Source organism: Heptranchias perlo, unplaced genomic scaffold (genome assembly GCF_035084215.1).
Source record: "Heptranchias perlo isolate sHepPer1 unplaced genomic scaffold, sHepPer1.hap1 HAP1_SCAFFOLD_156, whole genome shotgun sequence".
NCBI lineage: Eukaryota > Metazoa > Chordata > Chondrichthyes > Hexanchiformes > Hexanchidae > Heptranchias > Heptranchias perlo.
In genome coordinates, this window is record NW_027138817.1 from 245,125 (window position 1) to 317,213 (window position 72,089).

The 72,089-nt window shown below is 48.5% G+C and overlaps 1 protein-coding gene across 3 annotated transcripts; it reads left to right on the forward strand.

The window, feature by feature from the left end:
* The first annotated feature begins 3,645 nt into the window (after window positions 1-3,645).
* On the forward strand, window positions 3,646-52,663 carry LOC137309252 (formin-binding protein 4-like). 3 transcript variants are annotated; one of them, XM_067977513.1, is made up of 17 exons: window positions 3,646-4,109; window positions 13,630-13,725; window positions 15,692-15,822; window positions 18,310-18,532; window positions 24,394-24,538; window positions 27,821-27,929; window positions 28,123-28,461; window positions 29,250-29,484; window positions 31,255-31,376; window positions 31,546-31,650; window positions 32,318-32,451; window positions 33,445-33,623; window positions 35,072-35,400; window positions 35,959-36,118; window positions 42,955-43,190; window positions 46,025-46,185; window positions 52,270-52,663. In XM_067977513.1, exons 1-17 carry the CDS (start codon window positions 4,007-4,009, stop codon window positions 52,358-52,360), a joined length of 2,898 nt encoding a protein of 965 aa, XP_067833614.1. In that variant the 5' UTR covers window positions 3,646-4,006; the 3' UTR covers window positions 52,361-52,663. The 3 variants fall into 3 exon arrangements, with proteins under 3 accessions (XP_067833614.1, XP_067833613.1, XP_067833615.1); XM_067977512.1 differs by having other exon boundaries at window positions 3,647-4,109; window positions 42,949-43,190; XM_067977514.1 differs by lacking the exons at window positions 3,646-4,109; window positions 13,630-13,725; window positions 15,692-15,822 and having other exon boundaries at window positions 18,388-18,459; window positions 42,949-43,190.
* Window positions 52,664-72,089: the final 19,426 nt, after the last annotated feature.

Below are 72,089 nucleotides of genomic sequence, written 5' to 3' on the forward strand. Positions count from 1 at the left end.
TTTCTCCATTCAAATTATATTTTGCTTTTTTATTTTTCCTCCCAAAGTGGATGACTTCACATTTTCCCACATTATATTCCATCTGCCAAATTTTTGCCCATTCGCTTAACCTGTCACTATCCCTCTGCAGACACTTTGTGTCCTCATCGCAACTTGCTTTTCCATCTATCTTTGTATCATCAGCAAATTTGGCCACAAGACACTCTGTTCCTTCATCCAAGTCATTGATATATATTATAAATAGTTGATCCCTGTGGCACCCCACTAGTTACAGATTGCCATTTTGAAAATGACTCTTTTATCCTGACTCTTTGTTTTCTGTGAGTTAGCCAATCCTCTATCCATGCCAGTATGTTACCCTCAACACCATGAGCTCTTATCTTGTGCAGTAATCTTTTATGTGGCACCTTATCGAATGCCTTTTGGAAATCCAAATATTCTGCATCCATTGGTTCCCCTTTATCCACCCTGCCCATTACTTCCTCAAAGAACTCTAATAAATTTGTCAGACACGATTTCCCCTTCATAAAACCACGTTGACTCTCCTTGATTGTATTATGAGTCTCCAAAAGTCCTGCTACTACTTCCTTAATAATGGATTCTAGCATTTTCCCAATGACAGACGTTAGGCTAACTGGTCCATAGTTACCTGCTTTCCGTCTCACTCCCTTCTTGAATAGGGGTGTTACGTTTGCGGTTTTCCAATCCGCTGGGACCTTTCCAGAATCTAGAGAATTCTGGAAGATTACAACCAATGCATCCACTATCTCTGTAGCCACTTCCTTTAAGACTCTCAGATGCAAGCCATCAGGTCCAGGGGACTTGTCAGCCTTTGGACCCATTAGTTTTCCTAGTACATTTTCTCTAGTGATAGTGATTGTTTTTAGTTCCTCCCTCCCCTTTGCCCCTTGATTTTCTACTATTATTGGTATGTTGTTAGTGTCTTCTACTGTGAAGACAGATACAAAATATCTGTTCAATTCCTCTGCCATTTCCTTGTTTTCCATTATTATTTCCCCAGTCTCATCCTCTAAGGGACCAATGTTTACTTTAGCTACCCTCTTCCTTTTTATATACTTGTAGAAGCTTCTACTGTCAGTTTTTATATTTCTTGCTAGTTTACTCTCATAATTTATTTTCTCCCTCTTTATTATTCTTTTAGTCATCCTTTGCTGGTTTTTAAAGTTTTCCCAATCTTCAGGCTTACCAGTAATCATTGCCATGTTGTATGCTTTTTCTTTTAACCTGATACCATTGTTGACTTCCTTAGTTAGCCATGGTTGGTTCACCCTTTTTGTGGAGTCTTTCCTCCTCACAGGGGTATATTTTTGTTGCGAGTCATAAAATATCTTTTTAAATGTTTGCCACTGCTAATCCACCATCATACCATCTAATCTGTTTACCCAGTCCACTTTAGCCAATTCCGCCCTCATTCCTTTATGGCAACAATCGCCAGACAGGAGGGTTCCCTCCCAGTCGAGGAACACTTCAGCAGTCAAGGACATTCAGCCACCGACCTTCAGGTAAGCGTACTCCAAGGCGGCCTTCGAGACACACGACAACGCAAAATCGTCGAGCAGAAATTGATAGCCAAGTTCCGCACCCATGAGGACGGCCTCAACCGGGATCTTGGGTTCATGTCACGCTACACGTTACCCCACCAGCGAACAAATGTTATCTGTTTTTAATACAACGGGTCATTTTGCTGTCTTTTCGATGTTTCTGCCTCTCTCTTTTTTTTGGTGGTTTGTATATTCGGAGACCTTGTAGGTAACACCTGTCTGTCTGCACACTGATTGCCTTGGCAACGGGCAGTTGAAAACACTGTCTGTAATCACCAAGTATTGTTCTGTGATTTATAAATGTGAAAGATTCGAGGATTTCATTTCCACAACATTCACCTGAGGAAGGAGGAAGTCTCCGAAAGCTTGTGAATTTCAAATAAAATTGCTGGACTATAACTTGGTGTTGTAAAATTGTTTACAATTGTCAACCCCAGTCCATCACCGGCATCTCCACATCATGCCATTACCTAGTTATCGATTACCGTATCATCGATCTGCCATTACCTAGTTATCGATTACCGTATCATCAGTGTCTGAGTGTAATGGGCCCAAATCTCTCTTGTACTTAAAATATTTAGAAAAACGTTCATTATTAGCCTCCATATTACTTACATGGATTTTTTGTATTCCCTTACTGCGGCTCATAATATTTTCTGTGTCCCTTTGCTTTCTCTATTTCTCCCAGTCTGCTGGAGGACCACTTTTCTTTCTGTTTGTGAGAGATGCGAAGATGTGTCTGAGGGAATGGTTCACACCCGAACACGGTGAGGGGGGAGTCAGGTTCAGGGTTCACACCTGAACACAGGGGGGTCAGGTTCAGGGTTCACACCCGAACACAGGGGAGTCAGGTTCAGGGTTCACACCTGAGCATAGGGGGCGTCAGGTTCAGGGTTCACACTGAACACAGTGGGGGTCAGGTTCAGGGTTCACACCCGAACACAGGGGAGTCAGGTTCAGGGTTCACACCCGAGCATAGGGGGGTCAGGTTCAGGGTTCACACTGAACACAGTGGGGGTCAGGTTCAGGGTTCACACCCAAAAACGTGGGGGGGGGATCAGGTTCAGGGTTCACACTGAACACAGTGGAGGTCAGGTTCAGGGTTCACACCCAAAAACGTGAGGGGGGGATCAGGTTCAGGGTTCACACCCAAACACGGGGTGGGGGGGGGATCAGGTTCAGGGTTCACACCTGAACACGGGGGGGGGGGGGGGAGGGGGGGATCAAGTTCAGGGTTCACACCTGAACACGGGGGTCAGATTCAGGGTTCACACCCAAACTCGGGGGGGGGGGGGGTTCAGGTTCAGGGTTCACACCTGAACACAGGGGGGTCAGATTCAGGGTTCACACCCAAACACGGGTGGGGGGGGGGGGTCAGGTTCAGGGTTCACACCTGAACACGGGGGGGGGGGGGGAGGGGGGGGATCAAGTTCAGGGTTCACACCTGAACACAGGGGGGTCAGATTCAGGGTTCACACCCAAACTCGGGGGGGGGGGGGGGTCAGGTTCAGGGTTCACACCTGAACACAGGGGGGTCAGATTCAGGGTTCACACCCAAACACGGGTGGGGGGGGGGTCAGATTCAGGGTTCACACCTGAACACAGGGGGGTCAGATTCAGGGTTCACACCTGAACACGGTGGGGGGGGGGGTCAGGTTCAGGGTTCACACCTGAACACGGTGGGGAGAGGGGGTTCAGGTTCAGGGTTCACACCTGAACACGGTGGGGAGAGGGGGTTCAGGTTCAGGGTTCACACCTGAACACGGTGGGGAGAGGGGGTTCAGGTTCAGGGTTCACACCTGAACACGGTGGGGGGGGGGGGTCAGGTTCAGGGTTCACACCCAAACACGGGTGGGGGGGGGTCAGGTTCAGGGTTCACACCTGAACATGGTGGGGGGGGGGGGGTCAGGTTCAGGGTTCACACCTGAACACAGGGGGGGGAGGTCGGATTTTGGTCTCCAAGGACCCGACGTATGACGCACTCACGCCAGACGGCGCTGGCCAAGCCCGCGCAGCGCAAGCCGGCCGCGTTGAACGTGATGATGTCATCTACAAATGTGTTTACGCGCTGACGTATGACGCATTCTGCACCGTTGGATTTGGTGCCCGGAGTCCGTGTGAAGGAGGCCCGGCGGCGGCCTGGTCCGAGCCCGGAGTCCGTGTGAAGGAGGCCCGGCGGCGGCCTGGTCCGAGCCCGGAGTCCGTGTGAAGGAGGCCCGGCGGCGGCCTGGTCCGAGCCCGGAGTCCGTGTGAAGGAGGCCCGGCGGCGGCCTGGTCCGAGCCCGGAGTCCGTGTGAAGGAGGCCCGGCGGCGGCCTGGTCCGAGCCCGGAGTCCGTGTGAAGGAGGACCGGCGGCGGCGGCGGCCTGGTCCGAGCCCGGAGTCCGTGTGAAGGAGGCCCGGCGGCGGCGGCGGCGGCCTGGTCCGAGCCCGGAGGCCGGTCTGATGGGGAAGAAGACGCGGATCAATCTACAGCAGAGCAGGCGGCGGCCCATCCTCCAGCTGGAGTCCGGCCACAGGAAGGAGGAGCGGGGCTCGGGCTCGGAGGGTGAGCCGGGCCGGGGAGGGGAGGGGAGGCCGGGGAGGGGAGGGGAGGCCGGGGAGGGGAGGGGAGGGGGGGCCGGGGTTAGCGGGCGGGTGGGCGGATTTGCGAGGCTGCTGAACCCGCGGGACTCGTGGCCCCACAGGGCGAGTGTGTGACAGATACCCGGTGAGTGGGCGGGGGCCGGGCCCCGGGGTGGGGGCGGAGAGGGTGACACCGGCCCTGGGCAGAGCTCGAGTATCGGAAGAGCGAGCACTTGTGGCCCGAGTAGGAAGAGCCCGTCCGGACCCGCCGGCCCCCCCTCCCCCCGCCGGCCCCCCTCCCCCCGTCCGGACCCGCCGGCCCCCCTCCCCCCGTCCGGACCCGCCGGCCCCCCTCCCCCCGTCCGGACCCGCCGGCCCCCCTCCCCCCGTCCGGACCCGCCGGCCCCCCTCCCCCCGTCCGGACCCGCCGGCCCCCCTCCCCCCGTCCGGACCCGCCGGCCCCCCTCCCCCCGTCCGGACCCGCCGGCCCCCCTCCCCCCGTCCGGACCCGCCGGCCCCCCTCCCCCCGTCCGGACCCGCCGGCCCCCGTCCGGACCCCCATCATATCTGATCTGCCCCCCCCCCCCCCCCAATCCCTTAATACATTTACCCAACAAATATCGATCGATATCAGTCTGCAAAGTGCCAATTGATCCTCAGCCTTGGTGTTTTTTGGGGGGGGGATTCCAAGTTTCCTCTGCTCTGTGGGAAGATGTGCTTCCTAATTTCACTCCCAAAGTGTCTAGCTCCAAGTTTAAGATTGTGCCCCCACTACAGCAGATAGCTTCTACCCTATCACATCCTTCAATCACACCTTTTTTTTATTCGTTCATGGGATGTGGGCGTCGCTGGCGAGGCCGGCATTTATTGCCCATCCCTAATTGCCCTCGAGAAGGTGGTGGTGAGCCGCCTTCTTGAACCGCTGCAGTCCGTGTGGTGACGGTTCTCCCACAGTGCTGTTAGGAAGGGAGTTCCAGGATTTTGACCCAGCGACGATGAAGGAACGGCGATATATTTCCAAGTCGGGATGGTGTGAGACTTGGAGGGGAACGTGCAGGTGGTGTTGTTCCCATGTGCCTGCTGCTCTTGTCCTTCTAAGTGGTAGAGGTCGCGGGTTTGGGAGGTGCTGTCGAAGAAGCCTTGGCGAGTTGCTGCAGTGCATCCTGTGGATGGTACACACTGCAGCCACAGTGCGCCGGTGGTGAAGGGAGTGAATGTTTAGGGTGGTGGATGGGGTGCCAATCAAGTGGGCTGCTTTGTCCTGGATGGTGTCGAGCTTCTTGAGTGTTGTTGGAGCTGCACTCATCCAGGCAAGTGGAGAGTATTCCATCACACTCCTGACTTGTGCCTTGTAGATGGTGGAAAGGCTTTGGGGAGTCAGGAGGTGAGTCACTCGCCGCAGAATACCCAGCCTCTGGCCTGCTCGTGTGGCCACAGTATTTATATGGCTGTTCCAGTTAAGTTTCTGGTCAATGGTGACCCCCAGGATGATGATTGTGGGGGATTCGGCGATGGTAATGCCATTGAATGTCATGGGGAGGTGGTTAGACCCTCTCTTGTTGGAGATGGTCATTGCCTGGCACTTAAGTGGCAAGTAACATTCATGCCAGACATCAGCCCAAGCCTGGATGTTGTCCAGGTCTTGCTGCATGCGGGCTCGGACTGCTTAATTATCTGAGGGGTTGCGAATGGAACTGAACATTGTGCAATCGTCAGCGAATATCCCCATTTCTGACCTTACGATGGAGGGAAGGTCATTGATGAAGCAGCTGAAGATGGTTGGGCCGAGGACACTGCCCTGAGGAATTCCTGCAGCAATGCCCTGGGGCTGAGATGATTGGCCTCCAACAACCACTACCATCTTCCTTTATGCGAAGTATGACTCCAGCCACTGGAGAATTTTCCCCCTGATTCCCATTGACTTCAATTTTACTAGGGCTCCTTGGTGCCACACTCGGTCAAATGCTGCCTTGAAGTCAAGGGCAGTCACTCTCACCTCACCTCTGGAATTCAGCTCTTTTGTCCACGTTTGGACCAAGGCTGTAATGAGGTCTGGAGCCGAGTGGTCCTGGCGGAACCCAAACTGAGCATTGGTGAGCAGGTTATTGGTGAGTAAGTGCCGCTTGATAGCACTGTCGACGACACCTTCCATCACTTTGCTGATGATTGAGAGTCGTTTGATGGGGCAGTAATTGGCTGGATTGGATTTGTTCTGCTTTTTGTGGACAGGACATACCTGGGCAATTTTCCACATTGTCGGGTAGATGCCAGTGTTGTAGCTGTACTGGAACAGTTTAGCTTGAGGCGCGGCTAGTTCTGGAGCACAAGTCTTCAGCACTACAGCTGGGATGTTGTCGGGGCCCATAGTCTTTGCTGTATCCAGTGCACTCAGCCATTCATATCACGTGGAGTGAATCGAATTGGCTGAAGACTGGCTTCTGTGATGGTGGGGATATCGGGAGGAGGCCGAGATGGATCATCCGTTCGGCACTTCTGGCTGAAGATGGTTGCAAACGCTTCAGCCTTGTCTTTTGCACTCACGTGCTGGACTCTGCCATCATTGAGGATGGGGATGTTTGCAGAGCCGCCTCCTCCCGTTAGTTGTCTAATTGTCCACCATCATTGACCTTGATTCGAGTACCCTTTAATCTGCAGCAATGTCTGAGTTGCACCCCCAGCCACTCGTATCCCTCTGTTGGAGGTCAGGACTGTGGCTTTAATTAGATAGAGTAAAGCTCCCTCTACACTGCCCCATCAAACACTCCCAGGTAGGTTAAGCATGTGAAGCCCCCAACCCTGCCTCACCCAATATCTACAATCCCAGAAGACTGCCCCTCATTGCATCAATGTTGACCCCATTTGGTGCTGAGTTGTGGCTATTTTTATGCTGTCGATTCACAAAAATTATTGAGACTGTCCTCATCTTAGGGTACTGACAACCAGTAATGAGGGAGTGAACGCAACTGCATTCTAAACGACTCCTCTGTCCCACCTGTCATCAGTTTTTATGATGCCAGATATGTTCACAGCTTCAGATAACTGAATAAACTGCTTCGAGCTCCCTGTCACGGACCTCATTGAAACCCCCTTGTAACATAATCCGAGCCATCAGAAAATACGGTGTGTGGGCTTTGGTTTACCGCTGGTGTAAGACACTAACATCACGCTCGTTGTCGGAGCCTGACTGGCCCGGAGAAGTGCACAGAACAGATTTGTTGGGCAGTTTCTAGTGTTGAAGGAAAGAACTTGCATTTATATAGTGACTTTCAGCCCTCAGGACGTCCCAAAGAAATACAGCCAATGAAGTACTTTTTGAAGTGTAGCCACTGTTGTAATACAGGAAACATGGCAGCTAATTTGTGCACAGTAAGATTGAGGGATAAATGTTGGCCAGGACATTAGGCGAACTCCCCATTCTTCTTAGTGATGTTTGTTGAGGGATAAATATTGTCCAGAACACTGAGGAGAACTCTTCGAATAGTGCAGTGGGATCTTTTGCGTCCACCTGAGAGGGCAGATGGGGCCTCCGTTTAACGTCTCATCCAAAAGATGGCACCTCTGACAATGCAGCACTCCCTCAGTACTGCAGTGGAGTGTCAGCCTGCAGTCTCTGGAGTGGCTACACGGGTTGCATTAAATGTGTGTGGAACCATTCTGAAACCGTTTACATTCCTGGTGAAAATCTTGGGTCAGGGCCTGGATTTAGACCCATGTTTATGGTTTTAAACTTACTGACTCCCTCTGGTACCTAATGTGATGTTTCCAGTGGATAACATCAGGACATTGCTCGACGATGGTGTCACAGTGCTGGAGGTGAGCAGTGCGTTGCTCAAGACCTATTCTCAGACGAGGCATTGTTCACTCATTCTCACCCCATTATCCGTCCCTCGCCACCCTCCAATGTGAAGGATGGTAAAAGATTCCAGCTTGCACCTAGCAAAATTATAGGCCAGACAGACTGGTGAAATGGGCAGACACATGGCAGATGAAATTTAATGCGGAGAAGTGTGAATTGATACATTTTGATGGGAAGAATGAGGAGAGGCAAAACAAACTAAATGGTATAATTTTAAAGATGGTGCAGGAACAGAGAGACCTGGGGGTGTATGTACACAAAACTTTGGTGGCAGAACAAGTTGAGAAGGCTGTTCAAAAAGCATATGGGATCCTGCGCTTCATTAATAGAGGCACAGAGTACAAAGCAAGGAAGTTATGCTAAACCTGTATAAAACACTGGTTAGGCCTCAGCTGGAGTGTTGTGTCCAATTCAGGGCACCACCCTTTAGGAAGGATGTGAAGACCTTAGAGAGGGTGCAGAAGAGATTTACTAGAATGGTTCCAGGGACTTCAGTTACGTGGATAGACTGGAGAAGCTGGGGTTCTCCTGAGAGCAGAGAAGGTTAATGTTAATTTGATAGAGGTGTTAAAACTGTTCATGATTTTGAATAGAGTAAATAAGGAGAAACTGTTTCCAGTGGCAGAAGTGTCAGTAACCAGAGGACACAGATTTAAGGTAATTGGCAAAAGAGCCAGAGGTGACATGAGGAAACATTTTTTTATGCAGTGAGTTGTTATGATCTGGAATGCACTGCCTGAGAGGGCGGTGGAAGCAGATTCAATAATAACTTTCAAAAGGGAATTGGATAAATACTTGAAGGGAAAAAATTGCAGGGGAATGGGACTAATTGGATAGCCCTTTCAAAGAGTAGGCACGATGGGCTGAATGGCCACCTCCTGTGCTGTATCATAATATATTATGAACTCACTCCTGGTTATCTATTCTATATATAAACCCCCCCGAACCCCTCGATTAGATTCCAGTCTGTAACTCACTCCCGGGTATCTGTTATTCTATATATAAACCCCCCGAACCCCTCGATTAGATTCCAGCCTGTAACTCACTCCCGGGTATCTGTTATTCTATATATAAACCCCCCGAACCCCTCGATTAGATTCCAGCCTGTAACTCACTCCCGGGTATCTGTTATTCTATATATAAACCCCCTGAACCCCTCGATGAGATTCCAGCCTGTAACTCACTCCCGGGTATCTGTTATTCTATATATAAACCCCCTGAACCCCTCGATGAGATTCCAGCCTGTAACTCACTCCCGGGTATCTGTTATTCTATATATAAACCCCCCGAACCCCTCGATTAGATTCCAGTCTGTAACTCACTCCCGGGTATCTGTTATTCTATATATAAACCCCCCGAACCCCTCGATGAGATTCCAGCCTGTAACTCACTCCCGGGTATCTGTTATTCTATATATAAACCACCCGAACCCCTCGATGAGATTCCAGCCTGTAACTTACTCCCGGGTATCTGTTATTCTATATAAAATGCATGTATATGGTGTTGTGTTCTATGGTTTATTGTTACACTGTAGTAGCCCAGATTCTGGATATATACTTGTCGCTGTTTTGGAGTTCCCTGTGTCTTAAATTGATATTTTTTATTCCTGCTCCCTGCTTTCATCTCCCCCAGAAGTGACGGATGGCTGCATTTGGCAGAGCTGCGGGCAGCTGAGAGTCCATACATCGAGAGGATCACGGGTTTCTCTTCTCCTGTAGTCCCAGGCCTGGGCTGTGTGACCCCCCCCCCCCCCCCCCCACCAGTCCCTGCAGCAGTCTCAGTTTGACACCTCTCAAGGACCCAGCGAGACGTGCCACTGGTGGGACTGGCAGTTATAATCACACATGGGTACGGTAGCATAGTGGTTATGTTACTGGGCTAGTAATCCAGAGGCCTGGACTAAAATCCAGAGTCATGAGTTCAAATCCCGCCACGGCAGCTGGCGAATTTAAATTCAATTAATTAATTAAATTCAATTAATTAAATAAAAATCTGGAATTAAAATACTAGTATCAGTAATGATGGCCATGAAACTACCGGATTGTCGTAAAAACCCATCTGGTTCATTAATGCCCTTACCCGGTCTGGCCTATATGTGACTCCAGACCCACAGCAATGTGGTTGATTCTTAATTGCCCTCTGAAATGGCCTAGCAGGCCACTCAGTTGTAAAATCTCGCTACGAAAAGTCATAATAAGAATAAAACCGGACGGACCACCCGGCATCGGACCACTAGGCACCGGACACGACAACGGCAAAACACCAAGCCCAGTCGACCCTGCAAGGTCTTCCTTACTAACATCTGGGGACTTGTGCCAAAATTGGGAGAGCTGTCCCACAGACTAGTCAAGCAACAGCCTGACATAGCCATACTTACAGAATCATACCTTTCAGCCAACGTCCCAGACTCTTCCATCACCATCCCTGGGTATGTCCTGTCCCACCAGCAGGACAGACCCACCAGAGGTGGCGGTACAGTGATATACAGTCAGGAGGGAGTGGCCCTGGGAGTCCTCAACATTGACTCTGGACCCCATGAAATCTCATGGCATCAGGTCAAACATGGGCAAGGATTACCACCTACCGTCCTCCCTCAGCTGATGAATCAGTCCTCCTCCATGTTGAACACCACTTGGAGGGAGCACTGAGGGTAGCAAGGGCACAAAATGTACTCTGGGTGGGGGACTTCAATGTCCATCACCAAGAGTGGCTCGGTAGCACCACTACTGACCGAGCTGGCCGAGTCCTGAAGGACATAGCTGCTAGACTGGGCCTGCGGCAGGTGGTGAGCGAACCAACACGAGGGAAAAACTTACTTGACCTCGTCCTCACCAATCTACCTGTCGCAAATGCATCTGTCCATGACAGTATTGGTAGGAGTGACCACCGCACAGTCCTCGTGGAGATGAAATCCCGTCTTCGCACTGAGGACACCATCCAACGTGTTGTGTGGCACTACCACCGTGCTAAATGGGATAGATTCAGAACAGATCTAGCAGCTCAAAACTGGGCATCCATGAGGCGCTGTGGGCCATCAGCAGCAGCAGAATTGTATTCCAGCACAATCTGTAACCTCATGGCCCGGCATATTCCTCACTCTACCATTACCAACAAGCCAGGGGATCAACCCTGGTTCAATGAAGAGTGTAGAAGAGCATGCCAGGAGCAGCACCAGGCGTACCTAAAAATGAGGTGCCAACCTGGTGAAGCTACAACTCAGGACTACGTGCATGCTAAACAGCGGAAGCAACATGCTATAGACAGAGCTAAGCGATTCCACAACCAACGGATCAGATCAAAGCTCTGCAGTCCTGCCACATCCAGTCGTGAATGGTGGTGGACAATTAAACAACTAACGGGAGGAGGAGGCTCTGCAAACATCCCCATCCTCAATGATGGCGGAGTCCAGCACGTGAGTGCAAAAGACAAGGCTGAAGCGTTTGCAACCATCTTCAGCCAGAAGTGCCGAGTGGATAATCCATCTCAGCCTCCTCCCGATATCCCCACCATCACGGAAGCCAGTCTTCGGCCAATTCGATTCACTCCACGTGATATCAAGAAACGGCTGAGTGCACTGGATACAGCAAAGGCTATGGGTCCCGACAACATCCCAGCTGTAGTGCTGAAGACTTGTGCTCCAGAACTAGCTGCGCCTCTAGCCAAGCTGTTCCAGTACAGCTACAACACTGGCATCCACCCGACAAGGTGGAAAATTGCCCAGGTATGTCCTGTCCACAAAAAGCAGGACAAATCCAATCCGGCCAATTACCGCCCCATCAGTCTACTCTCAATCATCAGCAAAGTGATGGAAGGTGTCGTCGACAGTGCTATCAAGCGGCACTTACTCACCAATAACCTGCTCACCGATGCTCAGTTTGGGTTCCGCCAGGACCACTCGGCTCCAGACCTCATTACAGCCTTGGTCCAAACATGGACAAAAGAGCTGAATTCCAGAGGTGAGGTGAGAGTGACTGCCCTTGACATCAAGGCAGCTTTTGACCGAGTGTGGCACCAAGGAGCCCTAGTAAAATTGAAGTCCATGGGAATCAGGGGGAAAACTCTCCAGTGGCTGGAGTCATACCTGGCACAAAGGAAGATGGTAGTGGTTGTTGGAGGCCAATCATCTCAGCCCCAGGGCATTGCTGCAGGAGTTCCTCAGGGCAGTGTCCTTGGCCCAACCATCTTCAGCTGCTTCATCAATGACCTTCCCTCCATCATAAGGTCAGAAATGGGGATGTTCGCTGATGACTGCACAGTGTTCAGTTCCATTCGCAACCCCTCAGATAATGAAGCAGTCCGAGCCTGCATGCAGCAAGACCTGGACAACATCCAGGCTTGGGCTCATAAGTGGCAAGTAACATTCGTGCCAGATAAGTGCCAGGCAATGACCATCTCCAACAAGAGAGAGTCTAACCACCTCCTCTTGACATTCAACGGCATTACCATCGCCGAATCCCCCACCATCAACATCCTGGGGGTCACCATTGACCAGAAACTTAACTGGACCAGCCATATAAATACCATGGCTACGAGAGCAGGTCAGAGGCTGGGTATTCTGCGGCGAGTGACTCACCTCCTGACTCCCCAAAGCCTTTCCACCATCTACAAGGCACAAGTCAGGAGTGTGATGGAATACTCTCCACTTGCCTGGATGAGTGCAGCTCCAACAACACTCAAGAAGCTCGACACCATCCAAGATAAAGCAGCCCGCTTGATTGGCACCCCATCCACCACCCTAAACATTCACTCCCTTCACCACCGGCGCACTGTGGCTGCAGTGTGCACCATCCACAGGATGCACTGCAGCAACTCGCCAAGGCTTCTTCGACAGCACCTCCCAAACCCGCGACCTCTACCACCTGGAAAGACAAGGGCAGCAGGCGCATGGGAACAACACCACCTGCACGTTCCCCTCCAAGTCACACACCATCCCGACTTGGAAATATATCGCCTTTCCTTCATCGTCGCTGGGTCAAAATCCTGGAACTCCCTTCCTAACAGGACTGTGGGAGAACCTTCACCACACGGACTGCAGCGGTTCAAGAAGGCGGCTCACCACCACCTTCTCGAGGGCAATTAGGGATGGGCAATAAATGCCGGCCTTGCCAGCGACGCCCACATCCCGTGAACGAATAAAAAAAAACATTGGTGCCATTTCTTCATTTCAAGCATATTTTCTTTACACCCATGTTTCAGTCCTTGTGCTAAGAACCCAGTGTTTTAGTTGATCTCTGTAAATGTGAGCGAGTCTGAAATGGTTTTACCGACAAATGATCAAAATAAACCAACTGTCTGCACCTTGGGGGAATAGGAATAGCCTTTGGTTTGCCCACGTTCGAACCTGGCATGTGGATGAGAAGGTGCTGGGTTCCACTCTGCGTCCCTACCTTGTGGTCCTGCACCATGATGTGCTCCGCCCGTGCTGTCCTTCATAGAAGTTCCTGGACACTGAGCCCCGGGGGGAGGTGGCAGGGAGTGATTCGGGATCATGACCTGTGGGAGTGAGAAGCAGACCTGTTTAATTTTCGTGTGCTTTGAAGCCATTTTGTTGCCCAGTTGTAGTCCTGTGACTCCGCTGTACTTGTTTATTATAAGGGCTGGCACATTGTCTCCTTGTTCAGATTGTAACACACTTTCTTCACTGCAGATGAGCAGGAGGACGGATCCGATCAATTATTTGTTAATTCAAGTTCAAGCAGTACAAACAATGGGACAGCAAAGGAATCTGCAGTCCGGTCTACAGGTAACTGCTTCCTGATTTCACTCTTGAACGGCCTAGCTCTAATTTTAAGGTTGTGCCCCCATGTTCTGGACTCTCCAACCAGAGGAAATAGTTTCTCTACCCTATCGAATCCTTTTAAGCACTTTGATTAGATCGCCCCTCAATCTTCTATACTCGAGGGAAAACAAGTCTAGTTTATGCAACCTGTCCTCTTAATTTAACCCTCTTAGCCCCAGTGTCATTTTGGTGAATCTGCGTTGCAGCCCCTCATAAGGACATAAGAAGTAGGAGTAGGCCACACGGCCCCTCGAGCCTGTTCCACCATTCAATCAGATCATGGCTGACCTTCAACCTCAACTCCACTTTTCCGCCCGATCCACAAATCCCTTGATTCTCCTAGAGTCCAAAAATCTATCCATCTCAGCCTCGAATATATTCAACGACTCAGCATCCACAGCCCTCTGGGGTAGAGAATTCCAAAGATTCACAACCGTCTGCGTGAAGAAATTCCTCCTGAGACTATGTTTCCCCTGGTTGGAGAGTCCAGAACTAGGGGGCAATCTCTCAGCATCTACCCTGTCAAGCCCCTTCATAATCTTATATGTTTCAATGAGATCACATCTCATTCTTCTAAACTCCAGAGAGTATAGGCCCGTTCTACTCAATCTCTCCTCATAGGACAACCCTCTCATCCCAGGAATTAATCTAGTGAACCTTCGTTGCACCGCCTCTAAGGCAAGTATATCCTTCCTGAGATGCGGTGTCCAAACTGAACGCAGTACTGCAGGTGGAGTCTGACCAAGGCTCTGTACAAGTTAAGTATCGCATCCTCCCCTTTGTATTCCAGCCCCCTTGAGATGAAGGCCAAAATTCCATTAGCCTTTAAGATGGCTTTTTGCACCACTAGCTTTTTCTAATTTTTGTACAGACACACCAAATCTCTTTGCTCCTCTGCACCTCCTAGAAAATGCTCCAATTTATCTTTCTTGGGACCCGTGGATGAGCTCACACTTGCCCACATTGAACACCGTTTGCTACAGTTTTGACCCCTCACTTAATCTGTCTCCCTCTTTACAACTTCACGCTCCCATCTACACAACTTACTTCCCCACCTAACTTAGTGGCGGCGGGCTGCTCGGGGCTCCCCGGCGCGGGCGGGCTGCTCGGGGCTCCCCGGCGCGGGCGGGCTGCTCGGGGCTCCCCGGCGCGGGCGGGCTGCTCGGGGCTCCCCGGCGCGGGCGGGCTGCTCGGGGCTCCCCGGCGCGGGCGGGCTGCTCGGGGCTCCCCGGCGCGGGCGGGCTGCTCGGGGCTCCCCGGCGCGGGCGGGCTGCTCGGGGCTCCCCGGCGCGGGCGGGCTGCTCGGGGCTCCCCGGCGCGGGCGGGCTGCTCGGGGCTCCCCGGCGCGGGCGGGCTGCTCGGGGCTCCCCGGCGCGGGCGGGCTGCTCGGGGCTCCCCGGCGCGGGCGGGCTGCTCGGGGCTCCCCGGCGCGGGCGGGCTGCTCGGGGCTCCCCGGCGCGGGCGGGCTGCTCGGGGCTCCCCGGCGCGGGCGGGCTGCTCGGGGCTCCCCGGCGCGGGCGGGCTGCTCGGGGCTCCCCGGCGCGGGCGGGCTGCTCGGGGCTCCCCGGCGCGGGCGGGCTGCTCGGGGCTCCCCGGCGCGGGCGGGCTGCTCGGGGCTCCCCGGCGCGGGCGGGCTGCTCGGGGCTCCCCGGCGCGGGCGGGCTGCTCGGGGCTCCCCGGCGCGGGCGGGCTGCTCGGGGCTCCCCGGCGCGGGCGGGCTGCTCGGGGCTCCCCGGCGCGGGCGGGCTGCTCGGGGCTCCCCGGCGCGGGCGGGCTGCTCGGGGCTCCCCGGCGCGGGCGGGCTGCTCGGGGCTCCCCGGCACTTTGTGCAGGTGGAATCACTGGGGCATGTGAGTGAGGAGTAGCGGGATGGCAGCTGTTCTAATGTGTTATCATTACTCTGAATTGAAATGCCCTTACAATCTTGCAGGTGGGCTGGGCTTGCTTGGAGCTTACACAGACAGCGAGGATGAGGACAGTCCTGACGCCGAGCCACAGGAGACGGAGCCACTGCCCAGCAAGCCCGGAGACATCGACAGCACGCTGGCAAACTTCATGGCGGTGAGGAATAGTTTGGCGTTACCTACCACAGTACCCCTTCCTCTCCCTTGCGGTGGCCAACACCGCGCCCCTGCCCCTGGCACTCCTTTCTCCTACAACTCTCCGGGTAGTTTTTATGTCCAGGTTCAGGGGTCACCGGGCGCTGTACAACAACAACTTGCATTTATACCATGCCTTTAATGTAGTAAAACGCACCACGCGCTTTACAGGAGCGATTATCAAACAAAATTTGACACCAAGCCACGTAAGGAGATATTAGGACAGGTGACCAAAAGCTCGATCAAAGAGGTAGGTTTTAAGGAACGTCTTAGAGGAGGAGAGAGAGAGAGGTGGAGAGGTTTAGGGAGGGAATTCCAGAGCTGAGGGCCTAGGCAGCTGAAGGCACGGCTGCCAATGGTGGAGCGATTAAAATCCGGGATGTGCAAGAGGCCAGAATTGGAGGAGCCCAGAGATCTCGGAGGGTTGTAGGGCTTGAGGAGGTTACAGAGATAGGGAGGGGCGAGGGCATGGAGGGATTTGAAAACAAGGATGAGAATTTTAAAATCGAGGTGTTCCTGGACCGGGAGCCAAAGTAGGTTAGCGAGCACAGGGGGCGATGGGCGAATGGGACTTGGAGCAAGTTAGGATACGGGCAGCAGAGTTTTGGATGAGCTCAAGTTTATGGAGGGTGGAAGATGGGAGATTAATGAGTCACTTGTAAATCCTTGACCGTGTTTGTGTGCACACCAATTCATTAGATTGCTAATTATCCCACAGTCTGTGCTGTTACCTCTAGAGTCCCCCAAGGATCTATCCTTGGCTCCCCTTCTGTTTCTCATCGGCGTGCTGCCCCTTGGCAACATCATCCAAAAACATAACGTTAGGTTCCGTATATATGCTGACGACACCCAGCTCTGTGTAGTTGAGGAGTCAAAGACAGAATCTATTTTGTTAGAATTAAGGAACAACTGAGGGACTATTACACTAATGGGTGTATACTTGAGGCCACCAAATAGTGGGAAGGAAAGAGAGGAGCAAATTTGCAGGCAAATTACAGAAAGGCGCAAGGACTATAGAGTATTGATAATGGGGGACTTCAATTATCCCAGTATAAACTGGGATAATAACAGTATAAAGGACAAAAAGGGGAAGGAATTCCTGAAACGAGGAAGGAAGCAGTGCTGGATCTAGTTCTGGGGAATGAAGTGGGGGAGCATTTGGGGAACAGTGATCATAATACCATCAGGTTTAGAATAGTTATGGAAAAGGACAAGGACCAATCAAATGTGAAAATACTTAACTGGAGGAGGGCTAATTTCAGTGAGTTAAGAAGTGATCTTGCCCAGGTGGATTGGAATCAAAAATTGTCAGGCAAAACAGTAATTGAACAGTGGGAGGCCCTCAAGGAGATGGTTCAGGTATAGAATAGACACATTCCCATGAGGGGAAAAGGAAGGGCATCTAAAGATATAGAGATGCTTTAGGGTTACTTGAAGTAGTGGCCCCTCTAGTTTGCAGAGGGGGGTCTCTTCAATGTGGGGTCGGGGCTCTCGGGCCAAGCTTGCTGCTTGACACAATGGGCACTGTTCCACGATGCATTGTGTGATCGAGAACTTCCTGTTAACTCTCGGATGCGTTAAATGTGTTTGAGAGTGAGAAGCATGGCCTGCGGATAAATGCGCTTGATGGGAGTGGGTAAAAGAAATGATTACTGCAAAATGGCACTTTGTCCTGTCAGTTGGCCATAATGCCCCTTGGCTAGGGAGAGGAAAAATCATCCAGAATCCCCGCTTGCTATCTAGTGACTTCTTTACAAGCAATTATATAGCAATGTGAGCTGCTCGCTTAGTTCCTGGCGACCCTTTCACCCATGCGTTTGTCTTTCCCTCATTTGCTTCGGCACCCTGTGTTGAATTGAATGGGCGCCCTGTATTGAATTGTTTTTGTATTTATATAACGCCTTATCGCGTCACACAAATATCTCGCAGCGCTTCATATCCAGTGAATTACTTATTGTGCAGCAGCTGGTCCACAAACTAGGCGATGGGTGGCCAGTTAACCGTTGGGTTTTGGTGTTGAGGGAGGAATGTTGGCCAACCTGCCCTTCGAATAGTGCTCTCTAACGTGGGTCTGGAACCTGAATTTGCGAGAGGCGTTTAGTTTTTAAGATGCTAAGATAAAATTCTATTTTGTTTTTAAACGAGACTTTGTCTCTAACACACTTTTGGATTGAAGACAGTGCAGCTCTGAGTATTTGGGCAGCACAGGCTTAGACTGTGGAGCTCAAACCCTCGGTCTTTGAGCCCAGAACGGCTGGTTTTGCTGACTGAGCTTGGCAGCATCGACCATGAAAAACCAATCTTCTCAATACGTACACTTACTCCTGGTTATGCTGCAGGTCCCAGGTCACGACAGATTGAACAGTTCATGTGATGGAATCCTAAATGTTATGCATTGGATCAACCTATGCTTTATCTAAGTGTCCTGTTTGTGTTCCTTTAAACACAGGAGATTGATGCAATTACAGCACCCGGGCCCGTTTCTGAATCGATAGCTGCCCCCTCCGACTCACCAGTGCCAGCACCCACACCCCCACGGCCAGAACCCAAACCGGTGCCGAATGCTCAGAAACCTGCAAACAGCCACAACGGCAATGAGGTGAATGCCATGGTGGAAGGCGGTAACATGGCAGCTGATTGGCACTACGATACACAGTACTCACTGGCTGGAGGTATGTTAGATTGGTACTATATACAGTACACACTGGAGGTCGGATTGGTTCTATATACAGTACTCACTGGAGGTATGTGATGCATTGGTACTACATACAGTACTCACTGGCTGGAGGTATGTTAGATTGGTACTATATACAGTACACACTGGCTGGAGGTATGTTAGATTGGTACTATATACAGTACTCACTGGCTGGAGATATGTTAGATTGGCACTACATACAGTACTCACTGGAGGTATGTTAGATTGGTACTATATACAGTACACACTGGAGGTATGTTAGATTGGTACTATATACAGTACACACTGGAGGTATGTTAGATTGGTACTACATACAGTACACACTGGAGGTATGTTAGATTGGTACTACATACAGTACACACTGGAGGTATGTTAGATTGGTACTACATACAGTACACACTGGAGGTATGTTAGATTGGTACTACATACAGTACACACTGGCTGGAGGTATGTTAGATTGGTACTATATACAGTACTCACTGGCTGGAGATATGTTAGATTGGTACTACATACAGTACACACTGGAGGTATGTTAGATTGGTACTACATACAGTACACACTGGCAGGAGGTATGTTAGATTGGTACTATATACAGTACACACTGGAGGTATGTTAGATTGGTACTACATACAGTACACACTGGAGGTATGTTAGATTGGTACTACATACAGTACACACTGGAGGTATGTTAGATTGGTACTACATACAGTACACACTGGAGGTATGTTAGATTGGTACTACATACAGTACACACTGGCTGGAGGTATGTTAGATTGGTACTATATACAGTACTCACTGGCTGGAGATATGTTAGATTGGTACTACATACAGTACACACTGGAGGTATGTTAGATTGGTACTACATACAGTACACACTGGCAGGAGGTATGTTAGATTGGTACTATATACAGTACACACTGGCTGGAGGTATGTTAGATTGGTACTATATACAGTACACTGGCTGGAGGTATGTTAGATTGGTACTATATACAGTACTCACTGGCTGGAGATATGTTAGATTGGTACTATATACAGTACTCACGAGATATGTTAGATTGGTACTATATACAGTACTCACTGGCTGGAGGTATGTTAGATTGGTACTATATACAGTACTCACTGGCTGGAGGTATGTTAGATTGGTACTATATACAGTACTCACCGGCTGGAGGTATGTTAGATTGGTACTACATACAATACACACTGGCTGGAGGTATGTTAGATTGGTACTATATACAGTACACACTGGCTGGAGGTATGTTAGATTGGTACTATATACAGTACTCACTGGCTGGAGGTATGTTAGATTGGTACTATATACAGTACTCACTGGCTGGAGATATGTTAGATTGGTACTATATACAGTACTCACTGGAGGTATGTTAGATTGGTACTATATACAGTACTCACTGGCTGGAGGTATGTTAGATTGGTACTATATACAGTACACACTGGCTGGAGGTATGTTAGATTGGTACTACATACAGTACACACTGGCTGGAGGTATGTTAGATTGGTACTATATACAGTACTCACTGCAGTTATGTGGTGGATTAATACTATGTATAGTACTCACTGGAGGTATGTGATGGATTAGCACTATATGTACTTGGAGGTATACGAACATATAAATTAAGAGCAGGAGTAGGCCATTCGCCCCTCGAGCCTGCTCTGCCATTTGATAAGATCATGGCTGATCTGATTGTGATCTTAACCCTACTTTCCCGTCTACCTACTATAACCTTTGACTCCCTTATTAATCAGGAATCTATCCAACTCAGCCTTGAAAATATTCAATGACCCTGCCTCCACCGCTCTCTGGGGGAGGGAGTTCCACAGACTCACGACCCTCTGAGAGAAAAAAATTCTCCTCATCTCCATCTTAAATTGGAGACCCCTTACTTTTAAACTGTGGCCCCTAGTTCTAGTCTCTCCCACAAGGGGAAACATCCTCTCAGCATCTACCCCTTCTGGTCCCCTCAGGATCTTATATGTTTCAATAAGATCACCTCTCATTCTTCTAAACTCCAGTGTATACAGGCCCAACTTGTCCAACCTTTCCTCATTTAGATGACCCCCTCATCCCAGGAATCAGCCGAGTGAACCTTCTCTGAACCGCCTCCAAAGCAATTATGTCCTTTCTTAAATAAGGAGACCAAAACTGCACACAGTATTCTAGATGTGGTCTCACCAATCCCTGTACAACTGGAGCAAAACATCTCTACTTTTATATTCCATTCCCCTTGCAATAAATGACAACATTCCATTTGCCTTCCTAATCACTTGCTGTACCTGCATACTAACTTTTTGTGATTCATGTACTAGGACACCCAGATCCCTCTGTACCTCAGAGTTCTGCAATCTCTCTCCATTTAAATAATATACTGCTTTTCTATTCCTCCTGCCAAAGTGGACAAGTTCACATTTTCCCACATAATACTCCATCTGCCAAATTTTTGCCCACTCACTTAACCTATCTATATCCCTTTGCAGACTCCTTATGTCCTCTTCACAACTTACTTTCCTACCTACCTTTGTGTCATCAGCAAATTTAGTAACCATACATTCGGTCCCTTCATCCAAGTCATTGATATAGATTGTAAATAGTTGAGGCCCAAGCACTGATCCCTGTGGCACTCCACTCGTTACATCTTGACAACCTGAAAATGACCCATTTATACCTACTCTCTGTTTCCTGTTAGCTAACCAATCCTTTATCCATGCAAATATGTTACCCCCACACCATGAGCTCATTTTGTGTAGTAGCCTTTGATGTGGCACCTTGTCAAAAGCCTTCTGGAAATCCAAGTACACCACATCCACAGGGTCCCCTTTATCCACTTTTCTTGTTACTTCCTCAAAGAACTCTGATAAATTAGTCAAACACTGTTTCCCTTTCACAAAGTCGTGTTGACTCTGCCTGATTGGATTGAAATTTTCTAAGTGCCCTGCTATAACCTCCTTAATAATAGATTCTAGCATTTTCCCTATGACAGATGTTAAGCTAACTGGCCTGTAGTTTCCTGCTCTCTGTCTCCCTCCTTCCTTGAATAGAGGAGTTACATTTGCTATTTTCGAATCTGATGGGACCTTCCAGAATCTAGGGAATTTTGGAAAATTAATACCAATGCATCTACTATCTCTGCAACCACTTCTTTTAAGACCCGAGGATGAAGTCCGTCAGGACCTGGGAACTTGTCAGCTTTAAGTTCTAATATTTTTTTCAGAACCCTTTCCCTGGTGATTGTAAATGTTTTAAATTCCTCCCTCCCTTTCACCTCTTGGTTCACAATTATTTCTGGCATGTTATTTGTATCCTCTACAGTGAAGACGGACGCAAAATATCTGTTCAATTCATCCGCCATTTCCTTAGTCTCCATTATTAATTCCCCAGACTCTCTCTCTAGAGGACCAACACTCACTTTACTTACTCTTTTCCTTTTTAAATACCTGTAGAAACTCTTACTATCTGTTTTTATATTTCTAGCTAGCTTTCTCTTGTACTCTAATTACTCCCTCCTTATTATTCTTTTAGTCATTCTTTGCTGTTTTTTATATTCTGTCCAATCTTCTGACCTGCCACTAATCTTCGCGGAATTGTCTGCTTTTTCTTTCAATTTGATACAATCTTTAACTTCCTTAGTTAGACACGGATGGTACGTCCTTCCCCGAGAGTCTTTCTTTCTCACTGGAATGTATCTTTGCTGAGTGTTATGAAATATCTCATTAATTGTCTGCCACTGCATCTCTACTGACATATCCCTGGGTCATATGTGATGGATTAGTCCTATATATACTACTTGAGGTATGTTAGATTGGTACTATATACAGTGCTCACTGGAGGTATGTGATGGATTGGTACGATATACAGTGCTCACTGGAGGAATGTGATGGATTGATACTATATACAGTGCTCACTGGAGGAATGTGATGGATTGGTACTATATACAGTGCTCACTGGAGGAATGTGATGGATTGGTACTATATATAGTGCTCACTGGAGGAATGTGATGGATTGGTACTATATACAGTGCTCACTGGAGGTGTGTGATGGATTGGTACTATATACAGTGCTCACTGGAGGAATGTGATGGATTGGTACTATATACAGTGCTCACTGGAGGAATGTGATGGATTGGTACTATATACAGTGCTCACTGGAGGAATGTGATGGATTGGTACTATATACAGTGCTCACTGGAGGTATGTGATGGATTGGTACTATATACAGTGCTCACTGGAGGTATGTGATGGATTGGTACTATATACAGTGCTCACTGGAGGAATGTGATGGATTGGTACTATATACAGTGCTCACTGGAGGAATGTGATGGATTGGTACTATATACAGTGCTCACTGGAGGTATGTGATGGATTGGTACTATATACAGTGCTCACTGGAGGAATGTGATGGATTGGTACTATATACAGTGCTCACTGGAGGAATGTGATGGATTGGTACTATATACAGTGCTCACTGGAGGAATGTGATGGATTGGTACTATATACAGTGCTCACTGGAGGAATGTGATGGATTGGTACTATATACAGTGCTCACTGGAGGAATGTGATGGATTGGTACTATATACAGTGCTCACTGGAGGAATGTGATGGATTGGTACTATATACAGTGCTCACTGGAGGAATGTGATGGATTGGTACTATATACAGTGCTCACTGGAGGTATGTGATGGATTGGTACTATATACAGTGCTCACTGGAGGAATGTGATGGATTGGTACTATATACAGTGCTCACTGGAGGAATGTGATGGATTGGTACTATATACAGTGCTCACTGGAGGAATGTGATGGATTGGTACTATATACAGTGCTCACTGGAGGAATGTGATGGATTGGTACTATATACAGTGCTCACTGGAGGAATGTGATGGATTGGTACTATATACAGTGCTCACTGGAGGAATGTGATGGATTGGTACTATATACAGTGCTCACTGGAGGAATGTGATGGATTGGTACTATATACAGTGCTCACTGGAGGAATGTGATGGATTGGTACTATATACAGTGCTCACTGGAGGAATGTGATGGATTGGTACTATATACAGTGCTCACTGTTAGGTTGGTATTACTCCTCTTTGGATTTCTGATCATTTTCCTACAGAAGGATCCTTTATGTTGAAAATGTTAATTATTAAATTTTACTTAAAAGGGGTTAAATTCCCAGAGGGAGGGAGGCTTTGTCCGTTGGGGCAAAGGGGAGAACGATATGTTAAAAGCTCTCCTGAAAGTTGATGAGCCAGCCATCAAAACTGTAATCGTTAATGGTCTTTTGGAATAGAAGGATGGTTGTCATGTTCTGAACACTTCCAGTGGGCATTCACACAAGATATGGGGAGGGCCCAATTTAGGCCTGCACAGCTTACAGTTGTCTGGCTGGGTCGCACATCAGTGGTATGAGGGATAACATGAGGCCAGTTTAATTGTCAGCCCTACTGGCTGACCCCCGATCACTGAATTCCCTGTAAAATGCCAAAACAGCTTTCAAAATGGCTTGTGAGCCTCAAGGAGTTATTCCCTTTTAAACCAAACCTGATATTGATATAAATTAACCAAAATCCCATCCAAGCCATAAAGGTAAGATTCCTGAAATGTTGAAGAGTCGGACTTGGCCAGCCTCCCAACACTTACTGTCTGTAGTCACATAAAGAATGCCCACTTGGATGCCATTGGTCCCATTAAGAGGCCGCTTCTTTGGGAGAGGTTGGGAAAGGCAGGCCCATAAATCAGACCGCTGGAGGACCGTGTGCACTGGAGGTGGGCTTTGTGCTTGACACAAATGTGCAAGTAGCTGACCTTGTCTCTATCTGTACAGCTAATGTGGAGATGGGCGACTGGCAGGAGGTGTGGGATGAGAACACTGGCTGCTACTATTACTGGAATGTTCAAACCAACGAAGTGACGTGGGAGCTGCCCCAATACCTGGCTGCTCAGCTCCAGGGACTGCATTACCAGGACAGGTGGGTGCTCAACCAAATCGGGTTTACACACACTCTCACCCAATGCGCATTCCAGTGCTGTGTCTTGTGCAGTGATATTTATTGACATAAGCGGGTGGTTTTATTTGCTGGTTGGTTTGCAGAATATGAAATTACATTAATATGTTTTTATTTTAATAAAAGAAAAACTGGAAAATTGGCACCAAATTCAGTTTCCTGGCTTCCGACTGCACCCACCCTGCTGAGATTGATCAGGGGTGAGGGAGCCATGTTGCACACCCGTGTATTTAGGATCATTGGAGACATCTCAGTACCGCCAACTTGCCCCTGCGGGGTGCAGCAAACTGCAGAAATCGTGTTTGAGTTAACACAAAGCTCCAAGAACGTTCCCATCCCGTGTAATTCTGAGATGTTTGAGCCCATGCACTCACTGGACGCGTGCTATGGTTTTAATACCTGTGGCCTCGGTCTGAATCCTCGGAGAGTTTTGGTTGTGTGGAATGCTTGGAAATGTACACTTGACTGTTGTTTTCATCCATTTGTATTGTTCATGAGTTAAAGTTAAAACAGTGTTAATGGAGAAGATTTGACAGTGGCAAAACCTGTGGCCCAAGTTGAGGGTGTTGAAACTAAAGACGGTTGGAGTCAAGTGTGTGAGAGTATATGGAAGAGGGGCCGAGGGCATAGCACCTCGGCTCTGCTGTTGGTGCCAGAAGTCTCTTGAAATATAGTGGTGATTTCACACAGTGATTCTAACCAAACATAAATCATCTGTGATTTCTCTGCTCCTAGTAAAGAGTGAAAAGTGAAGGGCTGTCTCACCAGGGAGTCTGCCACCTCGATTCACACAAGAGTAGGGGATGATGGCGACCAGTGGCTTGTCGCTGGGTAGTGCGGGGGCTGAGCTAATACCCACCTGTGTCTGTTCCTGTAAGGTAACGGATCGGTGTTCTGACATTCTACACAAAGGTCTACACCTTTTAGGTTAAGTATTGCAACACAAAATGTAATTTTGGGCAATTTATAACTCTTACAATGCCAGAGTAACTGAGTCTGAGAGTTGGATTGATTCCATTTAACACTGAAGTGGGGTGTCCCATTCTCTTTTCTCCTCTCCACACACACACACACACACACACACACACACTCCAGTGTCAACTTGGTGGGGAGGTGGGTGCATGGTTGCCAATATGAGGTAGAAAATGGGGAAGAAGGGGGTGTCGAGGTTGGTTGAGTTGGGGGAGAGAGGAGCTTGTGAGATTGGAGCACCAGTGCTTAAAGCTGGCACTGGTATGAACATAGTTGAGATCTCTGCGGAGCAGGTCCCATCTCCGTGCTGGTGTGATGGGGAGCAATATCAAGAACAACAGATGTGGAGATGCCAGTGATGGACTGGGGTGGACAAATGTACAGAGTCATACAACACCAGGTTATAGTCCAACAGCTTTATTTGAAATCACCAAGCTTTCGGAGCTTTGCTCCTTCATCAGGTGATGAAGGCATTCAGAATACTAAAACAAGGACATCACAGGACAATTCTTCAACATGGTACATCGCCATTGAGATATTTAACCCTGGTATTCCAGTGACATGGGTTTATATTTCCCGTACAATTTATCATTCCTATTTTCTACTTTCTCCCATTAACCTTAACCCATTTGTTATTTAATGTACTGATTTTGCTGATCCTGATGACCTTTTTGCCCAAAAGGAGTTTATCGACAGGTTATTGTGTCCAATTTTACACAGTACTCTCAGCATATCCATTCTATATTTGCCATGTACAAGTGTGAGGAGAGGGGTCTCAAGACGGTGACACAAGGAGGGGCTCACCAGTGAACCCAAGAGACAGTGCTACGTTGTAAAATACTCCTAGTATTATGAGGAAGAGAAGGCTGAGGGGCGACATAATAGAGCTCTTCAAAATTATGATGGGGTTAGTAAGGTAGACATAGAGATGTTGTTTCCACTCGTGAGGGAATCCAAAACCAGAGGTCATAAATATGAGTCACCAGTAAATCCAGTGAGGAATTCAGGAGAAACTTCTTTACCCAGAGAGTGGTGAGAATGTGGAACTCGCTACCACAAGGAGTAGTTGAGGTGAATAGCATAGAGGCATTTAAGGGGAAACTAGATAAACACATGAGGGAGAAAGGAGTAGAGGGGTATGTTGATAGGGTTAAATAGAGTGGGAGGAGGCTCATGGACCTGTTGGGCTGAGTGGCCTGTTTCTGTGCTGTAAATTCTGAGTAACACATGGGAGCAGAAAGATCCTGGGTATAATCCCGGTTCTACAGTGTCCTACAAGTGACAGTGCTGCACACTGTTAGGTTTTGATGGAAGTAGAGAGGCAGCACCCTGTGCATGTTATGTAGAGAATCCCAGATAGTGGGGCATGAAGGCAAGACAGTCATCACGAGTGCAGGTATCACGTCTGGGAGCCTTTGCCTGAGCTCTGAGATGAGATCTGCCGCTTGTTGTTCCCTTTGCTTAAGTGTATTTTCTTTGTACACAATGTGGAGCAGCTGTGCGGTTTCTAAAGGCCATGTGCCGAGACTCTGCTCACCTTGGGGTTAGTTTAAAAATGAATAGCTGATTTATGGGAATTGCAGTATCCCTGTGTACATTGTATCGAATATTACAGGGGAAGAGGCAAATGAGAATACGATCACAATTGTACATTTGTTTAAAAAAAAAGTGTTGTCGTAGGGAGAATAAGCAAAGAATGAGGTTAAACAAAACCTTGGGGGCGGTGCTTAAAAAGACCGTCCAGAGATAAGGTTCGGGGTCAATAGTGGGAGTGGCAGTAGTTCTAAGTGCCTTAACTCACCCCACAGTCAGTTTACAGCTTCAGTGAAAGACGGCATGCTGCAGTGCCTCCAGTCATACAGCTTGATTTTAAGTTTCACACGCTGGTCGGTAAGTGTGGGAGGAGCGTGACAGGCAGTTGTGTGGTAGGATTAATTTACAGCGAGGGCTTCGTGTAACGTCGCTTACCAAATGGGATCCTCCTTTGTAGCTGTGGGGCTCCCTGGAACGAGCGGTGTCACAGGGACTTTGACTGTTTCTACTCTCGGGGAGAACGACACACTTGAAACCAGAAAACTGAGCTGTGAGGGTTTACCGATACCATTTATAAGGAACATTCAGAGTCCCTTCAACTGTCCTGGAGTAAAACATGGTTGGGGGCGGGGTTTACGATAGCTTTTTAAAGGGGAGTTCAGTTTTGGAAAGCTGTGTTGCCACAGAGCCTTTGAGCATTGCAGGGGGGAGATGCATGTTACTCTGTGTGTTGTCTTTCAGCTCCGCGGCCCTGTCTGCTGGCGAGGTGGAGAGCAGTTATCAGCACACGGGCATCTATCACCATGACCAAACTGTGGCAAAGCCAGGCGGCAGAAACCTGAAGAAGAAGGTAGGGGTGAAATAAGATGATATCTGTCGCTTTTCCGCAGGGCAAAGGGGCAACAAAAATAAAATTCTTGAGTGGAAGCCTGCCTTGTTACAATGGGGGCCACTGATGTACAGGTAACTTTGACATGCGGCCGTGCTGTCTGCTGGCTCCTATTTGTGCTGCGTCTCTAACCTGCCCTTTTCTGCTTCCGAAGGAAGTTAACGAGAGTGTGCTTGCACTGGCCAGCGAGAAGGAGGAACGCTCGGGCGTCGCTGCATCTCTGCTGGCTCCACTCATCCCCGAGGAAGTGAAGAAAGCCGAGGAAAAGTGGCGGAAGAAAGTGATTTGCCAGGAAGAGCGGGAGGAGCAGGAAGACGAGGAGGACGACGGCGGGGGAAACAGCAGTGTGCAGGTGGAGGAAGCACCGCAAGAGGATCGACAGAGCTTGAACCTTTCCCAGGAGAGCGCGGAGGACGAGGAGGAAGAGGGGGTGGAGAAAGAGGAGGAGGAGGAGTATACGCGGGAACTGGAGCTGGTTCTGGAGAGAAAGAAGGTGAGATTCTAACTGAGAGAATTGCCTCCTTAAACCAGTGCGCTGCTCTCATAAGTGTTTGAGGCCTCAGTTTACTGACTGACAAACCTTGTGACCATCGCACTTCATGGATGCAAAATTATCTGTAGAGAGCCAGTCTGCTTGATGCTAGGTGCTTGTGATCTGCAGCATTAAACTTACATTTCTAACCTGCAGTTTACCTCACCAAGCAATTCTATTCTGATCTGAGGCTGGGCTTTAGTTAACAACAAATTATCCTCTGTGGAATGACAGAATAATACATTGTGCGTCATGGCACAACACTCCTGTCCTTGGAGGAAAAAGCGGCACCTGACTTACAGTGAGCATTGCCACGGAGAATCTGCTGGTGTCTACAGTATTTTTTTTTGTTTTTGTGCAGTGGGGGAGCAGAATGGTTTGAACAATACTAAGATGCGTGCTGTAAGTCAGTCGCTGGGACCAATGGTTGAGAAGGACTAAATGCATAGTTGAGCTGTGTTGGTGTTTATTCAGCATTATAACCCACACACAATGCAAAAATCACACTTGCACCATCTCAGCCCTAGCACGAAGCTGCTCTGAGCTGGCATTCACGGCAAGGCCCCAGACTGCCTGTTGTGGAAAGTGACACTGAAGAAGATCCTTAATTTTGGTAACTACAAAATCCACCCCCACCCCAAAAAATCAGCAACAAAAAGGCTGTGACACTCTGTTGTGTAGCACTGTTTTATCTGTTTGTATAAAAGCCGTCTTGTGTTACGGTGCTGACTCAGCCCATGTGTTCACAGGCAGAGCTGCGTGCGCTGGAGGAGGGCGATGCCAGCTTGGCTGGGTCTAGTCCACGCTCCGATTGCAGCCAGACTTTGGTGCAGGAAGGGCAGGTGTCGGAGAGCAGCAAGCATGTCAACAGGAAAGGGAAGTGGCAGGCCCTGGCACGCACCTTCAGTCCCGAGTCTGCCGGTCGTGCTTCGGATAACCTGGAGCGTGATACTGCCCCGGAGGGAGCGCACTCTGCAGAAACTGGTAGGTGATTCGAGAACCTTCACCTCAAGGGGTTTTGTCCCTGTCCAGACAATTGATTTTTTTTTTTCCTTACACTCGGGACCTGGGCGATTCTGGCATGGCTGCCTTTGTACCCCCTCCCTAGTTGCCCTGAGAAGGTGATGGATTATTCATTTGTTTTTATATCTGCGTGTCGTCTTGGGCCCCTTCAGAGGAATTAAGACTCAACTGTGGACTAGACTGTGTAGCAGGAGCAAATAAAGACTTTAGTGAACCTGCTCAGTTTTACGACTGTCCGACAACTTTTATGGTCAACTTCACAACTCATGACCCTGGATTGCTAGTCCAGTACCAGAACCACTACATACAGTATCCATAATGTGCAGGCCTAAGATGTTCTGAGGCTGCAGGTCTCATAGTGGAAAAATGCATTTTGTTCACTATGTGTGAATTTCCCTCTACACTGTCCCATTAAACACTCCCCGGGGCAGGTACAGCACGGGTTAGATACAGAGTAAAGCTCCCTCTACACTGTCCCATCAAACACTCCCAGGACAGGTACAGCACGGGTTAGATACAGAATAAAGCTCCCTCTACACTGTCCCATCAAACACTCCCAGGACAGGTACAGCACGGGTTAGATACAGAATAAAGCTCCCTCTACACTGTCCCATCAAACACTCCCAGGACAGGTACAGCATGGGTTAGATACAGAGTAAAGCTCCCTCTACACTGTCCCATCAAACACTCCCGGGGCAGGTACAGCACGGGTTAGATACAGAGTAAAGCTCCCTCTACACTGTCCCATCAAACACTCCCAGGGCAGGTACAGCACGGGTTAGATACAGAGTAAAGCTCCCTCTGTTCTGTCCCATCAAACACTTGCAGGGCAGGTACAGCACGGGTTAGATACAGAGTAAAGCTCCCTCTACACTGTCCCATCAAACACTCCCAGGGCAGGTACAGCACGGGTTAGATACAGAGTAAAGCTCCCTCTACACTGTCCCATCAAACACTCCCAGGACAGGTACAGCACGGGTTAGATACAGAGTAAAGCTCCCTCTACACTGTCCCATCAAACACTCCCAGGGCAGGTACAGCACGGGTTAGATACAGAGTAAAGCTCCCTCTGTTCTGTCCCATCAAACACTTGCAGGGCAGGTACAGCACGGGTTAGATACAGAGTAAAGCTCCCTCTACACTGTCCCATCAAACACTCCCAGGGCAGGTACAGCACGGGTTAGATACAGAGTAAAGCTCCCTCTACACTGTCCCATCAAACACTCCCAGGACAGGTACAGCACGGGTTAGATACAGAATAAAGCTCCCTCTACACTGTCCCATCAAACACTCCCGGGGCAGGTACAGCACGGGTTAGATACAGAGTAAAGCTCCCTCTACACTGTCCCATCAAACACTTGCAGGGCAGGTACAGCACGGGTTAGTTACAGAGTAAAGCTCCCTCTACACTGTCCCATGAAACACTCCCCGGGGCAGGTACAGCACGGGTTAGATACAGAGTAAAGCTCCCTCTACACTATCCCATCAAACACTCCCAGGGCAGGTATAGCACGGGTTAGATACAGAGTAAAGCTCCCTCTGCACTGTCCCATCAAACACTCCCAGGGCAGGTATAGCACGGGTTAGATACAGAGTAAAGCTCCCTTGATACTGCCCTGGGTGTTGTATAATTTCAGTCCCCTGCTCGTCTCTTTTCCTGTCCCACCCCCTCCCAAAGAAAAAAGTAGGATAGTTTCACCCCGAATGGTAAATAATTCTTTTTCTCTGCAGCTCCTGAAAAGCCGAGCATTGATCCCGAGGAAAGTGACATGGATCTTGACGGGTCTGTGGAAAAGCAAACAGCTGCACCAAAATTTCCTCCAGAAGAAAAGGATGACCGGGGTGAACTGAAGGTGGGAACGCCACGGTCCAGGCCGTGCGGGCACTTAATTTTTTCAACGCTGAACATTGGGATGCTGAAGGGAGAGGAGCTGGGACATGGGGAGGGGGCGGTGGAGTGCTGGGACATGGGGAGGAGCGCTGTTATTTGAGCGTTGACACTGACTCCAAATCTTCTATCAGTTTCAGATAGCTGAACTGGCAAACACTCTCTCCAGTAAACTGGAATTCCTGGGAATTAGCCGGCAATCTATCTCCAACTTCCACTTCCTGCTGCTCCAGATCGAGGTTTGAGAATCACTCATTTTGTTCCACATTAAGTCTGAAGTGGTGTTTGTGGGGGTGGGGGGGGAGTTTGGAGGGAGAGCTTTGTGTCTATTCTCGAAGGTGAAATGCTGTGGTATTGGACAGATTTTGTTTTTAATGCGCCTCTTTCCCTGTCCACGTCACTGTCTGCACTGTCATCCTCTGCAGCTGTGACTGACTCTCTGCATCCTTATTGCTGTGTCTGCCAACAGGGCTAACTGGGGCCCTGTGCTCCTGCTGCTGTGATGGGCAATGCAATGTGCCCACCGAGTGCCCACCGCCTGCCGGGTAAACCCCCCCCGTGACGGGCCCGCCGGGTACAACCCCCCCGTGACGGGCGACGGGCCCGCCGGGTACAACCCCCCCCCCCCCCCCGTGACGGGCGACGGGCCCGCCGGGTACACCCCGTTCAATCTGCCTGCGGGTCTGTGTGGCAACCACAGCCTCCGAGCAGTGTGCATATTGAGTCAGTGGCGTGCCTCAGGACTGATTTGAGCACCTCTATTCGAAGGGCGCAGTTTACCAAAAGCGGCGTGGGTGGTTTTGGCTGTGATCTTTTTTCCTTTTCCTAAACCTGTGTTGCAGTGACTCTAGGCGTTTGCTCAGTTTTATGGCCTTCCGTCCTTTAATAAAATCTCTTGGGTTTCAGACTCGAATATCAGACTGGCGAGAAGGAGCACTGAATGGCCAATACCTCAAACGCAAACTGCAGGAAGCTGATTTACAGATTAAACACTATGAATCTAATGCATCCCCAAAAGGCTGGTCCTGCCATTGGGACAGGTACGCACTCTTCTACTTTTTCACCTTTCACCTTTGACACGTGACAACCGAACTGTGACCCCCACCCTCCCCATCTCCACCTGACGACGTGGCAACAGTAGTTGCAGACTGCCAGCTCACTAAACTGTGCTGTTTTGGTAACACTTACTCCCGCATGTGTGCAAATCCCAAAAGCAAAACAAAACCTATTGGACCAGCCTAAAATGTAACTCTCAAAATTTGGCAATTTCTCATGCTGAGGGTTGAGTATTGGAGTTGAACAGATAGACTGCTCATATAATTGTATTAAGGGAGTAACGATAAAGGGGAAAGGGGCGGGGGAGAGAGAGAGAGAGAGAGAGAGAGAGAGTGCGCATGTGAGACATGTCTGCGCTTTGCTGGAAATTTCTGGGATGGAATTCCTGAGCCGACCACACGAGAGAAAGAGGGAAGGTGCCTCCTGCAGCAGCTGCGAGAGAAGACGAAGATTATTGCCGGAAGCACAGGTCAGAATTATTTTTTTTCCTCTTATTACAGTTTACTGCATCTGTAAAATATGTAAATATGTTTTAATATCTTTATTAAAAAAAATTGCTGTTTATTTTTCAGCTTGAAGAATATTTTTGCACTAATTCCTTCCTTGTTTGCTTCTAGATTAAAAGGGATGTCTGAGTTACCCGTCAGATACCCTGCTCAGTGCCACCGTTGTTATCAAGCAACCATTTTCTCCCATCAAAAAACGATAATTGGGCTGAAATTTGTAACTGTTTGGTTTTTAAAAGGCACAATCTATTTTTTTTTTAAAAAAACCCCAAAACAAAAATCCAAATCAAAATTGAATCGTGAGGTTTTCTATTCGACCTCTTGCTTTCCTAGACTCCTAGGAGCTGACAGGAGGTGCCAAACCTCCTGTCAGCAAAAAAAAAAAAGCTCACCTGTTTTTTTTTTCGCCTCTGGCAGGGTCCGCCCACTGCCGCCTCCTGTACTAAGTGTGTCCTTTCTGTCACGCCGTAGGGAGCACCGGCGCTATTTCTATCTCAATGAGCAGACGGGCCAGTCGCAGTGGGAGTTCCCGGACGTGGACGAGGAGGAGGAAGCGGCCGAGTGCGCCTCCAGGCTGAACGTTGGCAAGAGCGTGTTCTCCGCCAGCGCTCCGGTGAAAGAAACGGCGGGCACACCGAGCGATCCCGCGGGTGAGCAGTTTTGTCGCTGGCTCAGTCTGTACCCGTGGGAGGGGAGTGGGGGGGGGGGGTGGGGGTGGATGGGTGAACGACACTCTCCGTTCTTTTCAAAAGCCCTGGTCGTATTCACCTGTCTGTTCCCACTCCTGCGGAGTTGGTGGATCGGAGGTTACACACCAGGTCGGGAGCAGTGGGCCGACGGCAGTGGATGGCATTCTTCAGCATCAAGCTCTGTACTCGTGATCAGCTGGTTTAGAAAGAATCACTTGGCGAGGTGTTGGTTGAGTGGGAAGACTGTGGCCTTAGCCCCCGAGTCTTGGTTCATCTGATTTTTATCAAAGGACAGGCTTGGTGACCGTGGTGGGTGCTGTATAGCTGCAGGTAGTCTGGGTGAGGAGACTTCTCCTTTAAGACACTCTTTTAAAAACCTACCTCTTTGATCAAGCTTTTTTAGTCACCTGTCCTAATGTCTCTTTTGGCTCGGTGTCAATTTTTGTTTGATAATTGCTCCTGTGGAAGCACCTTGGGACGCTTTACAACTTCAAAGACACTATATAAATGCAAGTTGCTACCCAGCTTAATGAGGTGCATGAGTCTCTTTAAAAGCTTTATATAAAACCCAACTAGCTACTGTCCAGAGCGGGTCCCAGAAGATGACTGCAGCAAAGATCCTTCACACAGCAGTAGACTCTAGTTTTTATCCCCGTCCAATCTCTGCATTTATTCTGCCCTTTATCGTGCCTCTGAAAACATCCTAAACCTCTTTCCAGGTAATGAATTACTCCCGTGCATGGACTGTTACGCGGCCAAATGCAAAGCCATTTTCCTTCAGGTCTGTTTGAGTGGCCTGGCAGGTGTCCGGTAAAGGCGCACTCCCTGCAGTGGTGGAGTGAGAGTCCTGCCTCTGGTGTGCGAACATGCTCCAATCCCACGGGCGGTGCTCTGTGAAAGCACGGCCTCCACAAGATGGGAGCTGGAGCTCAGCCTGAACTTCAACAATAAATTACATTTTAAAAGGGACAGTCTGTCCCACCACCTCCGAGTGAAGCCAAGGCGGTCGTGCAGTGCCTTGGTCGCAGTTAAGAGACCTGCATGGCAGCGATGGTGTTCAGGGGATTACAGAAATCTGCGGAATTCAGTGTGCAGGGTTATGGGGTGTTCAGGTAGGCTGGGTGACCCTGGAGAACAGTGAGAAAATGGGTTAAGCAGGCTTGGCACCACAGAGGAGAGAGAATGGCCTCTGTTGCTACCCAGTGACTTCCAGAAAGTGTGTGTGTGAACTCTTGCTGAACAGAAGCCTGGGCTTCGATGTTATTCCCACTGTGGACACTTAGCTGTTGCCACCCAGCCCCAGTCGGGTCACCAGTGTTCGGAAATGGCAGTAACTCGCATTGTGTACATTAACCTCTTTAGTAGTTCATTCTGTGTAATGCTACTCTACCTGTTCTACTTACAATCAGGTCCCGTGCCTACGGAGCTGTGTGCCAGCCAGGTTTCTGTTCCTCAGCCAACCAATGCTGCTTCTGTAGGAAACACTGCCCAGCCTCCCCTCCCCCCTCAACCCCCCCTCCCCCTGGACCTACCACCCCCACCCCCGCCCCCACCTTCCTCCCCTCCTCCCCCGCCCCCACCTCCTCCCCCTCCAAATGATGATGGAGACATCCAGGAGGTGGAGATGGAAGTGGAGAGCAAGGAGCCACCAGCGCCAGGAACTGAAGAGGATTGTTTGGAAAGAGCCCTTCTCACCATCATCCCAGTTACAACAGTCCAGCCTCCAGCAGTAAAGAAGGTGAGGCTGTAGCGGCTCTACAGTTTATAAAAACCCTCCCAAGACTCAGCTGGTCACGGCAGTGAGTAGCTGAACCGTACAAACCAGGAGGGAGCTCTCCAACATCTCACCCCTCTTCTGTGGTGAGTTGTCTGATCTCAGTTGGTCTTATGAACGGGGTGCTACATTTGGATAGCGTGCAGTATGATGCTAGACACTACTAAGATGGCTTGAGTAGGGTCGTGCTCTACACCACAGACCGTGTGCTGTCCTGTATATAACCTGTTACAGGCCAAGGAACACAGCACAGGCCATGCACTGTCCTGTACATAGGCAGTTCTGGCCAAAGGAGCTGTGATATGTACAGGATATGAGAGGTGAAACTTAGGCTGTACTCTCAGCTCTGTTAGGCATTTAGGAATCCCCTGTGCATCTTGAGCACCATTTGTGCGGGTGGGCTCCAGAGAGCACCTGTCGCTCAGTAATGGTTGTGTAAATTCTCTTTCGAGCGCTCTCTCTCTCTCTCTCTCTCTCTCTCTCTCTCGAATGCCTATGAACGTAGAACTGGTTATTTTTCAGAGTAACGCTGCATCAAACGCACCTCCAAACCCACCAGCCCCAGGTCAGACTGCCAAAACCAGCAAGAGGAAGGCAACAGTACTGAGTTCTGCATCAGTGCCACGCACTGTCACCATTGGGAGCAATCCTGTCCTCTACTCTCAATCAGCCATGTTTGCAGGTAAATGGGGTGCGTGGTGGTATTGGATGTTTATTGGGGAATGGCACCTTGCATGGTGGGGCACTCCATGCTCAAAGTAACGCTCTGTGTAAACAAATGTCTCCGAACGTCTGTCGTTACTAACTACCCAACCTGAGGAACAGACGTTCCCAAGCCACGCTATCAGTGTGACCAGGGAGTTACTCCTGTGTCATGGCCAACATTCATCTCTTCGCCAACACCAGGTAAACAGCAAATGTATCTCATTGCTGTTTGTGGGATCTTGCTGTGGGCAGATTGGCTGCCGCGTTTGCCTACGTTACAACAGTGACTGCAGTTGTAAAGTAATTTACAGTCTGTCGAGTGCTCTGGTATGTCCTCGGGTCGTGAAAGCTAATGTTTAGATGCAAGTTTGTTTATTTAAACTGCACGTGTAAATATGAGGGGCTCAGGTGGAAAATGGGAACCTGAGTGTGATGGTTTGTTTTTGCTAGGTTATCAGACCCAGCACAGGGACTGAGAAACCCGCTGCCTGCACTGTGGCTTCTACTCTGCTGATAGGAGTCTGTGCGGGTGGATGTTTCTCTGACCGTCTCGGTCTGTTTTCCCCTCCCCGGTACCGGTCTGTCCCCCATCCCACCCAAAATTATAAAGAGTTGGCAGATCTGACTTTTATAGAATTGTACAACACGGGAGGAGGCCGTTCCGCCCGTCGTGCCTGTGCTGGCTCTTTGAAAGAGCTATCCAATTAGTCCCACTCCGCCGTTCTTTCCCCATAGACCTGTAAATTTTTTCCCTTCAAGTATTTAAACTAATTCCTTTTTGAAAGTTATTATTGAATCTGCTTCCACCGCCCTCTCAGGCAGCGCATTCCAGATCATAACAACTCACTGCATTGAAAAAAAATGTTTCCTCATGTCGCCTCTGGCTGTTTTGTCAATCACCTTAAATCTATGTCCTCTGGTTACCGACCCTTCTGCCACTGGAAACAGTTTCTCTTTATTTACTCCATCAAAACCGTTCATGATTTTGAACACCTCGATCAAATCTCCCCTTAACCTTCTCTGCTTTAAGGAGAACAACCCCAGCTTCTCCAGTCTATCCACGTAACTGAAGTCCCTCATCACTGGAACCATTCTAGTAAATCTCTTCTGCACCCTCTCTAAGGTCTTCACATCCTTCCTAAAGTGCGGTGCCCAGAACTGGACACAATTCTCCAGTTGTGGCCGAACCAGTGTTTTATAAAGGTTCTTCGTGACGTCCTTGCTGTTGTACTCTATAACCTCTATTTATAAAGCCCAGGATCCCATATACTTTTTTAACCACTTTCTTAACTTCAACGATTTGTGCACATAAACCCCCAGATCCCTCTGTTCCTCCACCCCTTTTGGAGTTGTGCCCTTTATATTGCCTCTCCTCATTTTTCCTACGGAAATGCATCACCTCGCATTTTTCCGCGTTAAATTTCATCTGCCACGTGCCCACCCATGTCACCAGCCTGTCTATATCCTCTTGAAGTCTATCACTATCCTCCTCGCTGTCATCTGCAAATTTTGAAATTGTGCCCTGTTCTCCCAAGTCCAAGTCATTAATATATATCAAGAAAAGCAGTGGTCCCAGCACAGACCCCTGGTGAACACCACTGTAGATCTCCCTCCAGTCCGAAAAATAACTGTTCACCACTTGTCTCTGTTTACTGTCATTTAGCCAATTCTGTATCCATGTTGCTACTGCCCCCTTTTATTCCATGGGCCTCAATCTTAATAGCAAGCCTACCATGTGGCACTACCAAACACTTTTTGAAAGTCCATATACTCCATATCAACTGCATTGCCCTCATCTACCCTCTCTGTTACCTCATCAAAAACTCTATCAAGTTGGTTAGACATGATTTGCGTTTAACAAATCCATGCTGGCTTTCCTTAATCAATCCACCCTCCTCCAAGTGACTGCTAATTCTGTCCCAGATTATCGTTTCCAAAAGTTTCCCCACCAGTGAGGTTAAACTGACTGGCCTATAGTTGCTGGGTTTATCCTTACACCCTTTTTTTGAACAAGGGTGTAACATTTGCAATTCTCCAGTCCTTTGGCACCACCCCTGTATCTATGGATGTTTGGAAGATTATGGCCAGTATTTCTGCAATTTCCACCCATACTTCCCTCAGCAACCTAGGATGCATCCCATCCAGACCGGGTGAAGATCATCTCCTTTTTGATCCATAACCAGCCTTACCCTTCCTTTGACTATCATTTTACTATTTATATGTGTGTAAGACTTTCGAGTTCCCTTTCATGTTACCCGCTAATCGTGGCATCAAAGAAATTTATGGCACAGGAGGCGGCCATTCAGCCCATCGTGTCTGTGCCGGCCGAAAGAGCTATCCAGCCTAATCCCACTTTCCAGCACTTGGTCTGAAGCCTTGTAGGCTACAGCACCGCAAGTGCACATCCAAGTACTTTTTTAAATGCAATGAGGGTTTTCTGCCTCTACCAGCCTTTCAGGCAGTGAGTTCCAGACCCCCACCACTCTCTGGATGAAAAAATGTCTCAATTCCTCTCTAATCCTTCTACCAATCACTTTAAATCTATGCCCCCTGGTTATTGATCTCTCTGCTAAGGGAAATAGGCCCTCCCTGATTGGATAGGCTGGGGTGGTTTCTTTGGAACAGGGGAGGCTGAGGGGAGATTTAATTGAAAGGCCTAGATAGAGTGGATTCTCTATCTAGGCCTCTCAATTAAATCTCCCCTCAGCCTCCCCTGTTCCAAAGAAATCAACCCCAGCCTATCCAATCTTTCTTCATTGCTAAAATTCTCCAGTCCTGGCAACATCCTCGTAAATCTCCTCTGTACCCTCTAGTGCAATTACATCCTTCCTGTAATGTGGTGACCAGAACTAGTGTTTTATACATAACCTCCCTGCTCTTATAATCTATCCTCATACACTCTCTTTGCCCTTGCTTCCTTTTTCAGTTCTCCCCTGTACTTTTTGTATTCAGCTTAGTTCTCTACTGTATTTTGAACTTTACATTTATCGCACCATTATTAATGTAAGCAAATTAACAGTAATGAAGAAAATAATGACACTAAAGAGTGACAAATCCTCAGGACCAGATGGTTTCCATCCCAGGGTTTTAAAAGAAGTAGGTGAGAACATTGCAGATGCCCGAACAATAATCTTCCAAAGTTCTCTCGATTCAGGAACCGTTCCCTTAGATTGGAATATTGCACATGTCGCTCTGCTTTTTAAGAAAGGTGAGAGAGGGAAAACCAGGGAATTATAGACCAGTTAGCCTAATGTCGTCAGAAAATTACCAGTCTATAATTAAGGATAGAGTGACTGGACACCTTGAAAATTTTCTGCTGATCAGAGAGCCAGCATGGATTTGTAAAGTGTAGGTCATGTCTGACAAACCTGATTGAATTTTGTGAAGAGGTGACTAAAGTAGTGGACAGGGGAATCTCTATGGATGCTGTTTATATGGACTTCCAGAAGGCATTCAATAAAGTCCCTTATAAGAGACTGTTAGTTCAAGGTGAAGCTCATGGAATTGAGGGCAAATTATTGACCTGGTTAGGAAATTGGCTGAGCGGCAGGAGACAGAGAGTAGGGATAATGAGCAGGTACTCAAATTGGCAGGATGTGACTAGTTGTGTCCCACAGGGATCTATGTTGGGGCCTCAATTATTCACTGTACTTATTGACAACTTAGATGACTGGATAGAGAGCCATATATCCAGGTTTGCTGATGACACAAAGATAGGCAGCATTGTAAGCAGTGTAGATGGAAGTGTAACATTACAGAGAGATATTAATAGATTAAGTGGGCAAAACTGGCAAATGGATTTCAATGAAGGCAAGTGTGAGGTCATCCACTTTGGAGCTAAAAAGGACAGATCAGAGTACTTTCTAAATGATGAAAAGCTCGAAACAGTGGAGGTCCAAAGAGACTTAGGGGTCCCTGTACATAGATCATTAAAATATAAAATGGACAGGTACAGAAAATAATCAGAAAGGCTAATGGAATGCTGGCCTTTATATCTAGAGGACTAGAATACAAGGGGGCAGAAGTTATGCTACAGCTATACAAAGCCCTGGTTAGACCACACCTGGAGTACTGAGTGTAGTTCTGGGCACCGCACCTTGGAGGGAGTGCAGCATAGATTTACTAGAACGATGCCTGGACTCCGAGGGTTAGATTACAAGGCGAGATTACACAAACTAGGGTTGTATTCCCTGGAATTTAGAAGATTAAAGGGTGATTTGATTGAAGTTTTCAAGATATTAAGGGGAACTGATATGGTTGAGGGAGAGAAACTATTTCCACTGGTTGGGGAGTCTAGGACTAGGGGACATAGCCTAAAAATTAGAGTCTGGACTTTCAGGAGTGAAGTTAGGAAACACTTCTACACACAAAGGGTGGTAGAAGTTTGGAACTCTCTTCCGCAAACAGCAGTTGATGCTAACTCAATTGTTAATTTTAAATCTGAGATTGATAGATTTTTGTTAACCAAAGGCATTAAGAGATATGGGGCTAAGGTGAGTATATGGAGTTAGGTCACAGATCAGCCAGGAAATAGCGGAGGCTTTAACAATCATTTTCCAAACTTCACTGGATACAGGCATAGTGCCAGAGGATTGGACGACTGCTAACGTACCGTTGTTTAAAAAGGGAGTGAAGGATAGACTGAGTAATTACAGGCCAGTCAGCCTAACCTCGGTGGTGGGCAAATTATTGGAATCAATTCTGAGGGACAGGATACACTGTCACTTAGAAAGACATGGAGTAATCAAGGACAGTCAGCATGGACTTGTTAAGGGGAGGTCGTGTCTGACTAACTTGATTGAATTTTTCGAGGAGGTGACGAGGAGGATCGATGAGGGTGGCACATTTGATGTAGTCTACATTGATTTTAGCAAGGCTTTTGACAAGATCCCACATGGCAGATTGGTCGAAAAAGTACAAGCCCATGGGATCGAAGGGAAAGTGGCAAATTAGATCCAAAATTGGCTCAGTGGCAGGAAGCAAAGGGTAATGGTCGACGGGTGTTTTTGCGACTGGAAGGCTGTTTCCAGTGGGGTACCGCAGGGTTCAGTACTAGATCACTTGCTTTTTGTGGTGTATATATTAATGATTTGGACTTAAACGTAGGGGGCATGATTAAGAAATTTGCGGATGACTCAAAGATAGGCCATGTGGTTGATAGTGAGGAGGAAAGCTGTAGACTGCAGGAAGATATCAATGGACTGGTCAGATGGACAGAAAAGTGGCAAATGGAATTCAATCCGGAGAAGTGTGAGGTAATGCATTTGGGGAGAGCAAACAAGGCAAGGGAGTACACAATAAATGGGAGGATACTGAGAGGTGTAGAGAAAGTGAGGGACCTTGGAGTGCATGTCCACAGATCCCTGAAGGTAGCAGGACAGGTAGATAAGGTGGTTAAGAAAGCATTTGGAATACTTTCCTTTATTAGCCAAGGCATAGAATATAAAAGCAGGAAGGTTATGCTGGAACTGTATAAAACATTAGTTAGGCCACAGCTTGAGTACTGCTTACGTTTCTGGTCACCATATTTCAGGAAAGATGTGATTGCACTAGAGAGAGTACAGAGGAGATTTACGAGGATGTTGCCAGGACTGGAGAATTTTAGCTATGATGACAGATTGGATAGGCTGGGGTTGTTTTCCTTGGAACAGAAGTGGCTGAGGAGAGATTTAATTGAGGTGTATAAAATTATGAGGGGCCTTGATAGAATGGATAGGAAGGACCTATTTCCCTTAGCGGAGGGGTCAATAACCAGGGGGCATAGATTTAAAGTGATTGGTAGAAGGATTAGAGTGGAAATGAGGAAAAATGTTTTCACCCAGAGGGTGGTCTGGAACTCACTGTCTGAGACGGTGGTAGAGGCAGAAACCCTCAACTCATTTTAAAAAAATACTGAAGAGCCGTGACCTGCAGGACTACGGACTAAATGCAGGAAAGTGGGATTAGGCTGGGTGGCTCGTTTCTCAGCCAGCGCGGACACGATGGGCCGAATGGCCTCCTCCTGTGCAGTAAATTTTTCGAAATTTCTATTTCTATCTCATTAAATGGCAGAACAGGCTCGAGGGGCTAAATGGCCTGCTCCTGTTCCTATGTCATAAGCCTCCTTTTTCTGTTTTATTTTATTTTCTATATCTTTAGTCATCCAGGAAGCTCTAGCTTTGGATGCCCTTCCTTTCCCCCTCATGGGAATGTGTCTACTCTGTACCCAAACCACCACCTCCTTGAAGGCCTCCCATTGTTCAATTACTGTGTCACCAACAATTTTTGATTCCAGTCCACCTGGGCCAGATCCCTTTTCACCTCCTCCAGTATTTTTACGCCTGATTGTTCCCTGTTCTTGTCTATAACTACGCTAAACTATGTGGGGAGTTTAAACATGAAGTTAGGAATGGGGAGAGTCTGAGGTGGGGGGTACCTTTTCGCCCTTTCCTGCCCCCTCGATTGTGTTGTGGCCTTTGCCTGGAGCTCTCCGGGGGCCCTGGGGCCTGTCTGCGGCAGCGGGAGCTTCGTGCCATCTGAACCCTGTGAATTTCGAACGCTCACGCTCGCGTATTTGTTTAACTGCGGTGTGTACTCTAAGAACGGGAAGTGCTCAAAGAATCTGTCTTGTGCATGGTATGTTTCACCCACGTGGAGGTATTACTTCATGTGCCTGGTGCCTCTGTATAAGGATGGAGCAGTAATTTAATCCCACTTTGGGTGGCACTCATTAACCGTGTGCGGTGACCTTTGAACCCGGAGTATTGCAGCTGTTATTACTCTGTAGTGAGCGAGGCTGACTGAACGCTCCTTCCCCTTTTTGTCAAGCTGTAGGTCCCCAGATGCTGGTCCCGATGGTACCCGTTCCTCCTATGCACCAGGCTGTGCCCGCACCAACGCCCCCGCTGCTGCCCATGCCGACCAACGCTGTGCAGGTGCCACATGCTACACCACAACAGCTTGTACCGATCGCCCAACCAAACCCACCGCCCCCTAACGTGCCGGAGATGCTGCCGACTGGCGCGGCGGCCCAGGCAGCAGAGAAGAGCAGGAAAGTGAAGAAAGACAAGGTAGAGTGCGGCTCGCTTTGTGCATCTGTCTCGGGGTCTGATGCCCAGCGAATGGAAGCAGCAAACTAGTAACCTTGTCCTGCGCGCTCTCTCTCTCTCTCTATCTATCTATTTCTGCCTCTGGTAAGTATCTTTTTGCTGAGTGGGGACCTGCCCAGTGACCAAGCTGGAGCTGTTCCTGAGTATTTTGAACCCAAGTACCTCGGGTGGCACTCCGCAGCCTCCTCCCATACCGATCTCTCCCAGCTCTTGGGAGTTCTACTTCCTGGGTGGTTTCATTGCTTGTAGGGAGTGGCCACTTCCAGTTGGGACCAGTTCACAATTACTTTGTGACCCCCCCCCCAGGGATTGGTTACCGCTGGTGGGGGTGATTCCTGACTTGGTGCTAGCTTGCACTCAATTTGCTGAAAATGAAGTGGCTTCTCACCCCACCCGTTTAGTGCTGCTTTAATGTGCATTTCGATTTCCAGCTGACACAATTTCTGGTGGCCATGAGCCCCAGGAATACATGAAAATCGGGGTCAGGTGATGTCATTTAAACCCTGCCTCCCTCAGTGCACCAGTTCCATGCCCACCTCCATGGGTGGTACTAGTTGGGAGGCAGCCATTTGGAGCGATATTTAAAGGGATCCTCAGCTGCTGATTGGGGCTTTTGGAGACTGACTTCTTACAGTAGTTGTGTGTGGGGTGGGGCCGTGGGTTTCACCATGAAGGATTTGAAAGGGCATGTCATTGCTGCTGTAGGTTCTGAACTCATGTTGCATAAGAAATAGGAGCAGGATTAGGCCATATGGAAATATATCGCCGTTCCTTCAAAGTCGCTGGGTCAAAATCCTGGAACTCCCTTCCTAACAGCACTATGGGAGAACCTTCACTACATGGACTGCAGCGGTTCAAGAAGGCGGCTCACCACCACCTTCTCAAGGGCAATTAGGGATGGGCAATAAATGCCAGCCTCGCCAGCGACGTCCACATCCCGTGAACGAATAAAAAAGAAATATGGCCCCTCGAGTCTGCTCCACCATTCAATCAGATCATGGCTGATCTTCAACCTCAACTGCACTTTCCTGCCTGATCCCCTTCTTCTATGATTCCCCTAGAGTCCAAAAATCTATCTATCTCAGCCTTGAATATAATAATTGCCTGCTGCTCCACAGTGTTACATCTCTCTGCCGCACAAAAAACTGCACCTTCCCCTTTAAGCTGCCGCTGCAAGCCCATGAAATGCACCTCCCACTTTCCCTCCTCCAAATTGCTGAGCTGCCTGTGGGGAGTGGGTTTTACGCTGGCAGCTCACTGACCACAGCTTAACAAAGGGCAACCGGTAAATTGGACCCGTCCCCTATGGCCTGCCTATTTACTGCTCAGACACCAAAATCACCCCGTGGAGTGCCATGGCACATAACATAAGCAATCGGAGCAGGAGTGGGCCATACCGCCCCTCGACCCTGCTCCGCCATTCAATCTGATCATGGCTGATCTTCAACCTCAACTCCACTTTCCCACCAAATCCCCATATCCCTTGATTCCCCTTGAGTCCAATATGTTGTATTAGTCGATGGTTCGGAGCGTTGCACAGGAGCCTGGAGTATCCCGACTGCAGCAAATTTTTTTTTTATTCATTCATGAGATGTGGGCATCGCTGGCGAGGCCGGCATTTATTGCCCATCCCTAATTGCCCTTGAGAAGGTGGTGGTGAGCCGCCTTCTTGAACCGCTGCAGTCCGTGTGGTGAAGGTTCTCCCACTGTGCTGTTAGGAAGGGAGTTCCAGGATTTTGACCCAGTGACAATGAAGGAACGGCGATATATTTCCAAGTCGGGATGGTGTGTGACTTGGAGGGGAACGTGCAGGTGGTGTTGTTCCCATGTGCCTGCTGCTCTTGTCCTTCGAGGTGGTAGAGGTCGCGGGTTTGGGAGGTGCTGCTGAAGAAGCCTTGGCGAGTTGCTGCAGTGCATCCTGTGGATGCTACACACTGCAGCCACAATGCGCCGGTGGTGAAGGGAGTGAATGTTTAGGGTGGTGGATGGGGTGCCAATCAAGCGGGCTGCTTTGTCCTGTTTTCCCTGCCAACAGTAACGGATACGGTCATTTAACCAACATTGAAATATCTCATGGTAGAAGTTCCCTGTTTCCCTCCCCCCCCCCCCCCCCAAATGCTTGTTGGTTTATCCACAGTGACCAGACCAGGCTGGGGCTCGGCATTCACCCTGAACCAGGGCAGCAGCAGTTGATACAATTGGCCTCGGCACCACATAAAGAGGGACAAAATCAGTAAGGGTAGAGCAACTATTACCGATCCTCACCCGCAGTTCTCCCCACCCGAGGCTATGCTAACAGTTTAGTACTGACCCTTACTCACGGTTCTCCCTGCAGTAACAATGTGTTAAAGATGATTTCCCGTGAGGGCAGGTATAGACTGATCGTCTATCAATACCAGCTGTCCTGTGTTATGGGCCATTTTTCAAGTATTTAGAGTATGGTTTGGTGAGATCTGTGAGCTAGATTATGCAGGCATCTCTTCCCTTGCACCTCTCCCATCATCTCATTTTCTAGGCCAATCTTGTTCTCATCCTTGACTTGTGCTGTTTGCCCCTATTGTATCATTATTTCATTGAAATGGCACACCCACGGTAATGATTGTTATTTTCAGTGACTGGCCTTGTAGCACTGGGTGGTGATGGTGAATCTGCTGTGTAATCTGGCACTCTGATCAGGGATATCGCCATTTATATGGTCGCGTTGGGGTTCGAGGGGCGAGGGCTCTGTGTTGTGGGGGGAACGCGGGGCTTTGTGTTCGGGGTGCTTTGTCCCCTAAATTCTCCTCCTCTTTCAGAATAAGAAGAGTAAAACAAAAATGCCGTCACTGGTGAAAAAGTGGCAGAGCATTCAGCGGGAGTTGGATGAGGATGAACACTCCAGCTCCAGTGAAGACGAGCAGAGAGGGATTCTGGCACACAAACGGATTGAGGAGTGGAAACAGCAACAGTTGGTGAGGTGAGCACACAGCTCTGGGCACTGGAACCCACATCTAGTTTGAAAGACTTTTTTACACACTGTTGGTCGCAAGTAGTGCAAGGCATGCGCTGGGGAGTAGCGCAGTCGTGGAAACATAGTAACTTAGGAATTGCTGGACGTAAAAAGACCAAGGTCCATCTAGTTTGCCTTCTACCATCCTGGTAACCGAATGATACGATGATAATCGAAGAGGTGTTTAAGATGATTAAAGGAGTTGATTGGGTAAATAGAGAGAAACTATTTCCTCTGGTGGGGGGAGTCCAGAACAAGGAGACATAACCTTAAAATTAGAGCGAGGCCGTTCAGGGGTGATATCAGAAAGCACGTCACACAAAGGGTTGTGGAAATCTGGAACATTCTTTCCCCCCCCCCCAAAAAAAATCTGTTGAGGCTGGGGGTCTATTGAAAATTTCATAACTGAGATTGATAGATTTTTGTTAGGTAAGGGTTATGGAACCAAGGTGAGTAAATGGAGTTAAGAAACAGATCAGGCTTGAGGGGCTGAATGGCCTCCTCCTGTTCCTATGATGGAGTTGTTGACTAATCATAGCAATCAATCTCTGAATTAGTCTGCAACAAACCCAGACTTCACGTGAGGAACTCCCGGTGGTGGAGAGCTTTGGGAAGCTTAGGCCTAAACTCATCTATTCCTCCCAAACATGCAACATTTACCACGTCGTGTCTCAAATTATTCATATACCATATCAAAAAATGTTACTTCCTGAAAGAAATCTATGAATGAATCAATACTCAGACTGGACTATTCCAATGCACTCCTGGCCGGCCTCCCATCTTCCACCCTCCATAAACTTGAGCTCATCCAAAACTCTGCTGCCCGTATCCTAACTCGCACCAAGTCCCGTTCACCCATCAACTGGCTCCCAGTCCGGCAACACCTCAATTTTAAAATTCTCATCATTTTCAACTCCCTCGATGGCCTCGCCCCCTCCCTATCTATAACCTCCTCCAGCCCAACAACCCTCCGATCTCTGCGCTCCTCCAATTCTGACCTCTACTGCATCCCCGATTTTAATCGCTCCACCATTGGCGGCCGTGCCTTTTTTTTTATTCGTTCACGGGATGTGGGCGTCGCTGGCGAGGCCGGCATTTATTGCCCATCCCTAATTGCCCTCGAGAAGGTGGTGGTGAGCCGCCTTCTTGAACCGCTGCAGTCCGTGTGGTGACGGTTCTCCCACAGTGCTGTTAGGAAAGGAGTTCCAGGATTTTGACCCAGCGACAGTGAAGGAACGGCGATATATTTCCAAGTCGGGATGGTGTGTGACTTGGAGGGGAACGTGCAGGTGGTGTTGTTCCCATGTGCCTGCTGCTCTTGTCCTTCTAGATGGTAGAGGTCGCGGGTTTGGGAGGTGCTGTCGAAGAAGCCTTGGCGAGTTGCTGCAGTGCATCTTGTGGATGGTACACACTGCAGCCACAGTGCGCCGGTGGTGAAGGGAGTGAATGTTTAGGGTGGTGGATGGGGTGCCAATCAAGCGGGCTGCTTTATCTTGGATGGTGTCCAGCTTCTTGAGTGTTGTTGGAGCTGCACTCATCCAAGCAAGTGGAGAGTATTCCATCACACTCCTGACTTGTGCCTTGTAGATGGTGGAAAGGCTTTGGGGAGTCAGGAGGTGAGTCACTCGCCGCAGAATACCCAGCCTCTGTCCTGCTCTCGTAGCCACAGTATTTATGTGGCTGGTCCAGTTAAGTTTCTGGTCAATGGTGACCCCCCCAGGATGTTGACGGTGGGGGATTCGGCGATGGTAATGCCGTTGAATGTCATGGGGAGGTGGATAGACTCTCTCTCTCACCTAGACCCTAAGCTCTGAAATTCCCTGCCTAAACCTCTCCGCCCCTCTACACCTCTCTCCTCCTTTAAGACGCTCCTTAAAAAGTACCTCTTTGACCAAGCTTTTGGTCACCTGTACAAATATCTCGTGGCTGTGTCAATTTTGTCTGATTACACTCCTGTGAAGCACCTTGGGACGTTTTACTACGTTAAAGGTGCTATATAAATGGGAGTTGTCGTTACTAACTGCTTCCACCATCTCCCTATAGAGCCTGTTCGATAAATTGACCAACTCACTGAAATATTGTTTACGCAGATTAGTTTTGAATTTACCCTCCAAGTGCAGGCTGTGTCCTCGGGTTCTATTGTTCTGGACAAGGTGAAACAGCTTCTCATGGTCTCCATTATCCAGTCCCTTTTGGAATCCTATCAGCAGCAATCATATCACCCCTCAACCTTCTCTTTTCCAGTGTGAACATGGCCAATTTACATAATCACTTCTAGTCCAATCATTCTTGTTGTCTCTTCTGTATCTTCTCGATCTTGGCAATATCCTTTTTGTACTGTGGCGACCAGAACTGTTTCAAGTACGGTTGCACCATTGATTTATTAATTGGCAGGATGACAGCAGTTGGTGCCTCACCTGCTCCCTCCAGCATTCTGTCAACCCGCCTCGTAAGATCCTCAGCCCGTGCACCCCGGAGGCAACGTACCATTCGTCCAATTTGCACAGAATTCTGTCTGTATACTGAGTAATCGAATCCCCTACTCCCACAACTTGTCTGCTATTCCTCTTCCTGATGGGCTACTGAACTGTCTCGGCACATGGAACATCCTCGCTTGTCTCAGCCATCCCTCCAATCTCCACATTATCTCTTCCCAGAGGAGAGAAACTGTTGGATGCCTGCTCCTGCCCCACTTCTGGCCCCCTTTCTAACAGAGACCCACCCTCCTCCTCCTCACCCCCAGTCTGGGCTACTCTCATACCTCATCTATAAAAAGTCTCCCTCCCTAATATTTTGATACGTGGCTGGTCACTGACTGAGGCTGCCCGCACAGCCTTCAGTGCACCAACTAGCTTGCAGTTGAATCGCTCCAGAATCTGGACCTGGAAGGCAAACATCTCAATATTTACAACACAAAGTATTCCTTCCTTGTGCAACTTCACATGTTTTAAACTTCAAACTGTTACAAAAGTTTCTGAGTGGGTTAAAGTTTAAAAATGTAAACACTTCCGAGATGTTAATGTTTCTCCAAGCTGATTAAAAACATTTCGGAATGGTTTAAACATTTCTTGGAGTTGATTCTAAACTTTGAGTTGGTTAAAAGTTTCTAGGTTATTTAACAGTCATGTGGGGTGAAGGACACGGGAGCCAAAGGGGATCAACTTCCAGTCGACCGGCTTGGCTGTGTTGCAAGAGAGCTTGGGCCGTCTTCGACAGTAACGCCAGTAGCATTGAGACACCTGGGCACTGAAGAATGAGAAATGAGCAACATTGGGAGCTGTCATTATTTGAAGGAATGAAATGGTGCAGCATGTCATCCCGGGGAGAACTTCTGCACCGAGAGTACTGGAGACTGTGCGGCAGGAGTGGAGATCACTCAACTAAAGAGGCATTCAAGAAATAACATTGCAGCACAGGCACAGGAGAATTTAAAAGGGCAATGTCGGAGAAGTGAAATGAAAAGAGAAGCACCATGGTTAGAGCCACAGAAAGGGAAGTGAGTGTCAAATGGTACCAGGAATGAGGCCTTAAGAGTTGTGAAGGAAGGATCCAGAAACGAGTGCTTTGTCACTGGAACATAAGGCTGGGGAGAGGCAAATAGAGTATACAGTTTAGCAAAACTAAGTAGTGAAAGGTTGTTTCTACTGGTTGGTGAATCAGTCAGGATTATCATTGGAAGAATTTTTTTAAATTCGTTTACGGGATGTGGGCGTCGCTGGCGAGGCCGGCATTTATTGCCCATCCCTAATTGCCCTTGAGAAGGTGGTGGTGAGCCGCCGCCTTGAACCGCTGCAGTCCGTGTGGTGACGGTTCCCCCACAGTGCTGTTAGGAAGGGAGTTCCAGGATTTTGACCCAGCGACGATGAAGGAACGGCGATATATTTCCAAGTCTGGATGATGTGTGACTTGGAGGGGAACGTGCAGGTGGTGTTGTTCCCATGTGCCTGCTGCCCTTGTCCTTCTAGGTGGTAGAGGTCGCGGGTTTGGGAGGTGCTGTGAAAGAAGCCTTGGCGAGTTGCTGCAGTGCATCCTGTGGATGGTACACACTGCAGCCACAGTGCACCGGTGGTGAAGGGAGTGAATGTTTAGGGTGGTGGATGGGGTGCCAATCAAGCGGGCTGCTTTGTCCTGGATGGTATCGAGCTTCTGTGGTGTTGGAGCTGCAGTCATTCAGACAAGTGGAGAGTATTCCATCACACTCCTGACTTGTGCCTTGTAGATGGTGGAAAGGCTTTGGGGAGTCAGGAGGTGAGTCACTTGCCGCAGAATACCCAGCCTCTGACATGCTCTTGTAGCCACAGTATTTATATGGCTGGTCCAGTTAAGTTTCTGGTCAATGGTGACCCCCCAGGATGTTGATGGTGGGGGTTTCGGCGATGGTAATGCCGTTGAATGTCAAGGGGAGGTGGTTAGACCCTCTCTTGTTGATGGTGATCATTGTCTGGCACGAATGTTACTTGCCACTAATCAGCCCAAGCCTGGATGTTGTCCAGGTCTTGCTGAATGCGGGCATGGACTGCTTCATTATCTGAGGGGTTGCGAACAAGAACATAAGAAATAGGAGCAGGAGTAGGCCAATCGGCCCCTCGAGCCTTCTCCGCCATTCAATAAGATCATGGCTGATCTGATCCTAACCTCAAATCTAAATTCATGTCCAATTTCCTGCCCGCTCCCCGTAACCCCTAATTCCCTTTACTTCTAGGAAACTGTCTATTTCTGTTTTAAATTTATTTAATGATGTAACTTCCACAGCTTCCTGGGGCAGCAAATTCCACAGACCTACCACCCTCTGAATGAAGAAATTTCTCCTCATCTCAGTTTTGAAAGAGCAGCCCCTTATTCTAAGATTATGCCCCCTAGTTCTAGTTTCACCCATCCTTGGGAACATCCTTACCGCATCCACCCGATCAAGCCCCTTCACAATCTTATATGTTTCAATAAAATCGCCTCTCATTCTTCTGAGCTCCAATGAGTAGAGTCCCAATCTACTCAACCTCTCCTCATATGTCCGCCCCCTCATCCCCAGGATTAACCGAGTGAACCTTCTTTGTACTGCCTCGAGAGCAAGTATGTCTTTTCTTAAGTACGGAGACCAAAACTGTATGCAGTATTCCAGGTGCGGTCTCACCAATACCTTATATCACTGCAGCAATACCTCCCTGTTTTTATATTCTATCCCCCTAGCAATAAAAGCCAACATTCCGTTGGCCTTCTTGATCACCTGCTGCACCTGCATGCTAACTTTTTGATTTTCTTGCACTAGGACCCCCAGATCCCTTTGTACTGCAGTACTTTCCAGTTTCTCGCCATTAAGATAATAACTTGCTCTCTGATTTTTCCTGCCAAAGTGCATAACCTCACATTTTCCAATATTGTACTGCATCTGCCAAATCTCCGCCCACTCACCCAACCTGTCTATATCCCCTTGTAGGTTTTTTATGTCGTCCTCACTACTTTCCCTCCCGTCTTTGTATCATCTGCAAACTTTGATATGTGACACTCGGTCCCCTCCTCCAAATCATTAATATAGATTGTAAAGAGTTGGGGACCCAGCACCGACCCCTGTGGAACACCACTGGCCACTGGTTGCCAGTCCGAGAATGAATCATCTATCCCAACTCTCTGCTTCCTGTTAGATAACAAATCCTCCACCCATGCCAGAATATTACCCCCAATCCAGTGATTCTTTATCTTGAGCAATAATCTTTTATGTGGCACCTTGTCGAATGCCTTCTGGAAGTCTAAATACACTACATCCACTGGTTCCCCATTATGTCCTCGAATGGAACTGAACACTTCATCAATGGAGAGGGTAGCAGAGGGTATTAAAACAGGGAGCGTCTTACCACAAAGCATGCTGAGGCAGAGATTGGAACATCATCTAAATGGGAATAAGATAAGCATTTGAAAAGGAATATAACAGGACATTGTGAAAGGGCAGGGAAACTGGATAAGAGGAGACAGCTGTTTTACCCCGCCTTGTGTCTGTTTAGTTCCTGGTCCGTGATATCGCCCAGTAACCCTGTCCTGTGTCTGTGATTATTCCTACAGTGGCCAGGCTGAGAAGAATGCCAACTTTGAAGCACTCCCAGAAGACTGGCGAGAGAGACTGAAGAGGAGGAAAATGACTTCAAACTCCTAATGTTTTATGAGTTTTATACCGCTTGTGTAAACTATTTTTCTACATTTCTATACAGAACTGTTTATATTTGTGTAAATCACTGTGACTGAGTTAGGTAGTGGGTCTGTGAGCAGCTTGGTGCATGAGCAGTAGATTTAGTGGAGTCAATCCTGCTTTCATTATTTTTAAAACATACTGAGCTACAAAAAAAATCCATGTATGAAAATGATGTGCATCTGGGCTGTGAATTAAAGGTGCTCATTTGCAGTTTCATATTTGTGCTGTACATTTGTATATAACATCAATAAAACCTCTTTTTTACAATGGCTTAGGGTCTCCTTTGTCCAAACTCAAGTGCCCTCCAGACACTCCACCCTCTCCAAAATGACCAGCACACACTCCACCCTGTCCATAATGACCAGCACGCACTCCACCCTGTTCATAATGACCAGCACGCACTCCACCCTGTTCATAATGACCAGCACACACTCCATCCTGTTCATAATGACCAGCACACACTCCATCCTGTTCATAATGACCAGCACACACTCCATCCTGTTCATAATGACCAGCACACACTCCATCCTGTTCATAATGACCAGCACACACTCCATCCTGTTCATAATGAACAGCACACACTCCATCCTGTTCATAATGAACAGCACACACTCCATCCTGTCCACAATGACCAGCACACACTCCATCCTGTTCATAATGAACAGCACACACTCCATCCTGTTCATAATGAACAGCACACACTCCATCCTGTCCATAATGACCAGCACACACTCCACCTTGTCCATAATGACCAGCACACACTCCATCCTGTCCATAATGACCAGCACGCACTCCATCCTGTCCATAATGACCAGCACACACTCCACCCTGTCCAAAATGACCAGCACACACTCCACCCTGTTCATAATGACCAGCACACACTCCATCCTGTTCACAATGACCAGCACACACTCCATCCTGTTCATAATGACCAGCACACACTCCACCTTGTCCAAAATGACCAGCACACACTCCACCCTGTTCATAATGACCAGCACACACTCCACCCTGTTCATAATGACCAGCACACACTCCACCCTGTCCAAAATGACCGGCACACACTCCACCCTGTTCATAATGACCAGCACACACTCCATCCTGTCCATAATGACCAGCACACACTCCACCCTGTCCAAAATGACCAGCACACACTCCACCCTGTTCATAATGACCAGCACACACTCCATCCTGTTCACAATGACCAGCACACACTCCATCCTGTTCATAATGACCAGCACACACTCCATCCTGTTCATAATGAACAGCACACACTCCAACCTGTTCATAATGACCAGCACACACTCCAACCTGTTCATAATGAACAGCACACACTCCATCCTGTTCATAATGACCAGCTCACACTCCATCCTGTTCATAATGACCAGCACACACTCCATCCTGTCCATAATGACCAGCACACACTCCATCCTGTTCATAATGACCAGCACACACTCCACCCTGTCCAAAATGACCAGCACACACTCCACCCTGTTCATAATGACCAGCACACACTCCACCCTGTCCAAAATGACCAGCACACACTCCACCCTGTTCATAATGACCAGCACACACTCCACCCTGTCCAAAATGACCAGCACACACTCCATCCTGTTCATAATGACCAGCACACACTCCACCCTGTCCATAATGACCAGCACACACTCCATCCTGTTCATAATGACCAGCACACACTCCATCCTGTTCATAATGACCAGCACACACTCCATCCTGTCCAAAATGACCAGCACACACTCCACCCTGTTCATAATGAACAGCACACACTCCATCCTGTCCATAATGAACAGCACACACTCCATCCTGTCCATAATGAACAGCACACACTCCATCCTGTCCAAAATGACCAGCACACACTCCATCCTGTCCAAAATGACCAGCACACACTCCATCCTGTTCATAATGACTAGCACACACTCCATCCTGTCCATAATGAACAGCACACACTCCATCCTGTCCATAATGAACAACACACACTCCACCCTGTTCATAATGAACAGCACACACTCCATCCTGTCCATAATGAACAGCACACACTCCATCCTGTCCATAATGAACAGCACACACTCCACCCTGTCCAAAATGACCAGCACACACTCCATCCTGTCCAAAATGACCAGCACACACTCCATCCTGTTCATAATGACTAGCACACACTCCATCCTATCCATAATGAACAACACACACTCCATCCTGTCCATAATGAACAGCACGCACTCCATCCTGTCCATAATGAACAACACACACTCCATCCTGTCCATAATGAACAGCACGCACTCCATCCTGTCCATAATGACCAGCACACACTCCACCCTGTCCATAATGACCAGCACACACTCCATCCTGTCCATAATGAACAGCACGCACTCCATCCTGTCCATAATGACCAGCACACACTCCATCCTGTCCATAATGAACAGCACGCACTCCATCCTGTCCATAATGAACAGCACGCACTCCATCCTGTCCATAATGACCAGCACACACTCCACCCTGTCCATAATGACCAGCACACACTCCATCCTGTCCATAATGAACAACACACACTCCATCCTGTTCATAATGAACAGCACACACTCCATCCTGTCCATAATGAACAACACACACTCCATCCTGTCCATAATGAACAGCACGCACTCCATCCTGTCCATAATGACCAGCACACACTACACCCTGTCCATAATGACCAGCACGCACTCCATCCTGTCCATAATGAACAGCACGCACTCCATCCTGTCCATAATGACCAGCACACACTCCATCCTGTCCATAATGACCAGCACACACTCCATCCTGTCCAAAATGACCAGCACACACTCCATCCTGTTCATAATGACTAGCACACACTCCATCCTGTCCATAATGACCAGCACACACTCCATCCTGTCCAAAATGACCAGCACACACTCCACCCTGTCCATAATGACCAGCACACACTCCATCCTGTCCATAATGAACAGCACGCACTCCATCCTGTCCATAATGACCAGCACACACTCCATCCTGTCCATAATGAACAGCACGCACTCCATCCTGTCCATAATGAACAGCACGCACTCCATCCTGTCCATAATGACCAGCACACACTCCACCCTGTCCATAATGACCAGCACACACTCCATCCTGTCCATAATGAACAACACACACTCCATCCTGTTCATAATGAACAGCACACACTCCATCCTGTCCATAATGACCAGCACACACTCCATCCTGTCCATAATGAACAACACACACTCCATCCTGTTCATAATGAACAGCACACACTCCATCCTGTCCATAATGAACAGCACACACTCCATCCTGTCCATAATGAACAACACACACTCCATCCTGTCCATAATGAACAGCACGCACTCCATCCTGTCCATAATGACCAGCACACACTACACCCTGTCCATAATGACCAGCACGCACTCCATCCTGTCCATAATGAACAGCACGCACTCCATCCTGTCCATAATGACCAGCACACACTCCATCCTGTCCATAATGACCAGCACACACTCCATCCTGTTCATAATGACCAGCACACACTCCATCCTGTCCATAATGACCAGCACACACTCCAACCTGTCCATAATGAACAGCACACACTCCACCCTGTCCAAAATGACCACCACACACTCCATCCTGTTCATAATGACCAGCACACACTCCAACCTGTCCAGAATGACCAGCACACACTCCAACCTGTCCATAATGACCAGCACACACTCCATCCTGTCCATAATGAACAGCACACACTCCATCCTGTTCATAAAGACCAGCACACACTCCATCCTGTCCATAATGAACAGCACACACTCCATCCTGTCCATAATGACCAGCACACACTCCATCCTGTTCATAATGAACAGCACACACTCCACCCTGTTCATAATGACCAGCACACACTCCATCCTGTTCATAATGACCAGCACACACTCCATCCTGTCCATAATGACCAGCACACACTCCACCCTGTCCATAATGACCAGCACACACTCCACCCTGTCCATAATGAACAGCACACACTCCATCCTGTCCATAATGACCAGCACACACTCCATCCTGTCCATAATGACCAGCACACACTCCATCCTGTTCATAATGACCAGCACACACTCCATCCTGTTCATAATGAACAGCACACACTCCATCCTGTTCATAATGAACAGCACACACTCCATCCTGTCCATAATGACCAGCACACACTCCACCCTGTCCATAATGACCAGCACACACTCCACCCTGTCCATAATGAACAGCACACACTCCATCCTGTCCATAATGACCAGCACACACTCCATCCTGTCCATAATGACCAGCACACACTCCATCCTGTTCATAATGACCAGCACACACTCCATCCTGTTCATAATGAACAGCACACACTCCATCCTGTTCATAATGAACAGCACACACTCCATCCTGTCCATAATGACCAGCACACACTCCATCCTGTTCATAATGACCAGCACACACTCCAACCTGTCCAGAATGACCAGCACACACTCCAACCTGTCCATAATGACCAGCACACACTCCACCCTGTCCATAATGACCAGCACACACTCCATCCTGTCCATAATGACCAGCACACACTCCATCCTGTCCATAATGACCAGCACACACTCCATCCTGTCCATAATGACCAGCACACACTCCATCCTGTCCAGAATGACCAGCACACACTCCATCCTGTCCAGAATGACCAGCACACACTCCATCCTGTCCAAAATGACCAGCACACACTCCACCCTGTTCATAATGACCAGCACACACTCCATCCTGTCCATAATGACCAGCACACACTCCATCCTGTCCAGAATGACCAGCACACACTCCATCCTGTTCATAATGACCAGCACACACTCCACCTTGTCCAAAATGACCAGCACACACTCCACCCTGTTCATAATGACCAGCACACACTCCATCCTGTTCAAAATGAACAGCACACACTGCAACCTGTCCATAATGAACAGCACACACTCCACCCTGTCCATAATGACCAGCACACACTCCATCCTGTCCAGAATGAACAGCACACACTCCATCCTGTTCATAATGACCAGCACACACTCCACCCTGTTCATAATGACCAGCACACACTCCACCCTGTCCAAAATGACCATCACACACTCCACCCTGTTCATAATGACCAGCACACACTCCATCCTGTCCATAATGACCAGCACACACTCCATCCTGTCCATAATGACCAGCACACACTCCATCCTGTCCATAATGACCAGCACACACTCCATCCTGTCCATAATGACCAGCACACACTCCTTCCTGTCCATAATGACCAGCACACACTCCATCCTGTTCATAATGACCAGCACACACTCCATCCTGTTCATAATGACCAGCACACACTCCATCCAGTCCATAATGACCAGCACACACTCCATCCTGTTCATAATGACCAGCACACACTCCACCCTGTCCAAAATGACCAGCACACACTCCATCCTGTTCATAATGACCAGCACACACTCCACCCTGTTCATAATGACCAGCACACACTCCATCCTGTCCATAATGACCAGCACACACTCCATCCTGTCCAAAATGACCAGCACGCACTCCACCCTGTTCATAATGACCAGCACACACTCCACCCTGTCCAAAATGACCAGCACACACTCCATCCGGTTCATAATGACCAGCACACACTCCATCCTGTTCATAATGACCAGCACACACTCCACCCTGTCCAAAATGACCAGCACGCACTCCACCCTGTTCATAATGACCAGCACACACTCCACCCTGTCCATAATGACCAGCACACACTCCATCCTGTTCATAATGACCAGCACACACTCCATCCTGTTCATAATGACCAGCACACACTCCACCCTGTCCAAAATGACCAGCACACACTCCATCCTGTTCATAATGACCAGCACACACTCCACCCTGTTCATAATGACCAGCACACACTCCACCCTGTCCATAATGAACAGCACACACTCCATCCTGTTCATAATGACCAGCACACACTCCAACCTGTCCATAATGACCAGCACACACTCCATCCTGTTCATAATGACCAGTACACACTCCATCCTGTTCATAATGACCAGCACACACTCCACCCTGTCCATAATGACCAGCACACTCTCCATCCTGTCCAAAATGACCAGCACGCACTCCACCCTGTTCATAATGACCAGCACACACTCCACCCTGTCCAAAATGACCAGCACACACTCCATCCTGTTCATAATGACCAGCACACACTCCATCCTGTTCATAATGACCAGCACACACTCCACCCTGTTCATAATGACCAGCACACACTCCACCCTGTCCAAAATGACCAGCACACACTCCACCCTGTTCATAATGACCAGCACACACTCCACCCTGTTCATAATGACCAGCACACACTCCACCCTGTCCATAATGAACAGCACACACTCCATCCTGTTCAGAATGACCAGCACACACTCCAACCTGTCCATAATGACCAGCACACACTCCATCCTGTCCATAATGACCAGCACACACTCCATCCTGTCCATAATGACCAGCACACACTCCACCCTGTTCATAATGAACAGCACACACTCCAACCTGTTCAGAATGACCAGCACACACTCCATCCTGTTCATAATGACCAGCACACACTCCATCATGTTCATAATGACCAGCACACACTCCACCCTGTTCATAATGACCAGCACACACTCCACCCTGTCCAAAATGACCAGCACACACTCCACCCTGTTCATAATTACCAGCACACACTCCATCCTGTCCAGAATGACCAGCACACACTCCAACCTGTTCATAATGACCAGCACACACTCCACCCTGACCAAAATGACCAGCACACACTCCACCCTGTCCAAAATGACCAGCACACACTCCACCCTGTTCATAATGACCAGCACACACTCCATCCTGTCCATAATGACCAGCACACACTCCAACCTGTCCATAATGACCAGCACACACTCCACCCTGTCCAAAATGACCAGCACACACTCCATCCTGTTCATAATGACCAGCACAAACTCCATCCTGTTCATAATGACCAGCACACACTCCACCCTGTCCATAATGACCAGCACACACTCCATTCTGTCCATAATGACCAGCACACACTCCATCCTGTCCATAATGACCAGCACACACTCCATCCTGTTCATAATGACCAGCACACACTCCATCCTGTCCATAATGACCAGCACACACTCCATCCTGTCCATAATGACCAGCACACACTCCATCCTGTCCATAATGACGAGCACACACTCCATCCTGTCCATAATGAACAGCACACACTCCATCCTGTCCATAATGACCAGCATACACTCCATCCTGTCCATAATGACCAGCACACACTCCATCCTGTTCATAATGACCAGCACACACTCCTTCCTGTCCATAATGACCAGCACACACTCCATCCTGTTCATAATGACCAGCACACACTCCACCCTGTTCATAATGACCAGCACACACTCCATCCTGTTCATAATGACCAGCACACACTCCATCCTGTTCATAATGACCAGCACACACTCCATCCTGTCCATAATGACCAGCACACACTCCATCCTGTCCATAATGACCAGCACACACTCCACCCTGTCCAAAATGACCAGCACACACTCCATCCTGTTCATAATGACCAGCACACACTCCACCCTGTTCATAATGACCAGCACACACTCCATCCTGTTCATAATGACCAGCACACACTCCACCCTGTCCAAAATGACCAGCACACACTCCATCCTGTTCATAATGACCAGCACACACTCCACCCTGTTCATAATGACCAGCACACACTCCATCCTGTCCATAATGAACAGCACACACTCCATCCTGTCCATAATGACCAGCACACACTCCACCCAGTTCATAATGACCAGCACACACTCCATCCTGTCCAAAATGACCAGCACACACTCCATCCTGTCCAAAATGACCAGCACACACTCCATCCTGTCCAAAATGACCAGCACACACTCCATCCTGTCCAAAATGACCAGCACACACTCCATCCTGTCCAAAATGACCAGCACACACTCCATCCTGTCCATAATGACCAGCACATACTCCACCCTGTTCATAATGACCAGCACACACTCCATCCTGTCCAAAATGACCAGCACACACTCCACCCTGTTCATAATGACCAGCACACACTCCACCCTGTCCATAATGAACAGCACACACTCCAACCTGTTCATAATGACCAGCACACACTCCATCCTGTTCATAATGACCAGCACACACTCCAACCTGTTCATAATGACCAGCACACACTCCACCCTGTTCATAATGACCAGCACACACTCCACCCTGTCCATAATGAACAGCACACACTCCATCCTGTTCATAATGACCAGCACACACTCCAACCTGTTCATAATGACCAGCACACACTCCATCCTGTTCATAATGACCAGCTCACACTCCATCCTGTTCATAATGAACAGCACACACTCCACCCTGTTCATAATGACCAGCACACACTCCAACCTATTCATAATGACCAGCACACACTCCACCCTGTCCATAATGAACAGCACACACTCCAACCTGTTCATAATGACCAGCACACACTCCATCCTGTTCATAATGACCAGCACACACTCCAACCTGTTCATAATGACCAGCACACACTCCACCCTGTTCATAATGACCAGCACACACTCCACCCTGTCCATAATGAACAGCACACACTCCATCCTGTTCATAATGACCAGCACACACTCCAACCTGTTCATAATGACCAGCACACACTCCATCCTGTTCATAATGACCAGCTCACACTCCATCCTGTTCATAATGAACAGCACACACTCCACCCTGTCCATAATGAACAGCACACACTCCATCCTGTTCATAATGACCAGCACACACTCCACCCTGTTCATAATGAACAGCACACACTCCACCCTGTTCATAATGACCAGCACACACTCCAACCTATTCATAATGACCAGCACACACTCCATCCTGTTCATAATGACCAGCACACACTCCAACCTGTCCATAATGAACAGCACAAACTCCAACCTGTTCAGAATGACCAGCACACACTCCACCCTGTTCATAATGAACAGCACACACTCCAACCTGTTCAGAATGACCAGCACACACTCCATCCTGTCCAGAATGACCAGCACACACTCCATCCTGTTCATAATGACCAGCACACACTCCACCCTGTCCAAAATGACCAGCACACACTCCATCCTGTTCATAATGACCAGCACACACTCCATCCTGTCCATAATGACCAGCACACACTCCATCCTGTCCATAATGACCAGCACACACTCCATCCTGTCCAAAATGACCAGCACACACTCCACCCTGTTCATAATGACCAGCACACACTCCATCCTGTCCATAATGACCAGCACACACTCCATCCTGTTCATAATGACCAGCACACACTCCATCCTGTTCATAATGACCAGCACACACTCCACCCTGTCCAAAATGACCAGCACACACTCCATCCTGTCCATAATGACCAGCACACACTCCATCCTGTTCATAATGACCAGCACACACTCCATCCTGTCCAAAATGACCAGCACACACTCCACCCTGTTCATAATGACCAGCACACACTCCACCCTGTTCATAATGACCAGCACACACTCCATCCTGTCCATAATGACCAGCACACACTCCATCCTGTCCATAATGACCAGCACACACTCCAACCTGTCCATAATGACCAGCACACACTCCACCCTGTCCAAAATGACCAGCACAGACTCCATCCTGTCCATAATGACCAGCACACACTCCATCCTGTCCATAATGACCAGCACACACTCCATCCTGTCCAAAATGACCAGCACGCACTCCACCCTGTTCATAATGACCAGCACACACTCCACCCTGTCCAAAATGACAAGCACACACTCCATCCTGTTCATAATGACCAGCACACACTCCATCCTGTCCAAAATGACCAGCACGCACTCCACCCTGTTCATAATGACCAGCACACACTCCACCCTGTCCAAAATGACCAGCACACACTCCATCCTATCCATAATGACCAGCACACACTCCATCCTGTCCATAATGACCAGCACACACTCCATCCTGTCCAAAATGACCAGCACGCACTCCACCCTGTTCATAATGACCAGCACACACTCCACCCTGTCCATAATGACCAGCACACACTCCATCCTGTTCATAATGACCAGCACGCACTCCACCCTGTTCATAATGACCAGCACACACTCCACCCTGTCCAAAATGACCAGCACACACTCCACCCTGTTCATAATGACCAGCACACACTCCACCCTGTTCATAATGACCAGCACACACTCCACCCTGTTCATAATGACCAGCACACACTCCATCCTGTTCATAATGACCAGCACACACTCCATCCTGTCCATAATGACCAGCACACACTCCATCCTGTCCCTAATGACCAGCACACACTCCATCCTGTTCATAATGAATAGCACACACTCCATCGTGTTCATAATGACCAGCACACACTCCATCCTGTTCATAATGACCAGCACACACTCCATCCTGTTCATAATGACCAGCACACACTCCATCCTGTCCATAATGACCAGCACACACTCCATCCTGTTCATAATGACCAGCACACACTCCATCCTGTCCATAATGACCAGCACACACTCCACCCTGTTCATAATGACTAGCACACACTCCACCCTGTTCATAATGACCAGCACACACTCCACCCTGTCCAAAATGACCAGCACACACTCCAACCTGTTCATAATGACCAGCACACACTCCACCCTGTCCAAAATGACCAGCACACACTCCACCCTGTCCAAAATGACCAGCACACACTCCAACCTGTTCATAATGACCAGCACACACTCCATCCTGTCCATAATGAACAGCACACACTCCAACCTGTTCATAATGACCAGCACACACTCCATCCTGTCCAAAATGACCAGCACACACTCGAACCTGTTCATAATGACCAGCACACACTCCATCCTGTCCATAATGAACAGCACACACTCCATCCTGTTCATAATGACTAGCACACACTCCATCCTGTTCATAATGACCAGCACACACTCCATCCTGTTCATAATGACCAGCACACACTCCATCCTGTTCATAATGACCAGCACACACTCCATCCTGTTCATAATGAACAGCACACACTCCAACCTGTTCATAATGACCAGCACACACTCCACCATGTCCATAATGACCAGCACACACTCCACCCTGTTCATCATGACCAGCACACTCTCCACCCTGTCCAAAATGACCAGCACACACTCCAACCTGTTCATAATGACCAGCACACACTCCAACCTGTTCATAATGAACAGCACACTCTCCACCCTGTCCAAAGTGACCAGCACACACTCCATCCTGTTCATAATGACCAGCACACACTCCATCCTGTCCATAATGACCAGCACACACTCCATCCTGTTCATAATGACCAGCACGCACTCCACCCTGTTCATAATGACCAGCACACACTCCACCCTGTCCAAAATGACCAGCACACACTCCACCCTGTTCATAATGACCAGCACACACTCCACCCTGTTCATAATGACCAGCACACACTCCATCCTGTTCATAATGACCAGCACACACTCCATCCTGTTCATAATGACCAGCACACACTCCATCCTGTCCATAATGACCAGCACACACTCCATCCTGTCCCTAATGAACAGCACACACTCCATCCTGTTCATAATGACTAGCACACACTCCATCGTGTTCATAATGACCAGCACACACTCCATCCTGTTCATAATGACCAGCACACACTCCATCCTGTTCATAATGACCAGCACACACTCCATCCTGTCCATAATGACCAGCACACACTCCATCCTGTTCATAATGACCAGCACACACTCCATCCTGTCCATAATGACCAGCACACACTCCACCCTGTTCATAATGACTAGCACACACTCCACCCTGTTCATAATGACCAGCACACACTCCACCCTGTCCAAAATGACCAGCACACACTCCAACCTGTTCATAATGACCAGCACACACTCCACCCTGTCCAAAATGACCAGCACACACTCCACCCTGTCCAAAATGACCAGCACACACTCCATCCTGTCCATAATGAACAGCACACACTCCATCGTGTTCATAATGACCAGCACACACTCCATCCTGTTCATAATGACCAGCACACACTCCATCCTGTTCATAATGACCAGCACACACTCCATCCTGTCCATAATGACCAGCACACACTCCATCCTGTTCATAATGACCAGCACACACTCCACCCTGTTCATAATGACCAGCACACACTCCACCCTGTCCAAAATGACCAGCACACACTCCAACCTGTTCATAATGACCAGCACACACTCCACCCTGTCCAAAATGACCAGCACACACTCCAACCTGTTCATAATGACCAGCACACACTCCATCCTGTCCATAATGAACAGCACACACTCCAACCTGTTCATAATGACCAGCACACACTCCATCCTGTCCAAAATGACCAGCACACACTCGAACCTGTTCATAATGACCAGCACACACTCCATCCTGTCCATAATGAACAGCACACACTCCATCCTGTTCATAATGACTAGCACACACTCCATCCTGTTCATAATGACCAGCACACACTCCATCCTGTTCATAATGACCAGCACACACTCCATCCTGTTCATAATGACCAGCACACACTCCATCCTGTTCATAATGAACAGCACACACTCCATCCTGTCCATAATGACCAGCACACACTCCATCCTGTTCATAATGACCAGCACACACTCCATCCTGTTCATAATGAACAGCACACACTCCATCCTGTTCATAATGACCAGCACACACTCCACCATGTCCATAATGACCAGCACACACTCCACCCTGTTCATCATGACCAGCTCACACTCCACCCTGTCCAAAATGACCAGCACACACTCCAACCTGTTCATAATGACCAGCACACACTCCAACCTGTTCATAATGAACAGCACACTCTCCACCCTGTCCAAAATAACCAGCACACACTCCATCCTGTTCATAATGACCAGCACACACTCCATCCTGTCCATAATGACCAGCACACACTCCATCCTGTTCATAATGAACAGCACACACTCCACCCTGTCCATAATGAACAGCACACACTCCATCCTGTCCATAATGACCAGCACACACTCCATCCTGTCCATAATGACCAGCACACACTCCATCCTGTCCATAATGAACAGCACACACTCCATCCTGTTCATAATGACCAGCACACACTCCATCCTGTTCATAATGAACAGCACACACTCCAACCTGTTCATAATGAACAACACACACTCCAACCTGTTCATAATGAACAGCACACACTCCAACCTGTTCATAATGAACAGCACACACTCCATCCTGTCCATAATGACCAGCACACACTCCATCCTGTTCATAATGAACAGCACACACTCCATCCTGTTCATAATGAACAGCACACACTCCATCCTGTTCATAATGACCAGCACACACTCCATCCTGTCCATAATGACCAGCACACACTCCATCCTGTCCATAATGACCAGCACACACTCCATCCTGTTCATAATGAACAGCACACACTCCATCCTGTCCATAATGAACAGCACACACTCCAACCTGTTCATAATGACCAGCACACACTCCATCCTGTTCATAATGAACAGCACACACTCCATCCTGTTCATAATGACCAGCACACACTCCATCCTGTTCATAATGACCAGCACACACTCCATCCTGTTCATAATGACCAGCACACACTCCATCCTGTTCATAATGAACAGCACACACTCCATCCTGTTCATAATGACCAGCACACACTCCATCCTGTTCATAATGACCAGCACACACTCCATCCTGTTCATAATGACCAGCACACACTCCATCCTGTTCATAATGACCAGCACACACTCCATCCTGTTCATAATGACCAGCACACACTCCACCCTGTTCATAATGAACAGCACACACTCCACCCTGTCCATAATGAACAGCACACACTCCATCCTGTCCATAATGACCAGCACACACTCCATCCTGTCCATAATGAACAGCACACACTCCATCCTGTCCATAATGACCAGCACACACTCCATCCTGTCCATAATGAACAGCACACACTCCATCCTGTCCATAATGAACAGCACACACTCCATCCTGTCCATAATGACCAGCACACACTCCACCCTGTTCATAATGAACAGCACACACTCCATCCTGTCCATAATGACCAGCACACACTCCATCCTGTCCATAATGACCAGCACACACTCCATCCTGTTCATAATGACCAGCACACACTCCATCCTGTTCATAATGACCAGCACACACTCCACCCTGTCCAAAATGACCAGCACACACTCCATCCTGTCCATAATGACCAGCACACACTCCATCCTGTTCATAATGACCAGCACACACTCCATCCTGTTCATAATGACCAGCACACACTCCATCCTATTCATAATGACCAGCACACACTCCACCCTGTTCATAATGACCAGCACACACTCCATCCTGTCCATAATGACCAGCACACACTCCATCCTGTCCATAATGACCAGCACACACTCCAACCTGTCCATAATGACCAGCACACACTCCACCCTGTCCAAAATGACCAGCACACACTCCATCCTGTCCATAATGACCAGCACACACTCCATCCTGTCCATAATGACCAGCACACACTCCATCCTGTCCAAAATGACCAGCACGCACTCCACCCTGTTCATAATGACCAGCACACACTCCACCCTGTCCAAAATGACCAGCACACACTCCATCCCGTTCATAATGAACAGCACACACTCCATCCTGTCCAAAATGACCAGCACGCACTCCACCCTGTTCATAATGACCAGCACACACTCCACCCTGTCCATAATGACCAGCACACACTCCATCCTGTTCATAATGACCAGCACGCACTCCACCCTGTTCATAATGACCAGCACACACTCCACCCTGTCCAAAATGACCAGCACACACTCCACCCTGTTCATAATGACCAGCACACACTCCACCCTGTTCATAATGACCAGCACACACTCCATCCTGTTCATAATGACCAGCACACACTCCATCCTGTTCATAATGACCAGCACACACTCCATCCTGTCCCTAATGACCAGCACACACTCCATCCTGTCCCTAATGACCAGCACACACTCCATCCTGTTCATAATGACTAGCACACACTCCATCGTGTTCATAATGACCAGCACACACTCCATCCTGTTCATAATGACCAGCACACACTCCATCCTGTTCATAATGACCAGCACACACTCCATCCTGTCCATAATGACCAGCACACACTCCATCCTGTTCATAATGACCAGCACACACTCCATCCTGTCCATAATGACCAGCACACACTCCACCCTGTTCATAATGACTAGCACACACTCCACCCTGTTCATAATGACCAGCACACACTCCACCCTGTCCAAAATGACCAGCACACACTCCACCCTGTTCATAATGACCAGCACACACTCCACCCTGTCCAAAATGACCAGCACACACTCCACCCTTCCAAAATGACCAGCACACACTCCAACCTGTTCATAATGACCAGCACACACTCCATCCTGTCCATAATGAACAGCACACACTCCATCCTGTTCATAATGACTAGCACACACTCCATCCTGTTCATAATGACCAGCACACACTCCATCCTGTTCATAATGAACAGCACACACTCCATCCTGTTCATAATGACTAGCACACACTCCATCCTGTTCATAATGACCAGCACACACTCCATCCTGTCCATAATGAACAGCACACACTCCAACCTGTTCATAATGAACAGCACACACTCCATCCTGTCCATAATGAACAGTACACACTCCAACCTGTTCATAATGAACAGTACACACTCCATCCTGTTCATAATGAACAGCACACACTCCATCCTGTCCATAATGAACAGCACACACTCCATCCTGTCCATAATGAACAGCACACACTCCATCCTGTCCATAATGAACAGTACACACTCCAACCTGTTCATAATGAACAGCACACACTCCATCCTGTCCATAATGAACAGCACACACTCCATCCTGTTCATAATGAACAGCACACACTCCATCCTGTCCATAATGACCAGCTCACACTCCATCCTGTCCATAATGAACAGCACACACTCCATCCTGTCCATAATGAACAGTACACACTCCAACCTGTTCATAATGAACAGCACACACTCCATCCTGTCCATAATGAACAGCACACACTCCATCCTGTCCATAATGAACAGCACACACTCCATCCTGTTCATAATGACCAGCTCACACTCCATCCTGTCCATAATGAACAGCACACACTCCAACCTGTTCATAATGAACAGCACACACTCCAACCTGTTCATAATGAACAGCACACACTCCATCCTGTTCATAATGACCAGCTCACACTCCATCCTGTCCATAATGAACAGCACACACTCCATCCTGTCCATAATGAACAGTACACACTCCAACCTGTTCATAATGAACAGCACACACTCCATCCTGTCCATAATGAACAGCACACACTCCATCCTGTCCATAATGAACAGCACACACTCCATCCTGTCCATAATGACCAGCACACACTCCATCCTGTTCATAATGACCAGCACACACTCCATCCTGTCCATAATGAACAGCACACACTCCATCCTGTTCATAATGACCAGCTCACACTCCATCCTGTCCATAATGAACAGCACACACTCCATCCTGTTCATAATGACCAGCACACACTCCATCCTGTCCATAATGAACAGTACACACTCCAACCTGTTCATAATGAACAGCACACACTCCAACCTGTTCATAATGAACAGCACACACTCCATCCTGTTCATAATGACCAGCACACACTCCATCCTGTTCATAATGACCAGCACACACTCCATCCTGTCCATAATGAACAGCACACACTCCATCCTGTCCATAATGAACAGCACACACTCCATCCTGTCCATAATGACCAGCACACACTCCACCCTGTCCATAATGAACAGCACACACTCCATCCTGTCCATAATGACCAGCACACACTCCATCCTGTCCATAATGACCAGCACACACTCCAACCTGTTCATAATGAACAGCACACACTCCAACCTGTTCATAATGAACAGCACACACTCCATCCTGTCCATAATGACCAGCACACACTCCATCCTGTCCATAATGACCAGCACACACTCCAACCTGTTCATAATGAACAGCACACACTCCATCCTGTCCATAATGACCAGCACACACTCCATCCTGTCCATAATGACCAGCACACACTCCAACATGTTCATAATGAACAGCACACACTCCATCCTGTCCATAATGACCAGCACACACTCCATCCTGTCCATAATGACCAGCACACACTCCAACCTGTTCATAATGAACAGCACACACTCCAACCTGTTCATAATGAACAGCACACACTCCATCCTGTTCATAATGAACAGCACACACTCCATCCTGTTCATAATGACCAGCACACAATCCATCCTGTTCATAATGACCAGCACACACTCCACCCTGTCCATAATGACCAGCACACACTCCACCCTGTCCATAATGAACAGCACACACTCCACCCTGTCCATAATGAACAGCACACACTCCATCCTGTCCATAATGACCAGCACACACTCCAACCTGTTCATAATGAACAGCACACACTCCATCCTGTCCATAATGACCAGCACACACTCCATCCTGTCCATAATGACCAGCACACACTCCAACCTGTTCATAATGAACAGCACACACTCCATCCTGTCCATAATGACCAGCACACACTCCATCCTGTCCATAATGACCAGCACACACTCCAACCTGTTCATAATGAACAGCACACACTCCAACCTGTTCATAATGAACAGCACACACTCCATCCTGTTCATAATGAACAGCACACACTCCATCCTGTTCATAATGACCAGCACACAATCCATCCTGTTCATAATGACCAGCACACACTCCACCCTGTCCATAATGACCAGCACACACTCCATCCTGTTCATAATGAACAGCACACACTCCACCCTGTCCATAATGAACAGCACACACTCCATCCTGTCCAAAATGACCACCACACACTCCAACCTGTTCATAATGAACAGCACACACTCCATCCTGTTCATAATGACCAGCACACACTCCATCCTGTCCATAATGAACAGCACACACTCCATCCTGTCCATAATGACCAGCACACACTCCATCCTGTCCATAAAAACCAGCACACACTCCATCCTGTCCATAATGACCAGCACACACTCCATCCTGTTCATAATGAACAGCACACACTCCATCCTGTCCATAATGAACAGCACACACTCCATCCTGTCCATAATGAACAGCACACACTCCATCCTGTCCATAATGAACAGCACACACTCCATCCTGTCCATAATGAACAGCACACACTCCAACCTGTTCATAATGAACAGCACACACTCCATCCTGTCCATAATGAACAGCACACACTCCATCCTGTCCATAATGAACAGTACACACTCCAACCTGTTCATAATGACCAGCACACACTCCAACCTGTTCATAATGAACAGCACACACTCCATCCTGTCCATAATGAACAGTACACACTCCAACCTGTCCATAATGAACAGTACACACTCCAACCTGTTCATAATGAACAGCACACACTCCATCCTGTCCATAATGAACAGCACACACTCCATCCTGTCCATAATGACCAGCTCACACTCCATCCTGTCCATAATGAACAGCACACACTCCAACCTGTTCATGATGAACAGCACACACTCCAACCTGTTCATAATGAACAGCACACACTCCATCCTGTTCAAAATGACCAGCTCACACTCCATCCTGTCCATAATGAACAGCACACACTCCTTCCTGTTCATAATGACCAGCACACACTCCATCCTGTCCATAATGAACAGTACACACTCCAACCTGTTCATAATGAACAGCACACACTCCATCCTGTCCATAATGAACAGCACACACTCCATCCTGTCCATAATGAACAGCACACACTCCATCCTGTTCATAATGACCAGCACGCACTCCATCCTGTTCATAATGACCAGCACACACTCCAACCTGTTCATAATGAACAGCACACACTCCATCCTGTTCATAATGACCAGCACACACTCCATCCTGTTCATAATGACCAGCACACACTCCATCCTGTCCATAATGAACAGCACACACTCCATCCTGTCCATAATGAACAGCACACACTCCATCCTGTCCATAATGAACAGCACACACTCCATCCTGTTCATAATGACCAGCACACACTCCATCCTGTTCATAATGACCAGCACACACTCCATCCTGTCCATAATGAACAGCACACACTCCATCCTGTCCATAATGAACAGCACACACTCCATCCTGTCCATAATGACCAGCACACACTCCACCCTGTCCATAATGAACAGCACACACTCCATCCTGTCCATAATGACCAGCACACACTCCATCCTGTCCATAATGACCAGCACACACTCCAACCTGTTCATAATGAACAGCACACACTCCAACCTGTTAATAATGAACAGCACACACTCCATCCTGTCCATAATGACCAGCACACACTCCATCCTGTCCATAATGACCAGCACACACTCCAACCTGTTCATAATGAACAGCACACACTC

Bases quoted from the DNA above. Each gene is read 5' to 3' on its own strand.
- LOC137309252 (XM_067977512.1), top strand. From the start codon at position 4,007: ATGGGGAAGAAGACGCGGATCAATCTACAGCAGAGCAGGCGGCGGCCC. The intron at 27,930-28,122 runs GTAGGGGTGAAA...CTGCTTCCGAAG, and splicing joins GCAGAAACCTGAAGAAGAAG to GAAGTTAACGAGAGTGTGCT. The intron at 35,401-35,958 runs GTGAGGCTGTAG...GTTATTTTTCAG, and splicing joins AGCCTCCAGCAGTAAAGAAG to AGTAACGCTGCATCAAACGC.